The 71,251-nt window shown below is 49.9% G+C and overlaps 1 long non-coding RNA gene across 3 annotated transcripts; it reads left to right on the forward strand.

Annotated features, from left to right (window-relative positions):
• Positions 1 to 11,208: 11,208 nt before the first annotated feature.
• Positions 11,209 to 56,334, forward strand: LOC124980364 (uncharacterized). Of its 3 annotated transcripts, XR_007107789.1 has the most exons (4): positions 11,209 to 11,294; positions 31,557 to 31,701; positions 32,361 to 33,476; positions 55,790 to 56,334. It is a non-coding gene; the product is annotated as an uncharacterized LOC124980364 (long non-coding RNA). The 3 variants fall into 3 exon arrangements; XR_007107788.1 differs by lacking the exon at positions 55,790 to 56,334 and having other exon boundaries at positions 32,361 to 33,701; XR_007107790.1 differs by lacking the exons at positions 32,361 to 33,476; positions 55,790 to 56,334 and adding an exon at positions 31,825 to 32,354.
• The last annotated feature ends 14,917 nt before the right edge of the window (positions 56,335 to 71,251 follow it).

Genomic DNA, 71,251 nt, shown 5'->3' on the forward strand with positions numbered 1-71,251 from the left:
GGAGGCCTGTGCCTCCGGACCATGAGTCTCTGAGGAGTTGACTGCTGATCTTGGATTCGGCGGGGAAGCGTGTCCTTGGGCGCGGAGGACTCAAAGGAGCAGCCTCTGTGGTCCTTGAGCTGCGGAATCAGGTTCCTGAGGTCTAGTGGTTCCTGGCTTCCAGAAGTCTGGCCTCCAGTGTGAGCAAGACGTTGGTTGATTTGCTGTGTTTAAAATTGACACAGAGGAGCTGTCTTTTCCTTTCCTGGATTTGGGCATGGGAAGCTCAGGCTCAGCCTCCTCTGCCTTCGTGTGGCATTCTGGGTCCCAAAGGGAGAGAGGCTTGGCGAGAGGTCCCAGGGCGAGGTGAAGAGGAACCTGCGGCTTTGGCCTTGGACTCGGCGATCTCTGCACCAAAGCCATCCGCCTTCCTTCTCCCAGCCCTTCTCTTGAGGGGAAAAGCCTCCAGTCACGCTGGTTTCTCCACGGGGCAAAGGGACATTCATGCTGACGGCTGGGTCTTCTCTCAAGGCAGCCCTGCTAGTGCCCCAGAGTTGGAGGCGTCCTCGGGAGCGTGCCCTCTTTGTCTGGTAGGCTGCTGTCTGCAGCGTCTCTGCAGGGCAAGGGAAGAGCTGGAGGGGACACGCACTGTCCCGTTCAACCCGCACAATGTCCCGCTGCACGGGTCCTGCCTGGTGCTGGTTCACCTTCCACACACAGGGCTGGAGATGGTCACCTCTAGCTTCTCACCAATGACCCAGGCAGCACGGACCATCTGATTGATTTGAGAATACACAACTCACTTCGGACTGAAAACTTCTCCTTGGAAGCATCGGATGCTGTATTTGAAAGCACGGAATGTAAACTCAGCTCTGGTCCATTTACATAGACACAACCATCCTATAAAAGATCACATACAGCCAGTGTTTACCTTCAGGACAGCAAAAACAGCAACACAGCAATTAGTTATTTAGGCAACGGCATCTCTCTGAGTTGCTTAAGTGATGTTTATGGTATTTTGCCGTGGTAACAGCTCTTGTTTTGAATATCTTAAAAATCTATCGAAGGATAGTGGTAGACTTCTGGTTTCCAATGGCCTTGGGCTGGCACCCTGACACAGCCTCTCCAGCATCCTCCCCAAGCCCCTGTTGGGATGAAGAACTCTGAGCACAGCCATGTGGACATTTGGAGATGGGGTCTTGGGCAGAATGACTGCACCCCAGGAGGGACAGCTGTCAGAACAGACAAGATGGCATTTCTTACGCAGTTCGTCACACTCCTATTGCATCTGGAGCAAATTATCACACAAGAGTGTCTTGAAACAACACTGGTTCACTCTCTTCTGGAGGGAAGAATCCTGAAATAGGACTGCAGGGCTGAGGCCCTTCTAGAGACCGGAGAGGCGAATCCACGTTGCCTTTCTGGCTTCCCGAGGTCACTTGCGTTCCTTCCTCCATCTTCAAGGCCAACAGGGCATCTTCTAGTCTCTCTCTGTCCCCCATCCTCTCTCTCATCTGCCTGTTTTCCATTTCTCCTTCTCTGGTTCTGATCCTCTTGCCTCCTTTCAAGGCCTCTGGTGATTATATAGAACTCACTCCAATAATCCAGGCCCATCTCTCCACCTTGAGATCCTTAACTTAAGGGCATATATAAAGTCCCTCTTTTGGTCATGTAGGTAACATATTTACAGGTTTGGGGATTAGGCTGTAGACGTGAAGTGGGGGGTCCGTCAACCTGGTACATGTAGGTTCATGCCTTATTTTCTGGGACACATCAGGATTCTGGGAATGACAATCTGTGAAAGTCAACTCTGACCCCATGTGATAAGCAGGGTACAGGGTAGGTATCATGTGACCCCACCCCCAGCCTGCATGACCCTGGTGGGGACAGTTTTCACTGCAGGGAAGAGGGACACTTAGAGACTTGACTTCAAAGCACCCAGAAACCACTTCGGATGTGGAACTCACACAAGAGATTTTATTAAACAGACGAACAGTGTTTGCCCTTAAGGGTAAGAGAGAGAGAGAAAAAAAGAGAGAGAGAGAGAGGGGGGGGGAGAGAGAGAGAGAGAATGGCAGGGAGCTATTCTTAAGTAGTGGAATTTTGCTGGCTAATAGCAATGGGCCGATGGCTGACTAGGAAGTTGGCGGGCTAACAATCTGGGTTGTCAAGTGGTGTGGAGGAGGCAGAAAAATGGTAGCAGTGAAAGAGCAGATCTGATGCCAGTATGGCTGACCTATCCCTGAAAGTTACCTTCCCCACCCATCCTGACCTGGGGTGACTTCGAGGGGCGGCTGGGGAAGCTGGTCTCAGATGGGAGACATTGTACCTAGAGAGCTAGTATGGACTGAATTGGATCCCTCCAAGTCTAGTGTTCAAGCCCCAACCCCAGTGTGACTGTATTCCCAGAGATGAAGTAATGTAAGTTAGGTGAGGTCATCAGGATGGGCCCTGCATGGCAGGTCTAGTGTCCTTAGAGAAGAGGGTGCTCCCTCTCCTTCCTCCAAGTGTACACATGACCAGGAGTGGCCCATCTCCAACCCTGCTCACACCTTGACCTTGGGCTTCTGCACTCCAGAGCTGAGAGAAAATGAAGTTCTGCTGTTTAAGCCACCCTGTCTGTGGCATTTTGTTTCGGCCGCTGGAGAAGGCAAACAGGGGCCGTGGAGCCTGTCCGGGAAAGCTGGAGGGCTTTGCGGTTCCCGTCAGCCGTGTTCTCAGAGGCACAGGTGTTCCAGCAGCTGCCTTGCTCAGTCTCCTAACCTTGCACCGGGGCCAGCCTCCAGGAAGAGAGCCAAAACGTGCCCTGTGCTACCTGCACACTTGTGTGGTACTAGGCCAGGTCTGGACCCCCGGTCACAGGCAGCAAGGGTCGCAGCTGCTTCTCCTGCTGCAGGTCTTTACCCTGCCCTTGCCCACCACCTGGTTTAGCAGGTTCATTTCCTCAAGATCCAGGAGGGGCCTGCCTGGTCTGCGGCATCCACATTCCCCCAAGAGCTAATGAAACTCGGTGTAGGTAAGTCCTCAGACTCAGCAGCCACCTCCTGGCAGCCAGAGCCTTCCTCCACTCCTTCACCAGCTGCGGCAGGTCCCAGTTCGCTCCCTGTCTGTTCCCGTTCTTCTCTTTGGTCTGCTTTCCACCCCACCCCAGGAGACTCTTTCTCTAATGTAGGCCATCATGTTTCCTTAGGATCCTCTACTGGCTCCACTTTGCCCACGGGATGAGTCTCAGGCCGAGCTCCTTTTCTCGGTGCAGGAGACGCCGTCCATGCTGGCTCCCTCCTGCCTGTGGCTCTCGTATCCCATCTTGCTTCTGTCTCAGCCCTGGCCCCCCTGCTTGGCTTGAGCTCTCGAGCCTGTGACGCTTGTCAATGCCTTACCCATGCTGGGCGGGGTCCTGCCTCTTGGTCCTGATGGACCCTTATCCCTCCCCAGAATTTGCTTGCCTTGGATCCAGCCCTGCCTGAGCCCTGCTGAAGGGGTGTCCTTCCCATAGTACAGGAAAAGCTCAAGTGGCTGCTAGACCCAATTAGCAAGTCCTCTGTCTCATCAGAGATGCACATAAAATCTACCCAGTGGTTTCCTGCTAAAGAAAGCACTCTCTGTGACCTCTTGCTAATCATTTCTACCTCTGATAACCACTTCTGATTTCAAATGCATAAATGAGTTGAATAAAGGGGCCTGAAGTTGGTCCCTGCTGGGCACAAGCACCTAGAGGTGACATTGTCCTGAGTCCAGATAGCCCTCTGGGCCTGCGGTGCTGGTTGTTAGACCTGTGTTTATTAAGCCTTTCTGAATCCACCACCCCCTCCGAGGTGCTCTGACGCTGGGTTGAAAGTGGCTGAGCACATTACTTCCGTGGTCTAGTTTTAGGCCACCATACAATGTGTGCTGGTGTCCGAAGAGACCTAAGAGGGACGGAGGGAGGGAAACTGGTTTCTTTGTTAACCTGTTTGGTGCTGTCCATGAGCCTATGGTCCCGGGAGCTGACTCCCCATCAGACCCAGGGGCTCTCTGCTCAAGGCCCACCGTACTTTTAGGAATCCACCAAAGTTATCCATTTCTTTTAAAATCAGAAGAAAAAGATGAGCTTTTAGAGTCAAAGATATTTTAATTTTTTCACATCAGAAATAAATGAAACACTTCAGGGGTTGTATCAGTTTGCTAGGGCTGCTGTAACAAAATACCTCGGGCTGGAGTGGCTTAAACAACAAAAGGGCCCTTTCTCATAGCTCTGGAGGCTGGAATTCGGGGTCCAGGTGCTGGCAGGGTGGGTCTCAGTGGAGACCTCTTGGCTTGGAGTGGCACCTCATGCTGTCTCTTCTGTGACTCTTCTAGTCACCTATTTGGCTGCTGTGACTAAATGACCCAACCAGCACAATGGTAAAGGAGGAAAGGTTTATTTGGGGGCTCACGGTTTCAGAGGTCTCAGTCCATAGAAGGCCGGCTCCATTCCTCGGGGCTTGAGGTGAGGCAGAACATCATGGTGGAAGAGTGTGGCAGAGGGAAGCAGCTCACATCATCAGGAAGCAGAGAGACTCCCCTCTCCAGATACAAAATATATGTATACCTGAAGTCATGCCCAATTCCCACCTCCTCCAGTCACACCCCACTGCCTCCAGTTGCCGCTCAGTTAATCCAGGGATTGTTTCACTGATGAGGTTAAGACTCTCGGAAGCCAGTCATTTCTCCTCTGAACCTTCCCATATTGTCTCACATGGGAGCTTCTGGGAGACACCTCCCATCCAGACCCACAGTGACCGTCCCTCTGGGCACACACCTTCCCAGGGGCTCTTCTGCGTCTAAATTGTCTCTTCTCTGCATCTCGAATGAGGGTCCACCCTGACAACCTCATTGTGCCTTAATCATTGCTCTAAAGTCCCCAACTCCAAACACAGCCACCTCCTGAGGTCCTGGGCATGGTGATATCATCGTATTGAATTTGGGGCACACGATTCAGGTCTGCACAAATCCGTTAAGGGTTGAAGGATCCAGGAAGATGGAATGGCCCTCAAAAGCCATAGTGGGGCACTGGGACCAGTAGAGTCACCAGGTTCCTGTGTGAGGAGAGCGGAGGGAGAGGCCTCACGGGAGCTCGGAGGCCTCGGCCGACTGGCAGCCAGGGCTCCGGGGCCCTTGGGAGCAGCGCCTCCTCCTCTCTGGTTAGCTGCTCTGTCAGCGGAGGCCGGAAAACACAGGGCACCAGGACAGCAGGTCCCAGCGGCTCCGTTTAACTTTCTCCTTAAGCAGTCTCTCTGTTGGCCAGGCCACCCATAAAAGGGGCTTTTCTACCCTGGATTCGCTCAATAAACACTGAATTCTTCCTCCCGAAGTGCCAGGGCTGTGCCAGCGCCCGTGCTGAACTCGCAGGAGGAAGCCGTAGCTGCTCCGCGACCCTGCGGCTGACGGGAAGGCAGCAGGAAGCGCTGGTGACTCAGGCAGGGCGGGCCCAGGCCGCAGTGACTCGGGGCTGGGAGATGCCGAAGGGCTCGCGTTTCTGCTCCCTTAGCAGGAGAGCTCGCAGCAGTCGTCACATCCTCCAAGCCCCAGGGCCATCGGAGGGACCAGAAGGTCAACAAAGCAAGGCAGGCTCCTGTGCCCGCGGAGGAAGGCAGCCCAGGAGAGGGCCCGCCTGTGAGCCTGGCACAAGTGGGTCGCGTGTGTCCACTGCAGCAGGTGGGTGTCAGTAGGTCCTCTCCGGGCTGTGCTGGTTCTCTGGTGGAGCCAGAGCAGGGGCACCCTGGTGAGATGCCAGGGGCCACGCTCGTTGTCTTTAAAGCTGCCTTTCTGTCTCCAGCTTGCTTTCTTGGATTTCCCGTTAGGGACTCACATGAAGTCTTGCTGGCTGCTACATAGAGTGGGCTGAGGGTGGGTGGACCTCACAGTGTCCCTCCATGAGCTACCGCCATGCAGAAACGGGTCAAGTTTCACCTGTGGCTGGGGCAGGCGCCAGCCGTTCCCACCAAACAAACCAGAGGAGGCAGAGCCTTGGAGAAAGGCTGGCGAAGCCTTCCTGACCGTTTCCTCCAGGTTCAGCTCCGTGGGAACTAGTGGTGTAACGGGGACTCAGGGGCTGAGCCGGCCATGACCCCGGGAGGGAGCAGTTAAGCAGGCACTTATTAACTCCAGTGAATAATTAACCGCAACCCCAGAGCCCGTGGTGGAGCACTTCCAAAACACCCACCCCGCTGGGAATGTGTGCGGCACCTTCAGATGATAGACTCAGAGAGATCAAAGCATAGGAAGTCCTTCTCCTGGGGCGTGTCCTCAGGCCTGTGCGGTTAGAACAGTCTTGCTCTTTAACCATGCTGTCTACACTGCTCCTGCACTGGGAGGCGCAGGGAGCCTAATTACAGTGGCCAGTCTGGGGCAGAGTCTGCCCTCATAGCCAAGTCTGGACAATTAGGTGTGACGAATATTTGCTTAGAACAGGCCGAGCTCGTCTCCCCACAGAGCTGAAGTACAGCTCAAATCCCAGGTTAATTATTAAAACAAGCAACTTTCCATTAACTTAATACTCTAATCCAAGTTTGGGTCCAAACATAGAGAGCTGGAAATAACAAGGGGAAGCCCCTCGGTTCCCCCGACACTAAACTCAGATCCTTCCTCCTTGAATTCCTTGAAAATGGTGTTTCTCACTCCTGTGGTCTGCTTCCTTTCCTCTTCCCTCCCTCTAGGCTTCAGAGTTGCCCCTTCAGGAGGGTCCTGCTCGTAAGAACTCCACCCCAAGGAAGCCTGTTCCCCCCGCCCCCCAGCTTCTCTGTAGGGTGAGTGAACAGAAGAGAGCGGAGAAGGTGCTTCCTCCTGCCCCTTTTCTGGGGCTCCTGCCCCGATGGGTGGGCTTGGGAGGACAAGATGTGAGAGGAGAGGTGACTGGAACTCCAAGGCCCTGGCCCTGGCTTTCTTCCACCTCCTGGATAGCCCTGTCCTTCACACAGGCCTAGAGTAACTTTCAACCTTCCCCAAGCTTCCCGTGCAATCCGTCCATCCATGTCTCCCCACAGTGTGGGAGCTGTCCACGTTCTGCTCCCCCAAGCCCTGTGATTTTTCTGCAGTCCCACATGGCTTCCTGGGAGGTGAAGACAACGTAAAATAAAGGGACAGAAAGAAGAGTCTGCTCCTGCGGAGCTGGAATCCCAGGGTGCTGCAGAGCCAGGGTGGATATCCCCGCAGTCCTCCTGCTTGCTTGGGCTACCACGCCGTGTTGCAGGAGGAGAGCAGGAATTTCAAATGAACTGGATGACCAAGGGCTGGCAGAGCTCACTCGCACCTTGAGGCCGAATTCCGAAGCCCACAGGTGGCAGCCCTCGGCCAGCCTTGGTGTGGCAGGAAGCTCTGGTCACAAGCCTTGCTGATGCTGGACAAAGTGCCTTGTCTCGTGTTTCAGGGAGCAGAGTCATCTCCGCACAGGGGCCTTGTGCAGGCTACTTCACCACCGTATCCCTTTCCACTGCCTCAGCTTCCCCAAAGCACTGAGGGCTCTCCATGGTCAGACAAAGTCCTGCTTCTTTAAGAGTGCAGGTGGCGGCCAGGGCTTTGGGAAGGGCTTCCAGGCCGAGCCTTTGCAGGTGGCATGATAGTTCTGGAAGAGGAAGGAATTCTGACAGGGTGAGGCAGACAAGCTCCACCCGGCCATCATGGGGTGCAGAAGCAGATGAACGGAGCTGGCAGGACGAACTTCATGAAGGAAGAAGATTCCAGCCAAGAAAAAGGTCAAGCATTCCCCTTCACACTCAGGTCCACCAGAAGGGGGATGGGCCAGTCACACCCCCCTCCCCCCCGCAGAGCCGCCTGACCAGGAGGCTGGGATTGGACACAGGTGCTCACCTGCATGCAAGCAAGACCCCCTCCTGGGGGATGGGGCAGTGACCCATCACTGGGGGTCCTGGAGGTCCCAAAGGAGACATGGACCCAGACCACTGAGGAAATGCGAAGCAGGGGGATGGGACCCTTTGCTGCGGTTTTTCAAAGAGGCCAGCTGTGGGTTAGGCTGTTTCAAATCCAGGCCGCACCGGTGGACCATCACTCACTCGTCTGCCCCGTTTCCGAGCTCACCTGTGCGGAAGCATCCTGAGGCCTTGTGTCAGGTGTGTGGACTTCCCCTTCTTCACAGCAGCCGACGCGGCTCAGAGCAGGTGCTCCTGATCTCCTGCCCCTTCCACCCTGAGGCTTTGATGGCTTTTCATGGGCAAAAGGGTTTAAGAGCCATGCATTCGCCCAGTAAAGTCTCCTTTTTTTCTTTTCTATGGTCAAGCTCAGGTTTTCATACTTCAGACGGCATAAAAATCAGTGCATGGGGTTGTGCACAAATAAATAAAATGGAAAAACAACAACAAAGAGCCCAGGAAATGAGTTACCCTGTCCTCAGGTGCCATAAGGGACATGGAGGGTGAAGTGGACTCTTATCAGTTCCCGCCTAGGGGTTCAGCCTGCCAGGAGCCACTGCCTGGGCTTGGGGTGATGGTGCCTTGCATTGCCCGGGGTTGCCATGGACACAAGGAGAGCTTCGCTTCCTCCCTGGGTGGGGAGGGGCGGGCCTCCCCTGAGCTGAGGTCCACAGCCCCCTTCTGACCTTCCTCCGGGAGAGCTTCAGCAGAACAAGGCGATGCTGCCTGCTGTTTGCACCCCAGCAGGGACTTTGAAGTCTTGGGACTTATCTTTAGCTTGGGAGATTAAGACATCTGCTCTGAGATGGATGAGGCCTTGGGAGATGGATTTCTATTCACCATACTTACAAGAGATTGACAACCTGGGTTAAAATTTGGTTAATTTGTGTTGGGGTTTCAATCAGTCAGAATGAGCTTGGCTGTGCTGCCACCATAACCCCACGACTCAGGGTTGAAAGCAACGAAGTTGTGTCGTTATTGATGCAAAGGTCCTTGCTGTCCTCCACCAGGAGTCTGGTGTTGCCCCCCAGCAGTGGACTGTGATAACTGATGGCCAGGGAGTGAGTCCACGCTGGGGGAAGAGGGGTCCTGCTGCTGTTTAAGCCTCTCCCAGTCCCCGAGGTGACATGCACCATCTTTGTTCACAACTCATTGACCAAAGCAGCCCATGAGCTTCATCTAACCTCCAGGAAGCATGAAGGACAATTCCCTGCAGTGCCCAGAGGAAAAGAACTGGAAAATCGGAAGGGAACATTGATGTCCACAGAGATCAAACTTTTAATAACTAGAGCCCTGGATGTGCTCCCTCTAGGTGGACAGCCTCTGAAGAGATGGAGTGGCCAGGTAGAGGTCAGAGGCCACACACTGCGAGACAGGCCCTTTGAAAAAAATATAGTAATAGTCACCCTTACTAAATTTAATAGCTGAGGTTTGTTGAGTAGCTACTTTGCAGGTTGTGTTATAGCATGCGGTTTTTATTGTTTTTTGTTTATTTGGTTCTGGGATTAAAATCAGGGAGGGCCTCCTGCATGCTAAGCATGAGCCGTACCACCCAGCTGCCCTGTCCCAGATGTTCAGTGCTCATGAGGAATGAGTCTGATGGGGCATCTTGCTCCTCTGTGAAGACGAGCCTGTGAGTGGTCATCAGAAACAGGGCTTCCAGTGACCTCAGTTTTGAGCCCTTCATCCAAAACATGTTATTTTGTGTCATTTTGAAATAAATTGATTTATCACTTTATCTTTGCATCATATGCACAGCTATGAGCATTGGGTAGGTGGATAGTATATGTGTGTGTGTGCATGTAAGTGGGTAAACGTATATATATCTACATCCATATTTATTTTTACATCTATGCATAATCTGCAAGGATCAATTCCTCTATGGTCAATTTCAGCAAGGCCTTGTTTTTTTTTTTTTTTTTTTCTGATGAGATTTGGAAGCCCACACATTTCCTTGATGACGCTTGACAGAGTACCAGTATTGCCAGCAAAGCACCCTCTTACCTGACCCCCAAACTATGAAAGGGACCAATGGCAGCTGTCCATGAGCTGCAGATGGTTTCCAGTCTTTCAAGAGTTTGTTTCCCAGGTAGATAAGTAATGGCTGTATTATCTCAGGTTTTCTGTGACTCACTTTTGGACTCTCCTCCCTCTAACTGCAAGATAAAATAGTTCTGATTTATCTTTCTGGCCTAATATTACGTATTTCAACAGATGCTCCAGAGACTTCCTTTGCTGAAAATTTCAAGGTGGAATAGAAAGAACTCCTCTTCCCTTTCAGTTAGTTAAATTGCCATACATTTTTCTGAATTGTGCTTAATGAATATTGTTCTGTGCCTAATGGGGCCACAATAGCTTAGTCATCTCTGCTTTGATATGTAAACGTTTTACAGCTTTCCGATGCTTGCTGACTCTTCCTTTTGTCAACCACACACACACCGCCTGAGATCATGGGAGCCATTGCAAAGCCCGTCTTCTCTTGAGCAGCCCTCGCCGGGGCACTGTGCGTACCCTGGGCTTTACTGAGGATCCCGAGGCTGGCTGAAGTGGGCGCCCTGAGAGCTGAGCTGAGCCTTTGCCTGCAACTTGGGAAGTTACCTGGATTAGAATGAAAGGCACTTCCTTGTCTCCCCTGAAGGACACGGGCAAGGTGCTGCCCATGGGGAAGCCCACTCCCTGCCGCCTTCTCCCTACTCCCCAGGGGCAGCTAACCAGGTGGACTTCCTGGTGTCACCTCGTGGTTTGGGTCTCAGAATACACTGGCTGTCAGTTGATGGCAAATCCTTCTGTGACTTTGCTGCATAGACTGGCAGTGTCCCCAAGGACTCCAACACAATCCCGACTGCTGTCTGACACTCACCATAGCTGTCCCCAGGACCTTTTGTGGGACTCTCAAGTTTCCACGACGCACTTGGAAATCTAAAGCAGCTCAAAGACTCACTTAGAAATCCTTTATCAGATTTCCAGTTTACAATAACACAGTGCCTCTTTGAACGTTATCACTAACACCGTCGTGAAAACAGCAGGAAGCTGAAGCTTGCGATGTGAAATGCTAGTGACCAACAGCCATGGCGATGCCAGGGTCCGGGGAATGGGCCTCGATCGCGACAGAACACAGCTGGGTCAAGTCCAGCAAGCCAAAGAATACTATCCAAGGGTGCTGCTAACCGCATTTTGCCTGAACACAATCGGGATGGCCTTTCTTCTCCTCCTTCCCCTACGCTCTTTGGGAATCACTGTCCCTGATGTAGGGGTCTGGCTGAGCCAGCCACAGGTGCATGGCTCGCTACTCCTCGTGGGAGGCCGCATTCCCCTGTCCACTGCTTTCTTCTCAACCCACAGGCAGCCCAGGAGAAGGACAGTGACCTGGGCAGGTGGCAGGAGGAAGAGATGCAGCGTGTTTGGGAACTGTCGTCCTCGGAAGGCCCGGTAAGAACGGCAATTGCCGGTGTCCGGGTGCCAGTGACATGCCAGGCTTCGTACCGAGTGCTCAGCACGAGCTGCTAAGGGGGTTCCACTGACTGCTTTCCAGCAGTGGAGCCTCTTCATTAATTATTTTGGCTTACACTTGGGAGTTCTCTGGATTTTCCCCTCAATTCCACACCGTTCCCGTGCATCCTTCTGGATGAATCTAGCATCCTTGAAAATTAGAGTTCAATGACAGCCCCATCTCAGCAAGCCCTGCTGCTCTCTGAAAGGGCTCCTGTCATTAGCGGTGGTTCAGGAACGCAGCACTCAGGAGCAAACATGCCTGAGGACACTGGACACTGCTCCAAGGGAGAATGGCATTAATCATTGTCAAGTGTGTAGATTTAATTAGATGTTGACAATTAATTATATATTAAGATACCATGGTCAGTTGTGTATTAAGGTTTTTTTTAAAGCCAGGTGAGGTGGTGCACACGTGTAGTCCCAGCAACTCAGGAGGCTAAAGCAGGAGGATCACGAGTTCAAGACCAGGCTGGGAAACTTGTGACACCTGTCTCAAAATAAAAAGAAAAGGGCTGGGGATGTGGCTCAGTGGAAGAGTGTCCCTGGGTTCAATCCCCAGAACTGGAATAAATGACTGTTTTGTTTTAAAAACTGCTCTTTTATCATCTCGCATATTTAATTTTTAACCCAGTTCTTTAAGGTCCGTGAGGTCATCAAACCTGTAATCACCTGCATAATTAAGGTGAAATTTGTTACTAAAATATCAATTTTAGAAAACTAAGATCCTTTCCGGTTTTTATGAACAACTCGTCTGTTGATCATAAAGAATTCAACTGGGGCAGAAAGAGTTCAAAGATGAGAAAAATCATCTAAATTTCTGCCCCTAAGAAATACCCATTTTATAGATTGAAGAACACAAGGCCCAATAAGAGATTCTTAATAACGGGAGACATATTGAAGAGAAAAAGGGTCTCCAAAGCACACTCCTGGATTGTATTTAGCGTTTGCATTCTGAGTAGAACAACCCAGAGTGTGATTCCAGGCCCTCTGCTGGAACTAACTCCTCCTGACGGTCATGGCTGTATGAAAACCACCACCCCCACCCGGAGGATTTCTCTTCATCTTCCGAGCTTCTGCTGAGCGTGGGCAAGTCACCACCCTGTCTGGTTCTCAGGCTCCACAGCCTCCAGATGAAGGCTGAACCCAGGCGTGGCTAATGCCGGCTCCTGCCTCACATCCTGTGTCTGCTTCCCTGTTACAGCGGAGAGCCTCCCACGGCGCCTGGAGAAGTGGGGAGCTCGAAAATATGGGGTAGAGGAACCTCTGGGAAACTCTGGCCTTGGGCTTGGGATGTGGGAAACTCAGATATCTGGGACAAAGATGAAGGGAGAGAGGGAAAGGACCGGATTTAGGAAACTTCATTTCTCTATTTAATCCAGGGTTGGCCTACATTTTACTGTCTGTGTCTTTGATGGCCTGGATATTTAGAAATGATGATTATGCAGAGAATTAAAATCTGAAATTAAAAAAGAAAGACCCACATTAGCGATAGGTCTTCAAATGATACCCAGGCCTCCTGCATTGCCAGTCCTGTTTTCAGATCAGCCATCAAGGGAGGGACAGGAGCGAAGGCCTGATACCATGTTGGCAAAAAACAAAGACCCATCCTACAGGGGAGTGGGAGGCCCCACCGACTGGTTGGCTAAGCCCAGGCGCGCCTGTGCCACAGTGCCTAAGAGCTGCACCGTCTCACCGAGTTTCTGGGCAGTTTTGTTAAGGTCTGCATGTCAAGGGGCCCCGGGCGTGCGCGGTCACCATGTCCAGGAGTAAGTGGGTCATATCAACAAAACCATCTCTGAACGAGGAAGTCTGGGCCACAGCCAGGTTCACTCGCTCTCATGGGTCTGCTCCACCGCGGGGAGCGGGAGGGACCCCTCCACTCTGCTCCCTGCCGGGTTCCCTGGTCTGGGAGCTACCTGGCATCCTCGTAGATGACGAGCCCCCAGTCCACCTGCAAAGATGGCTTCCTGCTGGGAGAGGCGACTCACAAAGTCATCCCACAGAAGATCCTTCCCGGCCCCTGTCTCGCACCCCAGGGATGAGGCCAGGACTCCCGCAGTGCAGCGGAGGACCCGCACAGCTTTCGAGGGTCAGTCCGCAGCAGGCCTGTCTAACAGCCGTGCGCTCCAGCCACCTGTGGCTGCGGGGACAGACCACCCGAACTCAGAGGAGTAGAACAACACCTTCCATCGTGCACAGAGGCTGAGTCAGGACTCTGGAGGAGGGGGGCTGCCCTCCGCTCCTGCTGCCTGGGGCCTCAGAGCGAAGGCGTGAAGGTCAGAGGGTCGCACTTCTCTGGCTCCTGAGCTGGGACAACAGGAAGGCTGGGCTGTTGGGTCCCTTGGCCAGAGCATCCGCATGTGACCTCTCCCCGTGTTCCTCTTTCTTGTTCTTTTTAGTTTTATCTGACAGCAGAGAGTATTCTGACCTATCGCGCGCACACACATGGAGCATAACTTCCATTCTTGTGGTTGCACATGATGTGGACTCACCCTGGTCGTGTGTTCACATGGGAACTAGGAAAGTTCTGTCCAATTCATTCTACCGTCTTTCCCACTCCCCCCCCTTCCCCCACTCCCCCGTCCCAATGCCATGAACCTCCCCTCCGCCGCTCCCCGCCTACTGTGAGTCAGCATCCACAGATCAGAGAGAACACTCTTGGCCTTTGGTTTGCGGGGATTTCTCCACGTGCCTCTTAGGGACAAATGTCCCTGAGACCTAGGTGGAGGCTGCCTCAGCCTCTGGCCTAGATTGAGCTGCATAGCTTCTCTTCCAGCACACAATGGAGCACAGCTCACCCAGGTCCAGGGCTGTACCTGCACCTCCAGATGGAGAGAAGGGGGAGGACATGGGCCACTTCTGGAGCGGCCCTGGGCTGAGGCCTGTCCATCAGGCGTCTGCATGGGGATGAAGGCCACTTGATGGTGCCAGAAGCTAGCTGGTTATGGAGGTAAGGTGATCCTCCTTCTTCTCAACCACTGCTTAGTGGTGTCCGCCATGTGCCAGGCGCTGCCTCAGCTACTGGACGAACAGCAAGGGACAGAATGCACAGAAATAGAGGCCTGCAAGGGTGGGGCCATAGCCCAGTGGGAGAGCACCTGCCTAGCGTGCGAAAGGCCCTGGGTTCCACCCCAGCACCACCAAAAATCTATAAATCATCTGCTTTTCAAAGAGGACAGCTGGACATGTCTTACCTAAGGTAAGACATGCTATACCAGGAGGTTCGATTTTGTGGAGAGAAGTAAACCATGGAAGTGTCAGGGAGTACCGTAGGATACGAAGGGAGGGGCACTGGCCACTTAAGAAAGGGTAGGCAGGCTTCGCTGAAGAAGGTCTTTAGCCAAAGACCTGAAGAATACGAGGGAGCGTGATGGGTTAGAGCACAGATTCCTTTGGCCTGTAGGGCCCATGCCCCTTCATATAAATCCAGGTGTGTTCCATGTTGCTTTGACCAATGAAAATGGAGAAGGTGGTTTGCACCAGCTTTCCAGTTAAGGCCTTGAGGAACTGGTGGCTTCCATTGCCTGCCTCAAAGACTACTGGACTTGGAGTCCAAGGCACCATGTAAAAAGCCCCAGCTATCCTGCTGCAGAGAACACGTGGAGACACTGAAGCTGCCTGAGAGGACGGTCCAGGTTGGGCTAGCTTCCCAGTTACACTACCATGCCATGTGGGCACAGACCATTTGGACCCTCCATTCAGTCCAGCCACCAGATGAATGCCACCCAGTGACTCTAGTCAAAGAAATCCATGTGGATTTCATCCAGCCAAGACCTGTCTGAATTCCTAACCCACAGACAAAATGCTAGTTGTTTTAAGCCCCTGAGTTCGGGACGGTTGTGTTGAGAGCAGCAGATGAATAGGGGGCGAGCATCTGGGTCAAGAGCCCTCCCAGCAAGAGTAAGTGCAAGGGCCCTGAGGCTGGGTCAGCTCCAAGCCCGGAGGATGGTGGGAGGGAAGTGCAGCTTGAGCGAGTGATGGAAGCAGCGGGCAGAGGATGAGAATGGAGCAGAGAGGACCCGCGGCTCCAGGATCGTGTGGGTCCTACCTGTCTTTCAAGAGCTCCACCATTTTCTCTAATGGGATGGGAAGCCACTCGCGGGGTTTTGAGCAGATTTTTTGTGACATGATTTAGAGGGTCCCACGTAGGAAAGGAAGGGTGGAACAGGAAGAAGAGTTGAGGGGCTTTCACTGCATCTCCCAGGACGCAGAGGGCCGGGTAGCATGGGGTGGCCCGGGCGGAGGAGCGGAGACAGGAGCGCTGGTGAGAACCGGGCGCATTGTGAGGGTGCAGCCCACAGGACTTGCTGGAGATGGAATGGGGGATGTCGGAGAAAACAGTGATCGGAGGTGACTCGGGTCTTCGGCCTGAGCCACCGGAAGGATGAAGCTGCCATCTACGGAGACTGGAGCAGATGGAGGCGAGGGGTGGTGAGAGTCTGGTTTTGGAGAGGTGAACCCAGGATGTTAAAGGACAGCTGAACAGGACTGCTGGGTGGACAGCTGGACAGGAGAGCCGAGTGCAGGGCTGAGGAAGAGGCTGCCACCACTGGGTGGCCTGTCTGGATGATGCCTGAGCCCCAGGGCAGGGGCGTGCCCGGCGGGTCCCGCGTGCTGGCTGGTCAGGAAGCTCTGAGAGTCCACTTGGGTTGTAGTGACATGAAAGGCCCTCGTGACCTCAACAGCAATGGCAGCTAGCTTCATGGAGTGTAGACCGACTGGCAGGTGCTGCTGCCTGTGAGCACTGTGCACGGCGACTCACCACCTGTGGAGGCCCCGTGTGGCAGGCGCAGCTAGACCAGGGCGCTGAGGTGGTGGCTGCCGCGAAAGGCACAGAGTCTTAGGATTCTCACCAGGACCAGGACCTTCACGAGTTGAGCTGTGTGTCCTCCAGTTCTAAAATGTGGCAGGAAGTTCCCGCGGTAAAGAACACAACTGCGATTCTCACCGAAGACGTCTCTTAACATAATCGTGGAGGTCGCTCTCACCCCGAACTGCGTGGACAACCACTCTGCACAGACGTGGTGGAGGAGGTGGCCTCCACATTGGCACCCCCCGCCCTGCAGCCTTCTGCTGGGATCCTCACCCTCAAAGCCACTGTCCCCGAGCATCGGCCTTTGGCTTCTCATTAGCAGTGTTGTCAATACCGTCGCCTCCTCCATTTTCTAAGAGGGTCAATTTGAGGAGTGTTTTTCATGAAAGTGACTCAGAAAACTTAGTGACCGAAGTAAGAATGTCGTTCAAAGGCCTCTAAGGATAAAAAAAAAGTCCCCTTGACTGTGCCGTGGCCGATGATGGGTTCCTGCCAGCTCTGCTCAGAGCAGGTGACCCTGAGCAGGGCTCTGCTCTCCTCCCTGTCTCACAGACAAGAGGACTGAGTCTGTCAGGAGGTGATGTTTCTTACTCCAGGTCACATGTCACTTAAGTGGCTGAGAGCATTCGAACCCAGTTCTTTCTGACTCCCGTGCTCTGTCCTCTCCTGTCCTGTGATGGGGTGGAGCCCCACTGGTCCCCCTCCACCCTGAGACACTCCTGAGACTCACCATGTGCTCTTGGACCCAGAAATGGTCTTGCAAATGCCCAGAGGCACCTGCTGAGAACCGGCTCCTGCGCGCCTTTCCTCGCAGTTGCTCCTGGAGAACTGAATTCAGCTCCCCAAGCTCTCGACTTCTGGGCTCACTGTAGCCAGCCAGGTGCCTGCACTCCCCCTTCTCAGTGAGGGAGAGCCTGTCCTCTCTCCCACAAGTGTGCTGCCCGCACCCATCGGGCTAACGTGTGGGTGCCGTCTACACCAGGGTCGCCAGGCACAGCCTGAGCACACCGGGGCCACCCCTGCTCAGGATCTTTAGGATCCCCTGCGAGCGTTTTCTTGAGCACACACACACTTGCTCTTTGAAACCTAACTGCGCCAGTCACTCCTGCTACAATTCCACACTGCGGCAAGCCCAGGGTGGCCCGTCTTTGGGTTGGGGTCTTCCTTCAGGGGGTGCAAGTCCCTCCAGATGCACATGTCCACTATTTATGATGAACCCAAATAGGCTTCTCCACATCCCCAGTTGAAGAGGACACCGCTTTTCAGGCGCAGGATGAGCCAGTCCCGGGTACCGAGGACTGCGGGTGCCTACACGCCGGGTGACTGATGAGTCCTGTGGCACAACCAGCAGGGGAGAAACCTGGCCTGTGCGTCCCAGAGTGCGGGGGGGGGTGAGCGTGTGGGCCATGTGTGTGTGTTGTGCTCTGCATGCGTGGTGTGTGTACACATGTGCATTGTATATTTTGCATGCGTGTTGTGTGTATGTGTGCTGTGTGAGGTATAAATGTGGGTATTACATGTATTGTGTGCTGTATGTGTATATTGTGAGTTGTGTGGCATGGGTGTATGTGCTATGTATATTTTGCATGTATTATGTTGTGTTTCATGTGCTGTACATGGGTTGTGTGTTGTGTGTTGGACTGTGTTGACTGCATTTTGTGTTCAGTGTGTATACGTATTAGGCGTTGTAAATGTGTTGTGTATTCTGAGTATTGTGAGCGTTCTCTGTGTATGCATTATATTTTGTGTGTTCTGTAGATGTGCTGTGAATGTTCATAAATGTGTGTAGTGTGTAGTGTGTTTGTTCTTTGTTCTGCGGGGACATGTGTTCTGTGTTTCTTGTGTGTTCGTGTGCATGTGGTGTGTGTATGCGTGTTGTGAATGTTCTCAGGGTGCATGCTGCGGGTGCATGTGTGGCCGTCGTGTGTACGTGTGGTCCGGAGACGGGAGCATGCATACGTCCATGTCAGCTTGCATGGGGAAAGAGTAGAAGTAGACTCCACAAATCAGGCTCAGGCTGGGCGGTCAGGTGATCCGGACAGGTGGGGTGTGACATGCAGCTGGCCAGGTGTACTGGAGATCCCAGGAAGCAGAGCGGTGACAGCAGTGCCCAGCCACACCTGCCCAGGTAGGGGCCATTACGACCAGGCCCATGGGATGCCTGAGAAGCAGATCAACAGAGAGATAGCCAAACTGATTTTGGCAAGAGAAAACCTGAAGCTCAGTGAAGGGGGACGTCAAGTTGAGCGCTCGCCTCCTTCCCCAGGAGGGCCAGCGTGAAGCACAGCTGCTGCGGTGCTGTCTGTCTTTCCTGGTCCTCCCTGGATCTGAGCTGGGCTCCCCTGAAGCCTCCTGCTTTGCGGATCTGGGGATCTGGCGTTCCGGCTGCCCTCAGGTAAAAACCACTACCTTTGCATCAACTAGTGTCTCTGGCCAGTTGTCCCCTTTCCTCCACAACTCAGGCTCTGGGTCTTAGGTGGCAACCACGCCCAGGAGGAGAGCCGACCTTGTGCTCACCCCTGGCTTTGTTATGCACTCTGCTCCGTGGCCGGGTTCCCACAGCCTGTGACTCTGGCCAGCGCTTTCTTAGGACTAGAGACAGAACCATCGAGTCTTCTGCCTAAATAACGCAGCCGTGGCTCTTGGCTGCCACCGAGCCCCTCTTTTTTCCCATCTCACTTAAAACAAAGGGTCCCCGTGGTCAACTACTCCAGTCCACTTGGAAACCTGGAACCTCAGGAGAAAAGGGGAGAGGACCAGAGAGGACCAGAGAGAGTGGCAGAGTCCAGGATGATAGCCTGCCGCGTGGGCACCACCCCCATTGGGAATGGGAATGGCTTTGGACTGATCGATGACTGATCAATGACGAATGCATGTGGTCACCTTCTCATGACCTTGGCTGCGTCCTGGAGAGGACTCACGAGCTTCTCTGTAGAGGTGACTGACTGTAAATGGAAGAAGAGTCAAGGCCCCAGGGCCTCCTGGCTCTGATGACCCGAGGGAGATCATGGAGGCTGGTCAACCCGTGACCATCCGGTCCCATCCCAGCCTGGTGGTGACCTAGTTCTGGGACACGCGTTGCACTACACTGGCCCGATTTTGAGCACTGTGGCCTCAGGCTAGTCACATGCCTGGCTGAGCCTTTGTCAGCTCATCTGTCCACGGGGCTGTGAGCACTCGGCTCAGAGGCCGTCCAGGCAGTGGGAGCCGTTTCACACGTACGAGCTCAATTAACCAATACGGCTGAAGACATAGAGACGGCCACTGTTTCTGATTTTATGAATGAGAACATGGAGGCACAGAAAGGCTAAGAGATTTGCCGGCCATCACACAGGGAGTCAGGGCCTGAGAAGGAGGCCACCACCCGCTTGGGCTCACCATTTCACATGCATCCAGTGCCACACCGTCACAATTGCGAGGTCAGGAAGGAACCATTACAGGCTATGACCAGTTGCACAGCCACATCCACATGTAGCCACAGCTTCCCACAACTAGAGCCACAAGACGGTCCCGCGTGACCAGAGCCAGTGCCCGTCCCTCAGCACGCAGGGATGGAGATGTGTGTGCTCAGGGCACGAGCAACATCGGAGGCGGGTAGACGTGCAGTCACACAGGAACCGCTGTCCAGCTCCCAGGAGCCCAAGGGCCTGGGAAGGCTCACAGAAGTCCCCCCACTGAAGTAAGAAAGCTGAAGAAAGCCCCGAAAAAGGGTCCACACACTCAGGCGCAAACCTGGAGATGAGCGTGAGCCTCGAATCAGAGACTGCGAACAGTAGACAGCTGAGGAGGAGGGCCCAGGGAAGTCCTGGGGTGCTGTGGATTAATCATGGCCCCCAAGGATCGTGTGGGGCGCATAACTCCAGTGCACCGTGGAGAGGCTCTGAAGGTGAGCCGGCCACAAGGGCTCTGCTCTTGTGAACGATTGGCAACCTTTTCACGGTAGTTAGTTATTGCAGGGGTGGGTTCCTGATGAATGGGCATGCGGGCCTCTTTCCCTCCCCCACCTTCTGTGGTTCTGTGGCCTTCCAGGCCTCTGCCTCCCACGTGGGGGAAGCAGCAGCAAGGCCCTCAGGGGATGTGGGCCCCGCACCCTTGGGTCTTCCAGCTTGCAAAACTCTAAGAGGTGAATCTCCGTTCTTTATAAACCACCCAGCCTCAGGTATTCTGTACTCAGCACGAGATCAGTTGTGATATTGGACAACTGGATTGAAGCAGAGGGAAGCAACAGGAGAAACAAGACATAAACCCTAGAGGACCATGGCTCAGACTGGGCTTGCCCTAGGGCCATGGTGGGGAGCTGGTGAAATATTTAGAAGACAGTAGCTAAGGTGCTCCTTCCCTGAGGGAGAGGGCTGGAGGCAGGCTGTCCAGAGAGACAAATAAAAATCAGGACACTCAGTGAAATATGAATTTCATGTAAATAGCGTACCAGTTTTAGTATGTCCCATATGATCTCTTATATGATATTGTATGTCTGCAAATCCCATGCAATTAAACAATGAATGATTTTTTAGTATAAGTATTATGTCCCAAATGCCATATAGGACATATTTATACTAAAACAAGATTCATTATTTGCATAAAATTCAAGTTTAATTGGATGTTCGTTATTCTGTGGCAACACTAAGTGAGGGTTTGGGAAAGAAGGTCTTGAGTCTGAATTAGGGGACATGCTGAGCTGCGAGGTGGACCATCCAAATAAGGACTAGGTGTGGCCAATCACATGTGAAAGGCTGGGTGCGCCTGCGATGGAGGCGGAACAGCACAGGGTACATCAGATGTAAGGACTGGAAGAAGCCACTGGCGTGGAATGTGCTCCACGGCGGAAATCTGTACCTCGAGACCTCCGGGTGCTCCCTACTCCCCAAGGCAGGCAGAGCAACGCTGTGGGGATCGCGGGTCTTCATTAAGGCTGTTTCTAACAGTGAGAAAGTGAAGGAAAGGTGAAGTCACTGGAACCCGAACAGGTCTGAGCCTGGGTTCCGGTGCATTGAAGGGTGCCTTATGTGTATGTGGCACTTTACTGCGTCTTATAAAAGTTTAAGGGAGCTTAGAAGTTCTTCTGCCTATTCTGTGAAGTATTTACTTCAGTTTTCAAATAATGAAATTAATCACAGAGCGACCTAGTAACTCAGTTCATTGTAAGAAAACCAGGGAGCAACAAGAGATGAGGAGAGCTGACCACGCCCAGCCCTTTGGACCCTCCCTCTTCCTCTCCACCAGGCTCTCCAGAGAACCATCATCAAGGAATACTTTTTGGAAAAAAACTACCTGGGGCCATGGTATGTACTCCCTGTGCCCCCAGGTGCCATCCCGGCTCAGCCTGCTCTTCGCAGTGGCTGAGGATGGAGAAGCCCTCCCCACCGGGCTGCCTCCGTCTGACCCTGGGCCACCTGCAGAGCCCCACCTGTGTGTTAGGGGGCTGCCTCCATCACCAGTCATGGGTTGGACGATAATTGAGTTCTAGTGCCCCAGTCTGTTTTAGCAGGAACTCAGCAGACCAAGCCCTACTAGACAAGTTCTTGCCTGGGTAAGGACCGTCGGCTCCTGAGGCATCTTGGAGACGAAACCTTTGGACAGCAACATCAGTGATTTGGGGATGATACATAGCCATGAGCGGCTAACAACCTCACACGTCTTCTCTCAGTTGCACATACTGCAAATACATAGATATTCTGTGTGTTTTTCTAATCAGTAAATTTCTGAGAAAAATATTTCTATGCACCCATGGATTAAATGGTAAAGAAATATAGGTGCTCCTGTGCCGTAGCTGCGGGAGACACACTGAACATGGCATCTATTCTCTCCCAGGCACGTGAGGCCCGCAGCTGCCTCTGATCTGATTACTCAACTTATGATTCTACCAGTGTAATTCCACTTCCCAGGTTCTCAGAAATACTTTAGGGCAAAGGCAAAAATAACCTACATATGTGTACAAACACATGCCACCCCCAGGACAGTGGACGTGTGGAGAAGATGGCTTGACTTGGCGCAGGCATCCTATCAGACTGCGTAGCCGGATCACACTGAGCCTTGGCTCTGCACGTGCTTCTGGGAGGCATCTGGTCTACCAGTGAGAGTTTGGGCTGCTCAGGAAAGAATCAGGACTTATGGGAACTGGAGATACTGACCTCTAGAAAGAGAAGACTTGAGTGTGTGCACCTGGGTGTGGGTGCGAGAGGAGGACTTCGGGTCTGCAGAGTGGAGAGGAACACTGAAGATTCTGGAAGAGCCACCACGTGGCAGGGACAGACTACATAGAGACAGGGAGTGAGTGACAGGAAGGCGATGTTGTGTGGGTTGAATACGGTTTAAGCGTGTCCCCCAGGGCCTGTGTGTTGGGAGCAGGGTCCCAGCGTGGCAGGGTTAGCAAGTGGTAGAACCTTTAAGTGGAGGAGCCGAGTAGAAGGTGATTGGGTTGATGGGGTCATTGCAGAGCTCATAGGATCTCTGTTCCCACGAGACAGAGTGTCACTGAAGAGCAAGACCTACCCCTCCATTCCCTGGCTTCCTGTATTGCATGTGTTACTCTTCGGGTCTGGAATGGCCCCAAAGGCTCATGGGGTGAAGACTTGGTCCCCAGATGGTGGCACTATTAGGAGGTGGTGGAAATGGTAGGAGGTGGAGCCTCGTTGGAGGAATTGGGTCAGTGAGGACATGATCTTCTCCCCAGCCCCTTCTCTCTCTCTCTCTCTCCTTCCTGCCCACCATGAAGTCAGCAGCTTTCCTCTACCACGTCCTTCCACCATGATGTTCTGCCTCACCTTGGGCCCAAAGTGAGGAGTCCAAGGGACCATGGACTGAAACCTCTGAAGCCATGAACCAAATAAGTCTTTTCTCCTCTAAGTTGATTTTTCCAGGTTTTTTGTCACAGTGATGAAAAGCTGGCTAACATGCCATCTGATCTCTCCCTCTCACACCCTGTCCCACTGTGATGCAATCTGCCATGAATGATGTGACCAGGGAAGCCCACCAGAGCCAGCATCAAAGTGCTTCAACTTTCAGCCACCAAAATTGTGAACTAAATAAACCTTTTGTATTTATTAAAAAAAAAATTTGTTCAATATTAGAAAGAAATTTAATTGAAACCTCCTTTATTTAATATATTACCCAACCTGAGGTATTTTCTTATAGCAACTAAAAATGGACTAATACAAAGGTTCTAGCAATTATTGCTACTAAGAAATAGAATGGATTGCATTATGAGGCAAGGAGTCTCCTGAGACTAGATTTCTGTTTTGGTAATCTATTGTCATGTAACAAACAAACTCAAACTTAAATAGTCCCCATTTCATTTATTTGACCACAATTCTGAAACCTGGGCAGGGTTTGTCAGGGCAAATCACGTGACATCACCTGGGCAGTTTGGAATGAAAGGATCCATTTTCAAGACGGCCTCATTTGTGACTAGCAAGCCAGTGTTGATGGTCAATGAAAATTCTGCCAGAGCCACGGGCTTGAGGCCTCCAGTCTCCTCTGTGTGGTCCCTACTGGTGACTAGGCTGGCTTCTCACAGTGTGGTGGTCATTGTATGGTCAGAATTCTTGCACAGGGCCTGGCTTTATCTGGACAAAGGAGAAATTATAAGGCCAGTTAAGGTCAGGCTCCAAACTGGCAAGGCTGCACTTCCTACTGGTTGAAGCAGGTCCTGGGCAGAGCAGACTCCAGGGAGGGACCACATAGATGTGAACACCTCAACGCATGGCCGGTGGGCCTCCCCCGGCCATGTTCGATTACAACATCCAACCTTGCTTTCTTATAGAAAAGATCCTTTCTCTGGGTAGGATATTGAGTTAGGTGAGCACTGATCCTTCTTCAAAATCTAAAATTCTCTGGCTAAATTTCTTTTCCACCTTTGGTGCCTAGTACAATAAGAGGCACGCCATGATGATTAAACTTGTACTTACTGATTGATTTCACACACTTTCAAGCTGAGGCACAGCCCCTGTCAATAATTTCCCAGTAACATAACACTCTGCAAGACATAACAATGTCTCCAGCCAATAAATGATTATTCTTAGTGCTGCTGATCCTAACCTGGCCCTAGGTAATTCATTCCGTAAATGGCTGTCTCCAGACGCAAATACCAGTTACTCTGGTTTGTAAATCTATGCTACCATATAAAGAATGATGAAGTTTATATGCTGTTAAATTTACATATCTATTTATTTTGCAACTTCAATTCTTTTTTAAAGGTGAAAATTCTTTTTATTGTAAATATAATACACCATCACTAGGGCAGATGTGTATAGGAAAGATGCTCACGGAAAATAATAGGGCTCAGTGGTAGAGACCTGCCCAAGTTCAGGGCTCTGGGCTCGATCCCCAGCACAGGAGGAAAAGAGAGAGAAGGAAAGAGAGGGAGGGAGGGAGGAGAGTAATTACTTAAAATGATGTACTGCTAACTACTCCAGCCTTTTTATGCATATTTAATATAGCTTAACCTCATGGTAGTTTTATTTCATTGAACTATACCATAACCCATTTTCTGTGATACTAAAAATTCTATGTCAAAATGAAATGTTTTATATTAAATAATGTTCAACAATATTATTAATCTGGGTGTGGTGTTACACACCTGTAATCCCAGCAACTTGGGAGGCTGAAGCAGAAGAATTTCAAGTTCAAAGCCAGCTTCAACAACTTAGTGAGAACCTGTCTCAAAATAAAAAAATAAAAAGAGCAAGGATGTGACTCAAAGGTTAAGTGCCCCTGGTTCAGTCCCATAATAATAATAATAATAATGATAATAATAATAATAGTAGTAGTAGTAGTAGTAAAAATCTCTATAAATGTTTTAAAATTGCTTTACTTCTATTTTATGGATATATACAGTTTGCTTACTATGCTAATCTTTGGCTTTAAATTTTAAAAAAAATTTTAACCTAACATATCTTATTATCATAAGTGTTTTTCTGCAAAAAATCTTTATTTAGAAATATATTTTAGCACACATTTCAAAGACATGAATTTCTTTTGTCCAGGGTGGGAGTTCTGGGGATTGAAATCAGAGTCTCTTAACCACTCCACTGAGCAACATTCCCAGTCCCTTAAAAAAAATTTTTTTTTTGAGACAGGATCTCACTAAGTTCTTCCAGCCTTGATAAGTTGCTAGGGCTGGCCTCGGACTTTGAATTCTTCTGCCTCAGCCTCCTGAGCCACTGAAATTACAGCTGTGCACCACTGTGCCCAGCTCAAAGACAGGTTTTAATATTTCTCACTTCATTCACAGACATTTATTGAGCACCTACTATGTTCAGCTAATAGAAATCACTGAAATATTGATTATTTCCACAAATGTGGAAGGGGTAGCTAAAACAACAGAAACCGGTTCCCTCACAGCCCGGGGGCCGGAAGTCCAGATGGAGGTCTTGGTAGCCTGTTTCCCTTCCTGGAGCCCCAGGGAAGACTCCTTGCTCCTGTTGTCCTCCTTGCTTCTGTTGCTGAAAGTCCCTGACCTTCCTGACCTGGTGCTGAGGGATGATGACTGAGAAGCGCAGGCTCTGGTCTCCTTCAGCATACACAGCCTCTTCCCTTCTGCGTCTCCTGTCAAATCCCCCTCTTCCTGTGCGCTCACCAGACCTGGGCTGAGGCCCTCCCTCACCCAGCAGGGCCACGGTGTAACATCTTCATGTCTGCGAAGGTCCTATTTCCAAATAAGACGCATTGCAGGTGGACGTGGAGGTTTGGAGAACACTACCTTGGTCCCGGTTCCGTGAATACCTCTTCTGACTCTCTGTTGCCCTGCTGGGTGCAGGTGCGGGTCCGCCTGAGGCTTAGAGAAGTCAGTTCTCTTTCCTGGCCGGGCAGTGAGGAGGCCATGGAGCAGGTGTGGAAAGCCGGGCACGCTGCTCGGCACTGCCTGCAAACACCAGCTGAGCTGCCAGAGGGCTCTCTGTTCAGAGGCTGCAGGTCGAGGCTTTCAAAAGTTACCGGCTTGTCCAGTCGAGAGGAGAATGAACCAGCCAGTGGGTCCCACCGACCCCACTCCCTTTTATTTATTTATTTATTTTTCTTTGAGAAAGGAGGAAGAAACCTTGGGAAAACTCGGGAGGTGGATCAAAGAGGGAACAGGGCTCTCTTGAGCTCCAGGTGGGGAGCCAGGGACAGCAGCCCACCTGGTGCCCCGGGGGCTGCAGCCCGTTAGAATCCCAGCATTCCAGGGCGGGACCGGTTAGCCTATGGCTCTGAGCGGTGCCCGTGCTATGGCAATAGATGAGGAGGTTCCAGCTAACCAGACGCCCCTTTCCTGATGCATCTGACATCTGCTCCTGCCAGGAGGACATGGACTGGCTTAAAAATAGCCTCTCAGCCCCTTCGTTTCCACCTTCACATCCTGAATGTGCACAGAGGCTCTAAATTCGGAACTGACAAAGGCGCCTGAAGATCGCTTTTCAGGATGGAAAGGGCTTAATGGGTCTTTAGAAAAAGGGTTGAGTCTTTCCTTCTCTACTGCCCCTTAGTTTGAACTATTTTCAATTTTTTTAGGGAGGCGACACAGATATCTTTTTTTTTTTTTTTTTTTTCCAGAAATGGATCTGAGCTGAAAGGGAAGCCTCTGTGAAGTGAGTTTCCTGGGGAAATCAGACCTCCGCCTTCCAAAGTGAAATTGTCATTGGCAGCCACCAGTGTAGCCACCGCATTGTGGCGCTGAGTTGGTCCTGGGCTCCACCTACTATCCCCACTGCTGCTTCTGTGGGTGGAGGTGGGCTCCCTAGGAGGCCGGGGTCCTAGACACGGGGTCCTGCCTCGGCTTGCTTGGCTCCTCTTTAGCAAGAGGACAACTCCCTTCTACTAGAACACCGTGAGCGTCTCAATCCGAATGGAGAAGCGCGTATTCCACGAGTCTCCTCTGCCCCCATTCAAATCAAGGAGTAATCCGAAGGAAGAAAGCGTGAGGGCAGTGGCCCCCAGGGACAGTGCATTTCAACAGCACACCAGAAGCTGAGGTTCCTGCAAAATGTCATCGGCAATGGAAATCCGAGGAGGGGACTTGATGTGCTGAGTCACGTGCATGGCGCCTCCTTCCTGGGTAGGTGATAGCAGGCCGCCATCTAACCTCTGCAGAGATGAGAGGCAAGCAGGGGCATGGCCAAGGAGGGGAGTCACAGTCACTCCCGCAGGTGTCCCGGAGCTGGCAGTCAGGCCAGATGGTCACGGGGGCCTTTGCCACTACCTCTGCAGGGGAGCCCTCCAGCTGCTGAGCAGGGGTGCCACAATGCTGGGGAAGGAACAGGTGGCCTACTGTCCTTCTGCAGAGAAACTGCCCAGTGCAGCCCTGAAGCCCTTCAGCAGGGAGACCTCTGACCTGTCAAAGAAGAGGTGTGATCACGGTGGCTTTCTCTCCCCGCTTCCCTGGGCCTGGACACTGCCAGCAGGATCCTGAGCACTCTCGCCCGGCACCTCATGGAAGCCAGCACCACCACCTCTGCTACTGGGGTACAGATCAGGCCCATCTGCGTGATCAGCAAGCCGCAGGAACCACGGAACAGCTGGAAAGAGACGGTAGCTCCAAAAGGAACTCGGAGCAAGCACACCCTCAGGGAGACCCCTAAGTCCTGGTGTGGATTAGGCTTATTACTGAGCAGGACAGAGATCAAGTCCCCCACTTCACGTTCTTGATGGACACTGGTTCTGTGACCAGAGAATGGCGTGGAAGTAGGAGAGATGATTTTCCGAGGAAAGTACTACTGAATTAAAATGAAAACGGTCGGTGTAAGAAGGGAAAGAAGGGAAGCTCTGGAATTCTCAGCAGGAAAGCACAGAGAGGAACGAGGTGAGCAAGATGACGTTGGTGAGTAAGCCAGAGACATGCGGGATGCAGAGGACACATCCAGGAGCTTCAGCTGCAGGGGACCGGGCAGGCAGGAGGCTTTCCAGGCTGGGGGATGCTTTGTTTGTTCTCACTTTAGAAACCTTTTCCATGAATGTGGTTCTAAGTCCTTTGACTGTAATATTTGGGCATCTTCTTTTTCTTGATGGTCTACTTTCAGGGTCTCCTGAGGAATCTGTTTCTAGAACCACCTGGAAATTGGTAAGAATAAAGATTTCAGGGCAAATTAAAACTACACTGAGATTTCATCTCACTCCCATCAGAATGGCAATTATCAAGACTACAAGCAACGATAAATGTTGGCAAGGATGTGGGGAAACTGGTGCACTCATACACTGCCAGTGGGACTGCAGATTGGTGCAGCCACTCTGAAAGCAGTATGGAAATTCCTCAGAAAACCTGGAATGGAGCCAGGGTTTGACCCAGTTATCCACCCCTCAGCATATGTCCAGAGGACTTAAAATCAGCATACTATCATGATGGAACCACATCAATGTTCGTAGTGCTCAATTCACAATAGCTAGATTGTGGAACCAACCTAGATGCCCTTCAAGAGGTGAATAGATTAAAAAAAAATGTGGTACATATACACAAAGAAATATTGCTCAGTCATAAAGAGAAATGAAATTTTGGCATTTGCCAGTAAATGGTTGGAACTGGAGGCTATCATGCTAAGTGAAATAAGCCAGTCCCTCCAAAAACAAAGGCCCAATATTCTCTCTGATCTGCAGATGCTGATTCACAATAGGGGGGCAGCAGGAGAGGAGTGGAGGTTCACTGGCTTGGACAGGGGGGAGTGGGGGAAAGGAGGGGGGATGGAAATGGGAAAGACAGTAGAATCAATTGGACATAATTTTTCCTATGTTCATATATGAATATACGACCAGTGTAACTCCACATCAAGTACAACCACAAAAATGGGAATTTTACTCCATGTATGTATAATATGTCAAAATACACTCTACTGTCAAGTATAACTAAAAAGAACAAATTAAAATAAATAAATAAATAAATAAATAAATAAATAAATAAATAAAGGATACAGATTTCAGGACCTCGCCCCCATCTTCTGGATTTGAAGTTGGAGGAGGAGGTGGACATTTTACTTTAATTTTATCAAGCACTTGAAGTCTGCTCATGATCATTTCAGTTTGGAAAATGGACATGTTTTCAAGGCCTTTTCAAATAACTAATGTGAATTTATTAAACAATTTTGTTGTATTTTTGTAACTCATGAATTTCTGGTTCATTTTATTTTTTGTTGTTATTTTTTTTCCTCCTCTAGATTTTTTAAGATAAATCCTCAGCTTACTGACATTTTTCTCTTTTTTGCCAAGTGACAAAAGCTTTTAAAACAGAACTTTCACTGGAGGATATCTTTGTTTAAAACTCTAGGGCTTGGGATGAGCAGCGTCTGTATGAGTGCTATTTCTAAATGAGTTGAAACTGCAACTTGATTCCCTTTCATTAACCAAAGCATCATTTAAAATTGTTTTCCTCCTGGTTTTTGTTTAACTTTTAAAGTTGTCTTTTTAAAATTTCACTGCTAGTAAAGACTTTAAGTGCTGTATCCAATAAGATGCTTGAGCAGAATATATGGCCAACCCTGAACATCTAGACAAAATTGTAATTAGTAAGGGTGTATAAATTTGGGGATAAAAGACACGGTTAAATTAAGAGAATGGAATTAAATTTTGGAATGTTTCATTATAGAGCAGCGTGTCTGAATGGTGACACATTAGTAATGTGGCCTGGCTAGTTCTCTGTGGTGGGGACTGTCCGGTGTTTATGGGAGGTTTACAGGAGCCCTGGCCCCACCGTCTAGACTCCAGTCACTCCCTCCCACGCCCCATGTTGTGACAACTAACCCCAACTAACACTGTCTCCCGTACTTGAGAAACACTGATTAAATCAGACTCAGAAAGTCAAGGGTCATGTTTTCTCTCAAATGTGGAAGCTAAAGAGAAAAAGGGAAAAAGAGGGATCTGGTGGACATAGAAGGTGTAGAGGAAGGAGCCTGGGAAGATTGATCAAGGCATTCTGTGTGCAGGTAGGGTGCGCCATGACCCAGCCCACCGTTCTGTGTAATTAGTATGTGCCGAGAAGAGGACAGAGAGAGAGAGAGAGAGAGAGGGAGAGAGAGAGAGAGAGAGAGAGGTCCTTACTTGGTTATGACTCTAGGAACCTGCAGGTCCTAAGCATCATCTGCCTTCCCCATTCCTCTCAAAACCTTCCTCCAGTGCAGGTGAGCAGCCCGGGCTCCAGAGTGGACAGGGAGAAAGAGAGAGGTTGTTCTGAGAAGAAGACAATCAAGGCATCGATTCTCTTCTCTGGTCCAGCAGAACTCACAGCTCTTTCCTTCTCCACTCACGGCAACCGTTTTGCAAGCCCATGTTGTTAAATTACCAACCAAAGCATCTAGAACAACTCCTGCCAGACAGTTAGGCAGCAGGTCCTTAATAGACCTCTCCAAAAATTTATTTTACATCCCTGAACAGTGGGCATTTAATCTCTCTCTTGCAGTCAATAAATCGAGGCCCGGGGAGGGTAAGTAAATGGCCCCGTGCAGAGTCAGTGCTGCAGAAGAGAGCTGGAAGCAAAGCCAGGAGCTTGGGAAGGAAGCCAGCTGTTGGACTTGCCCCTACCCACAACCCAATGCTCATGAGGTTACCCATCAAGTTCATAAAGTGACACTGTCCTGCAAGGTGTGAACATTAATCTCAAGAGGCAGGGGGACCCCGGAGGCCTGTGTCCAGGTACCAGGGGTCGCCTGGCCTCCTTTGCAATGCCTTCATTTTATTTCATGAAGTTTATGTGCCCTTGTATGAAAGATAAAATAAACGTTCCTGCCATTTGATCCACTGATTCTGCTGATGGCAATCTATCCTAGAAAAGCAAGAAAAACTCTTCACTGTAATGAAGCATTTGTTGTAGTGTTATTTATAACAGTAAAACTCCTGGAAAAGGACAAATGCCCAAATAGGGTAATGGATTATTAAATCATGATTTGGCCACACAATGAATTATTACAGAAATATTTTATCTTCACAAAGCTATTCTACTCTGTTTTGTTTTGAGATACACAGTTGTCCCTTGATATCCAGGAGGGACTGGTTCTAGGACCCCTCGAGGATACCTAAAACCACAGATCCTTCCAGTCCCTCACCTAAAGTGGGTAGTAATTGCACAGAACCTATGCCAACCTCTCTTCTACTTTAAATCCTCTCTAGATTGCTTATAATATCAAATACGGTGCAGATGCTATGCGAATTGGTGTTGCACTGTGCTAAGAAATAATGACAAGAGAAAAACACCTGAGTGTAATGCAGTTTCCACACCCCCAAATCTTTTCAGTTGGTTGAATTCACAGATACGGGAGCTGAAGATGTGGAGGGTTGGATTAGTAAATTAATGGCACCGACAGGCACAAAGGTGAGAGTCAGTGTCCATCACTTTAAGTAGCAGGCACTCAGAAGGTAGCCATGGTGCTGCTGCTGGCTCTGCTGGATCCTCTCTCTCTCTCTCTCTCTCTCTTTCTCTCTCTCTCCTGCAGCATTGAAGACTGCCTGCGTCTTGCTGGATGTGGCCACGTGACCTGCTTTGGCCCATGACCATAAGCAGCAATGTCGGAACCTTTGTCCAGGAAACCTCCTAACACTGGAGTCTATCGTTTCGTCAACCTTGGACAATGCTCGCGGGTAAGCCCAGAGTCCCTGTTTCTTCAGCCTCTTTCTTCCTTGCCAGCCCTTGGGTGCTGGGGATTGAGGCCAGGGATGCTCTACCACTGAGCCACATCCCAGCCTTTTTATTTTTATTTTCAGACTGGGTCTCACTAAGTTACTGAGGCTGACTTTGAACTTAGGATCCTTCTGCCCCAGCCTCCGGAGTCACTGGGATCTCAGGTGTGACCACTGTGCCTGGTTCTTTCTTCCATTGTTAATTCCATTGTTAATGAGGTCAAGTCATGTCATATTAAACATTTACAGTTATCTTTTTAAGAGTTGACTCCTTACAATATTTAACTAATTTTTTGGTAAATATTCTTGGCAAGTTGGCCCATTGCCTGCCATGAAGGTTGCAAATACCGCCTCTCTCTTTGGTCACTTTTCCTTAGGTGTGGCTCTTGGTTTCCCTTCACAAAGAAGTTGATGTTTACATCGCCAAATTAATTTTTTTAAAGGGTTTCAGTCTTATGACATGCTTAGAAACCACTTCCCCACTCCCAAATCACATACATTGATTTAAAGCTGGATTCTAGTACTTGTGTGGTTTCATTTTTTAATTCTTAAATGTTTATACTCCAGGATTTATTTTGGCCCAGGGAGTAGATAGGGGAGAATTTTATTTTCTGTTTCAGCTGGCTAGTAGACTGTCCCAACTCCATTTATGAAGCCATCACTGCCAGGCCTGTTATTGGAAATCCCGGGGACGGTTAATGCAGGCAGCATCTGTATCACATGCATCGTGAGGAAGCTGAACGAAGCAAAACCCAACCAAAAGGAGGAGCCCTCTGAGGAGGCACGGAAGAGTGGCCATGAAGTGCACGCTTGGTCTCAGAGAAGGAGGGCTTACGGGGTCCACTAGGACACAAAAATCCAAGGAAGATCCCAGTGCACTGGAGGACAGAAGCCCCAACACTCTGCCTGTGTGTTTGTCCACTGCAACACACAGCTGGGCCTCCTGGTCACTTCCTGGTTGATACCACCTTTATCAGTGTTTCCACTGCAGCCAGACTGGAGGTGGGGTAGTCAGTGCTGGACTGTCTCTGTGCCAAGTGTATACTCTCAACAACTGATTGCATGACGGCGGAAACAGAGAAATTGGGGCAGAAGTACAGAGTGGCTTTAAGGGTCTCTGAGGAGCCATGGTCTGAACCATTACCATGTACACACAGAGGAGCCCCTGCAGATGACTGCTGAGTACCAAGAGCAGTTGGCACAAGTGCCACATTGTAGCCACCACTGACCATAATCTTAGCAGAAGAAACCTGAAAATCCCCAGAATTCCCATCATGTACATTTTTGTTTAATTTTTACAATTTGTTCTAATTATACATGACAGTAGAATGCATTTACGCATTTTGATAAATCATACATAAGTGGAGGATGATTTCTCCTTTTTTGATTGTACATACTGTAGGATCACACTGGCCATGCAGCCATGTATGTACATGAGGTAAGAAAGTGAAAATAAAAGTGAAAACCAGCAAAGGGAGGAGCTACACTAAAGGAATAGTCAACCAATGGAGAAGCTACACCAATTAAGAACCAGAAATAAACCAAAATGATGGGGAATACAAATCATATCTCAATAATAACCTTGAATGCTAATGGTCTGAACTCATGAGTGGAGTTACATGTCTAACCATGGCTACAACTCGGAGCGGCTGCCTGATGATTGTGGAGACCTTAGTTCTGATTCTTAGAAGACAAAGTTGTTCTGCCTTCCTTCCACCAACTCTCTCTGTTGCCAGGTCAGTAAACAAGGTACACCATGAATTATTCTATTCCTCTATTTGCTCTTTGTGGTTAAATAGACTCACTTCTTGCTGCTTTTCAAAAATGGTATTTTGCCTCGTTTAAAATTTTGTTGCTTTTTAAAAAAATAAATCCTATGCTAAAAAGAAAAAAAAAAATAAGCACCCTATCCCAAGGAAGTGTGTTCACGGAAGGATTCTGTTCTGGAAGGAATTATAAAATGCTGTTTGGTGGGGAGGCATTTTCCCTTTAATACTTTTATATATTTTTTGATGTTTTAGCATATATGATATTATTTTATAATTGGGAAAACCGTCTGTCTCATGTATCATTCAAAACTCTTGTGCTATTGAGTGACTACGGAGTGGGGCCTGTAGATTCAGCTTATTTTCCTCACGGAATGGTTGACCTCGCCTTAGCTAGATTGCAGAAATTCCCTAGATTCTGACAACAGTCCTCGCTGATCTTCTGCTTTATCATGTGTCATATCTCAAATTCATCACCCCATAAACTGTCCAAGCAGTGGGCAGAAGCACAGGTTTCATCAAGTGAAGAATTACGGCACATTTTTCGTAAAGGGAAAGTAAGCCCCTGGGTGCCGCCGAGCTGCGGGAGGGGTGCTGGCCATCTGCCTGCTCTCCCTCGCCTCCTCTGCTGGATGCTTCCCTCTTTCTTCTGCTTCTAGTTAGACTTTGGAAATGCTTCGGCCTTTTTTGTCTCTCTCTCTGTCTAACGCGTGACAAGTCAAGGCACTTTTCTCCAGACTCACAGAGGGTCCTGTAGCCAGGACAAGGGACAAACTACCTCTGACCCTTAGGAGCCTGTTCACGTATGTCCACGTGCTGCTGTTGGAGTTCATAAATATAACTTGTGTCATCGCACAAGCCAACAAACGTATGCAGACTTCAGCAAGGTATGGAATATCGTGTCCACTGAGAGACCCTTGCTGCCATTCACGATTTCTATAAGGTTGCAGGTGCGAGCAGTGCTCTGTGTTGTTCAGGGACCATCTGGGAATGCTCCAAAGCAATGCAGGAGGATTGTCCCTGTCCGTCAGGCCTGGGGTCAGCCCTGGCAGGGAGGGCAGCAGTGTGCCTGGGGAGAGGTGCAGGAGGTGAGTCTCATCCTGAGCACCTGGTGACTACGTGAGCAGAGCATGCATGGTGGGGAGGGAGGGGTCCAGGTGACTCCAGCTGCTGCGTCGTGTGGCCAGGTGATGGCAGAAACTTCTCTAAGAGCCAGAATGTTGAAGGAGGCTGCATGTCCTCTCTTCTTTCCCCTTCCATTCTGTGCCATGTGGGTTGATCTGTGTGGACTGGCACGCCTGGGTTCCCTCATCCTGTGGCTTTCGGTTGGCTTTGGCCAGTGGGCAGCATCAGGAGGGCTGGGAGGGTGAGAGGAGGGGATGGTGGTGTGTATCCCGGGCTCCTGCCACACTGGGCTGCAGGCTGCCCGGGCCACAGGCTCTCTCCTGCTGCTCCAAGTGCCGGGAGTGCTTCCTTTGCTCCGATGCTGCCAGCACAGGGGCATGTGGCCGTGCCTGGTTGGTGTTCTTCAACTGTGCCCACACCTTGAGAATGGCTTCCTCACCAACCGTCCTCACAGCTTTGCTGAGAATGGGAAATGTGTTCGTTTTCTATTGTTTCTGTATCAAAATTACCACGAACTCAATGACTTAAAGTGGGATTTTTTTCTTGCACTCTGGAGGTCAGAGGTCTGAGAAGGTGGAGGTCCTTCCCGGCAGGCCTCTGGAGGATCCACTCTTGCTGCTCCAGGGGCCTCGGGCTGCCCTGTCCTTGGCTGGTGGACTTGCTCACTCTCGTCTCTGCCTCTATAGTCCCATCAGCTCCCATGCTGGCCCTCCTGCTTCCCTCTCAACAGAACCTGGTGGTGACACTGCACCAACCTCAGCCATCCAGGGGAACCCCACACCTCCCGTCCTTGACTTCATCACATCTGCAGAGTCCCTTGAACATGGAAGGGAACAGACCCGCAGGGTTCAATTTCAGGATTGGGACGTGAACAACTGGGAGGGGATCGTCATAACTCAGGAAAGATGGTGCCTCTGACTTTGGCTTCAGCCACCTGTGGGAGCTGGAGGAGAGGTGGAGGGGGCTGCTGGACATCGGGGTCTGGGTCAGCTGAGCAGTCAAGGGTGTCCCTGTCCTCACATCCTGCACCGCATGCTGGATCCAGAGGAATGTGCAGTCGCGCCTGTCTTCTCACAGCTGGTTCGCCGGGCCCTGCGGAGGAACCCGCCTGTTGCAGCCTCTCAGGGGTCTTCTGAATTCAGTCCTGTCCTCCCAGGCCGGCCCTCTCCCTCTGCTGACAGAGACCCTTGCTCTCAATGTTTCTTCTCCTAAGTTCTCCAATGGTTAAAGAAACCTAAATTGAATTATACTGCAAGTCAGATCCAATTACTTCCTGTGCGGCTGGCTAGTTCCTGAGACTTGCAGATGAGGTATTGATCCAACCTGGAACACTGAGTCACCCACAGAAGAGATCCATTGTCATAAGCCAGGGTTCACTGGATTTGGAGAACTGGGTGTTTTATATCATAATAAATGATTTTGTGGCTTAGGTTCTGGATTAGTCTTAGTGTTGCTTCAGCCTTTTATTATCTTGGTGTCCTTGAGTTTACAATTCCTTTGCCTCGAATTTTTTAATTTTTAATACATTGGTAAAATAAATACTGGGTTGCTGTCAGATTACAGATGTTATGGATTCAAAGCCTATGATCAGATAGCACAGAGCCCGTGTTTCCTGGTGCTTGCCCCTGGTCCATGGTCTACTATGGTAACGCAAAGCTAGCAAAATATTTATACTTAGCAAGATTTTATTCATAAGCACTTATTGAATATAGGTGCTAAGTAGCATCTGCACTGAGGTGGATACAAAGACCAATGAGCCACATCTCCTTTCCTTATGGGGCTTACAGTCTAATGAGAAAGGCAGAGAGGACAGAAGCAACCCCAATAGAGAACGTATATGTGAATGCATCTCTTTACCTGGAGTAACAATGACAGCTGGAGGGAGACCCTCCGGATTCCATCTAATATTTGTTCTATACAACTGATGTTTTGATAAGCAGCTGGCTAGAGTTGGGGTTCAGTCTGAGGCTGTGGAGCAGAGAGCTAGTATTAATTGGGTGCATGGTCTTACAGACACGGAGGTCTAACCAGCCAAGCTTGTCAGCCAGAGACATACAAATCTGCCCTGGAAAGTGGTATTGATTATAAGCAGGGAAGAGAAAGTGTTTATTAAGAAGGAGAGAATGAGTCACGATTACTGAATTCCATAAAAGACTTTTTCAAAGTCCCATCCAATTCAGAAGGAAGAAATAGCTGTTATACACAGAAAATGTGCCCAGGCCCCCAGGGACACCGTGCAGTGAATAAGACAGCGAAGGCAGAGTCCTGCCCACCAAGGACTGACAGTCTGGTGGGGACAGACGGACTCGAGAGCCACTGAGGAAGAATTTGACAAGAGCTGCAGAGGAAGTGCCGGCTCTGAGGTGTGAGGCGGGGAGCGAGCAGGTTTGGCTGAATGGGGCAAAAAAGATGTCATGGAAGCAGGACATTTTGTTTGTTTTTTCAGTATTTTTCACGGGTGCACTACAGTTGGACCTAATGGTGGGACTCGCGGTTGCACATGTACTCAGCGTAACTACAGTGTGACCAGAATGGCTCCCAGGACCTCCCTTCCCCTTCCCCCGGCCTCCTGTCCCTTCCCTCCACTGTACTGATCGCCTTGGATTTCCAGGAGACTCCCTCCACCTTGCTTTTCCATTTCCTCTGTGGTTTCCACACGTGAGAGAACCCTACCACTGTGGTCCTCTGAGGTTGGCTTATTTGGCTCGACCCGACGCTCTCACGTTTGAGCTGAGATATTCGAACTAGAGCTGGAGGTATGAGTGAGTGAATCTGCAAGGCCCTGATAGTGATCGACTCGGCTGTTTTATATCTTTCTTGCTTTCCTGGAATTACTTTCAAGCTTTATTACCTTGTCATAAAACACAAACTTGGTCAAATATGAAAGCTCTTTTCCCTTTGCCTCCCTTGGGACTCCTCTTGCCAGTGAGTAACAGTTGTGTACCGTTTCTATGCCTTTTTTGTGTGTTTGCTGATATACATTTGTGCTCACACAAATATTTGAAAACTAAAAGACAGAGTGTGCGTGCAATGGTTTGGTCCTTTGCTTTTACATTTTAATTTAATCATGTTTTTATCTCCTTATCAGTTCTCATAGGTCCATTTCCTTTATAGTGATTGAATTGTGGTCTAGACCATGCTGTCTAATGTAGTGTCCTCTAGGCACATGGATCTGCTTCAATTTAAAATGCTTAAAATGAAACAAAATTTCCAATTCAGTCCCTCCTTTACACGTACCACATCTCAAGTGCTCTGCAGCCAGACAAGGCTGGAGATCACTGCTGGACAGAGGTAGAGGACATTTCCATCACAGATGAGAACCCCGTCGCTTCACGCTGCTGCATCCCAGGCAGGAACCGAGGCTTGCGTGGCCATCTTCTGTGGGGCATGAGGTCTCCTCCCTACTTAATGCAGAGACAAAGATGCTGCAGTGAACACCCTGGAACAGCCTTCTGTTATGTGTAGGAGTGGGGACTCTGCAGATCAGAGTTCTAGAACAGACTTTAGGGTCACAGTGTAAGCATATCTGAATTTGGAAAGACAGGGTCAAGTCTCCTCCTGAAACCTTACGCTGGTTACATCTGAGGATATTAAAATGCCTGTTCTCCAAGTGCTTACCATCCCTGGAGATTACAAATCTTGGCAATTTTTAGTTCTCTGATAGACAGAATAGCATCCCGCTCTACTCTCAATTTGCATTTTATTATTTTTAGTGAGATTAGGTATTTAAAAATATATTTCAGAAAAAAAAAAACACACTGACTAGGACTTAGAGAAAAAGGAGCTCCTATACATTGTTGGTGAGAATATACATTGGCAAGGCCACTGTGGAGCACAGGATGGAGATTTCTCTACTGACTACACCAAACTACCTTGTGATACTTCTGAGTATACATCTGAAGGAAATGAAATAAATGCACCAATAGACACCTGCACACCCATGTTCACTGCAGCTCTGGGCACAAGATCTAAGCCATGGAATCAACCTCGGTGCCCAGTGTGTTTGTCAGCTTATCGTCACTGTGATCAAAGTGCCTGGCAAGCACAACTTAAAAGAGAGGAAGTTCATTTTGGTTCCTGATTCTTGAGGTTCAATCCATGGTGGTTCAACTCTATTGTTCTGGGACCAAGGTGAGGCAGAGCACCATGGTGGAAAGGTGTCCTGGAAGACCGCTGCTCCATTTATGGCAGCCAGGAAGTGAGCAGAGAAAGAAGGAAGGGCAGGGAAGATGATCCCTCCCAGGCTCGCCTCCTGCGGCTGCCTCCTCCAGCCACACCCACCTGCCTTCAGACCACCCAGTCCCTTCGAAGGAGGATGGACCAGTTAGGTCGGTGCTCTCCTGACCTGGCCATTGCACCTCTGAACATTCCCACGTCAACACAGGATCTTTGGGGAACAGCTCACATATAAACCATAACAAGTGCATATACAATGGGGTCTATTCAGCCAGAAGGAATAATGAAATCCTGTTATTTTCAGCAAAATGGATAGAGTTGGAGGACATTATTTTAAGTGAAATAAGCTAGACACTTACCACATGTTCTCTCCTATGTGGATCACTTAGTGACCACTGAGTACTGGGAGGCTGCGGGGTGGGTGGGAAAGGTGTGTTGGTGTTGATGTGCACTGAACCCCATTGATATGTCCAATTAATACATATTAATAAGAATAAAGTTTAATTGTCTGAGGAAGTACATGAGTCTATATCTTATTGTAAAATATTACAATCGCGTATATTAAAATAGAACAGTAGTAAAATGTAGGCTCATGTTCCCAACCTATCACACCCTTAGATCCCAGGAATAAGAGCCACTATCCCTCTGTGTGTCCTGCCTCATCTGCAAGCACTTACAAACTGCCAGCACACTCGTACACATAGAATGTATTGTGATTCTTTTCTTATAAAAAAAAAGAAATGCATTTATTGTTCAACAAATTGCAGTTTTATTTAACAATATACCTCAGAGAGACTTTTCGTGCAATAGTAATAATAGTATTTATTTAGTATGTACTACGTGCAATGAGTAGGTTATAACTCTCCTCTAGATATGCCTGATTTTTGTTCAAATCTTGGGAACTTCCAAAGGTTGTGCCCAGGTCTCTGCCTGGAAGTACTTCCTACTAAAGGAAGCCATGTCCACCTCATCTCTTGGCCAATTCTCTGCTCAGTGTGGCCAATTCGAATGTGAACAAGTTTTCATGCCTCTACTGCCATGGTCGCTCGAGCTCTCTGTTCACAGAAGCTAAAGGGGACCCAGGACGGGCTCCTAGTGACCTGGCCCTAGCCTCCTTCCAGCCTTTACTTCTCCATAATGGAGGTTGTTGGTAGACACTGTTGGTGGCTCCCTTCCCCTGTTTCTTGGATTATTTTGGTCTTTCTTTGAAGGGATTTACCCAAGAGAATGTTTTCTATTGTAAATAAAAGAAAATTCACTCAGCCTGACTTACATGATCACAGGGACAAGCTTGGGCTCCTATAACTGCCAAGTCCAGCAGCAGAGTGGGGACTCGGCCGGGTTTGGTCTGGGCTCCAGCTCCCTTCCTCTGAGTCTCTTGACTGTGCCCGCTCTACGTCTTGTTTCTTGTTGGGCTGATCCCCTGGTGTTGGTCATATGATTGGCAGTTCTGTGCTCTGCATCTTTAGACATTATTGTGCATGCAGGAAAGACCTGGTCTTTCCTCACCCCAAATTCCAGTCTGGCCAACTTAGGCCATTCACCAGCCTTCAACTAATCAGTGCTACTAATCACCAGTTAGGGGTCAGTGACCTGCTGGCCCTGAACCAATCACTGTGGCAAGGAGGATGGGACCCTGTCAAGTCTCTGCACAAGCAGCAAGCTGGGTGAGGGGAGGAAGCACCCACCTGGCTGCACCCCAGGGCGGGGTGGATGTTGGCCGGGCCACTGTGACCCTTGCCTCCCATGTTCTCCTCCACTGTGCTGGTGCTGGCTGCCCAGTGTCACTCCAAAATTCATGTCTTATGTCTGTGAATATGGCCTTACTGGAAATAGGATCTTTGCAGATGCGATCAAGTTAAGATGAGGCCACGCTGGGATAGGATGGGCACTAATCCAATGACTGACGATAAGGGGACATGCCCAGAATGCCATGGGACAGCGGAGGCAGAGGGTGCAGGGACAGACCCATCTACAAGCCAAGGAACATCAAGGAACTGCCAGCCACCCCCAGAGGCTGGGAGAGGCGTGTTGCTAACCCTCCCTCAGGGCCCAGCGCTGAGAGAGGGCGTTTGGTCGTGAGTCCCCGTTGGAGGTACTTCCTTGTGGCCGCTCTTGGCGAGGAACTCACGCTCCATTCCCATGAGCAGGGCTGAGTCCGCAGAAGTCCTCTGGTTTTCCAGCATTTAGAGGCACTTATTCCTGATTTCCAACGAGTATGCAGATTTGTCCTATTTCCGTATTCTGGTGGTAGTTTTTAGACAGGGGAAGGGGCGGTGCTGGAAGCAGATTTGGAGCCTGTCATCCTTTACTCTGTGAGTCTTTTGCTTCAGAAAAATGCACTAAATTAGAAGAAAATGAGGATGGAAAATTTTTGCTGAAGTGCTTGTGAGATGAATCCCTCCCCACTTGGGCTGGCGAAGGGTGTCTGTGACTTGGCGTATGTGGTCATGTGAACACGTGAGACAGCGAGGGGTTGGCAGCAGAAGAGCGAGTGGCATTGTCAGAGAGAGAAAGGAAGGCAGAACAGAAAGGCTCGGATCAAGGGAACTCGTTTGTTGTAATAAAATGCTGTGGATGCCGTTCTGATCTGTGCGACCGCTTCAGGAACCTTCGTCAGAGGACTTAGAATATAAAGTTGGGCACCTTTCCCTCAAGGAAATCCAATTTAAGTCAAGAGCAGTGAAATAAGGAAACATTGTGGCCAGGGGCCGTGGTGAGCACCGGTAATCCCAGAGACTCAGGAGGCCAAGGCAGGAGGATCGCAAATGCAAGGCCAGCTTCAGCAACATTGTGACGCTAGGGCCTGCCGTGTCCAACCGGGGGGAGGACATCGACTGTTCTGCACAGAGAATCCACAATAAACTCAGGAGTTCTAACCAGATCTTCAGATAGCTAGGGAGGTGTGGGCAGATCACTAACTCACTCCTGGGACACTGCCGAGAAGAGTCTCCTACATGGGAAAGGCCCTTGCTCCACCAGGGAGGGGCAGCGCCGGGCGGCTGCACTGTGTCCACGTCCAGCACCACCGCATGCAGCAGGTGCTCGCCACGTTGTGTGATGAGTCAATGAACCGCCCTCTTTAAATACCTGCCATGTTCGCTCTATGCAGTGGTCTGTCTGGCCAGGAATTCCTGAATGTGACTTCAGTACTCCGCAATAGCCAGTCACAGGATCCACGCAGAGTTCCTCTTAGGAGGCAGGCCCTGTGATGGGTACTGGGAGGACAAGAGCTGTCCTCACAGGGTTCATGGGCAGCAGGAGGACCGCGTGACCCACCACTGCACCAGCAAACGTGATGTTGGCTGCTAAGGAGAGCGGGTGCCACAGAAGTGCAGGCCTGGAGCGGGACCCGGAAGGAGAGGCCGGGAGGCTTCCGGTGGGCCCCAGCCGTGGCAAGAACCACCGGCTTATGGAGGGGGCACCCGAGAGAAAGGGGTGATCCCGAGCCAGCAGGTGGCCTGGCTAACTCACTTCAGCCACACCTGCTGTGATCTGGATGGCACAAGAACCTCCTGATGGTGGTCCCACAAACACCTTCTGTCCCAGCAACACTCCTGGTCCATGCAGAAGGTCCCCGTGGCTCTTCGGTAGCTCATCTAAGTGCGTCTGGCCTGTTCACACTCCCTATTTTCAGTAGAAGAGTCTCCTACCTAAAGACAAGTCCACTCTTGCTGGTTTTCAGATTATAGGGGCAGCAGGTGCTGGTGGGCCTCACTCTGGACGTGTTGCTGTCTCTTCAGCTCCTACCTCTTTGTCTCCACACTGCCATTCTGAGCCAACCGCCTCCCCATCTCTCTCGCTCTTTTATTTTTAGCAGAGCACTTTCATGTTGCCATTTGTTTTTCTGTGTATTCATTGGTGTGTATGTTGGTGGCTCGTTCCCATGAGACACCAGCTGTAGGAAGACGGAGACATTGTCTGCCTGGTCCACTGCAGCATCCCAGGCACAGGGAATAGGGTTTGGTACCTGGTACCTGTTGGTACCTGGTAGGTGACAAAAGTGTTTAAAATTTAGTTGATAAAACATGAGAGAGAGAGAGAGAGAGAGAGAGAGAGAGAGAGAGAGAGAGAGAGAAAGAAGAAGAAGAAGAAGAAGAAGAAGAAGAAGAAGAAGAAGAAGAAGAAGAAGAAGAATGATGATGATGATGATGATGATGATAAGAAGAAGAAGGAGGAGGAGGAGGAGGAGGAGAAGGTGAAGAAAGTGAAGAAGAAGAAAGGAAGCAACAAAATAATTGGGCAACGTTTTCTCTACACGTGAGCTTTTCCTTCCTACAGTCTTTGTTTCAGAGCATCAAAGACAGCACTACCCACACAAAAAATCAACAACTGGATCATTGAAGTTGGAAAGATTGTAGCATTTGTCAATTTCTGTGGTGTAAATACTACCAACTTGCAGCTGCCAGTTGGCTGGTGTGGAGCCGGGAAGATCTGCACACAGCCTGTGGCACACACCTGGACAGGCTGCTCCAGCATCCTGACCAGACGCAGGACTCCCGGTCTCACAGGCTCAGGACTCTAGGGGGTGATGGGCTTGCAGGGCTATGACCCTCCTTCCAGAGAGAAGTGTCAGTCATTGCTCTCCTTTCTCAAGGACGTCACACAGAGCCAAGATGCAGCGAGGGGAGGATGCCCTTGTCCTTGGTCCAAGGAAATGTGCTCGGGCCCTGCATCTTCTGTTTGTCCTCTCAGCTCAGCTGGAATCTCTCACCAGTCTTGCCGTCTACTTGAAATCATGACCATTCTGTTCTGGACTTGCTAATGAGGGCCAAGTTATATGTGGCTGTGATGTGAGAAGAGATAAGCACAAAGATATTTTTCTTCTCTTTCCACAAGAAGCATGGATGTAGAGAACAACATAATGACCATTTTCACTGCCCAAAACTAGGGGGGTGGTTTTCTGTGTCTTCAGAACTCCTAATGATGGGCCTGAATCTTTGGATATTTTCTAGATGAGAACAGTCAATACATCACCCAGAGGCGGCCTCTCTGTGATGAGCATGCAATTCCTTTATAAGCAGGAAAAAATAGGCTTAAATGCCATTATGCACAATTTTGAATGTACCACATGATTATAATAACTTTAAGACAAAAATGAATAGAAAAGGATTTGAAGGAAATGCAGCCAACCGATCACTCAGATGATGCCTATTTTGATGACGAAAATATTTTGATTTTTTTTCCCCACTTTTTTTTAGTTTCCAAACTTTGGGGAAAAAAAAATCTGAGCATTATTTTGATAATGGAAAAAGTGCAATTTAACTGATAAAGCAAGAGAGCAAGCAAAGAAATAAACCATGTGTTCACCATCAAACAATGAAACCAAGAGAGGTCAGGGGAGGGGCTGCAGCCTGGAACTCTCCTGGGGACTAGGCGGGCCCCTCAGTTGGGGCGGGACGTGGAAAGAGACAGCAGAAGAGGGCACTCAGAGAATCCTGCCCAGCTCTCGCCACTGTGGCGACCTGCCGCTGTCCTAAAGAAACCGGAAGCCACTGCCAGGACCACTGGTTCCAGTGTGGACCAGGGCAGGATTCAAGGGTGTGTGCTGATGGAGGAGAGGGACCCACCCCATGGGAGGGGAGTGCAGCCCGGCTGGCAATGCTTTGCCAAGTTGGCCTGTGAGGAAACCTCCCCTGGCAGGACTTTGGGGGGTTGCTGCTCAGATAGGCAGGAGGACAAGGGGACCCTGGGCTCCGGTGCCTAAGCCATGTTGCCGGGTCATGCAGCAGAGTCCTTGGGTCAAGGAGCTCTGCGAGGCTGCACGGCTCAGGGCCTTCTGTTACCATTAGGTAACAGCCGCCCGCGGGGCTCTCTGGGATATGAAAAGGAGGCAGCTCCCAAATGGCTAAAAATGTTTGGGGGATATTTTCAAATATTCGGATGTGTGAAACGTGAGCTCAGCACCATCAGGTGTTTGAGCAAACCTGTCCCAGCCCAGCGGTCAGTGCACCCAGAGCATGGTGGGCTCATCCTACGGAACAACAGGTACCGCCCAGGGGCAAGGGGAAAGCCTGGGGGCCTGATGGGAAGGCACCCGCCCAGCCCCTCCTGAGCATCGGCTCCACATCCTCCTCCTGGCCCAGACCCAAAGCCTGCAGCCCCGGGACTGCCTCTTCCACTGCTGTGTCTCCAGGGCCGCAGTGACAGTAGGAGGGCTCTCAGGGCCTGCAGGCGGGGCCTCCACCAGGAAGCTGATCTGGCCCCAGGCGTGGCCTCTGGCATTTACAACAGCAGGCTTTCTACAAGAGGCCAGTGACAGGAGGGGACACTTAAGCTTGGAGTGAGCGGGTGGGAAGACGTTCACTGTCGAGTGGGAGTCCGAGGAGAGCCAAGGTAGAGACTCCATTACCCAGTGAAAGAGAATCAAGGTCAAAGATATCACGTGGAGCAAGGAAGGGCGTTTAGACTTATGTATCTGCATTTTGCACAGCAGAATAAGAGAAATGCATATCTCTCACAAACCTAGGGGCATCTGTCAAGACCAGCTCAAGCTCTAAGATGCAGCAGTGGATGGAGGACAGGGACACGGGCTAACTGACAGTTCTGGAGGATTAACACACTTTTCCCTGAAACTGATAATCAGGTCATATTTTTAAAATAATGAGTTACAAGGACCTTCACAGCAGCTTTAATCAGCTTGAGCTGATAAGTAGACATAGAACTCGATACCACACAAACAAAGAATGCATGTTCTTTTCACCCAAATCTAAAACTCCTAGGAAAGGCGTGCACCCGTTCAACGGCGAGGGGCTTCTAGGGGGTTAATGGTCACACATTCTGTCCTCTGGTCACAGCGCAGCACAGCTGGACATTAGAAAGGCTACCTTTAACCCCATGCTCTCTGGAAACTAAGTAGCACGTTTTCTGAGAGCCTGTGGTTAAGAAGGAGATCAGAGTAAATCCAGGCATTTTAAACTGAGTGAGGAGAGTGGTTAGGGTCTGATTTTCAAGACACATCGAGAGCAGCATCAGGAAAGGCAGATTCATCACTTAAGTAGGTTTATCAGGAAGCAAGAAAGTCAAAAGTAGACTGACGGCATCTTCAGCTCAGGAAGTTAAAAAAAGATCAACAGAATAAATCCACAGAAGCAAGACAGAGGCTGGGCACGGTGGCACACGGCTGTAATCCCAACCACTCCAGAGGCTGAGGCAGGAGGATTATAAATTTGAAGCCAGTCTCAGCAGCTCAGTGAGATCCTGTCTTAATTAAAAAAAAAAAAAAAAAAAAACAAGCCCGGAAGGTTTCATGGGCGAGTTCAACCAGACTTTCAAGAAATAGTTTCTATGTCGTGGGATGGTTCCAGGAAGTGGAAGGAACAGGCTCCATCCTTTTTAAGGCCTCTGTAAGCTTGATGCTGAAGGAGGCAGCCGCAGGCATCCACTTGTGAGTGAAGAGCAAGCCCCACAGAAAGGACAGCTTCCCACAGCTGGGAGGCTGGGGCCTGGGTGCAAGGGCGTTGCAAATCAGAAGATGCGTCCGCCTCAGTCTCCATGTTCACACGTTCACAGAGGAAAGTCACCAATTACCTCAAAAGTGCCAAAAAGTCATTGGCTAAGCTGTACCCCTGCCCCCGGACGGGAGCAAGTGGCACCAGTCCTTACTGGCCACACAGACACGGGCTCGAGTGTGCAACTGAGTGGGGCCTTTGATCTTGTGATCCTTCCAGAACACGAGCGGCTGCGAGGCCCCGGAGGAGCTGCCAGGCGAGCGCTGTCCAGTGTCCCTGCTCCCGGGGAGGCTGTCCAGAGACAACTGCTCATCGCCTCCTGGGTCCCTCCGAGGGGGGGGGCTTCCTGCCACAGCCCCGGCTGCAGCCTGGGCCTTCCTCCTGGGCACCGGGTGTCTGGCCTCTCGTTCAGCGTCGTCCTTCAGGTGTACAGGACTCTGGCACCTCAACTCTTTTTGCTCATAGTATTAAAATCCCAACTCTCTAAATCTAAAAATGCCCCATTGTGCCTTTAGCAGTGGAATCAGTAAAACTTCAGAAGTGAAGTCACAAGGTGAAGTGTGACTACTTGGTGATGATTTCAGTTCATTGGAGAACAAAATCATGCACAGATGACAGAGTATGGGACAATTCTCGCCATACCTACAGTAGACGTGCAATTGCTATCTGTAGTCCTTCAAACTCCTGCAAATTATGAAGAAGCAACAGCATCCTGAAAAGGGCAGAGGGTCATTCTGAACTGGCAAGTTAGAGATCCAAGAAGCATAGAAGAATCCCGGGCAAGGCTCAAAACCAAGGCATTAGGTAGCTGAAAATTAGCACTGCAGTGAGACTCGGTGGAGCCCATCATGTCCTGTGGAAGGGCCGCCATTCACATAAAAGCACGCTAAAATTCCCTCCTTCAAGTCGGGCTTGAGATGTTCTATCATCTACTCCTACAGTGCAGCCTCCCCGACCCTGTAAGCCCGAGTGGCTGAGACTTCACTACAGAGCAAAGGTGCTCTAGGGGCTGAAGTAGCATACGGGGTCCTGATACTGAAACAAGTACTGTCATTCGAAAGAAAACCTTCTGCCCTGGAGTAGTTGGAACTTCCAAGATGTATGAATGAGGATATTACTCAGGGCAGGTGTGGGGACAAAGGGACAGGCAGTAAACCAACATGGAGTGGCTCGATATTTGATATAGATTTTGGCAACACTTATTTTGTGCTGTGTGCCAGGGTCAGGATGTTACATCTGCACTGAGCCCTCATAACAGCCCTGGGACATAGGTTTAAAGATGAGGAAACTGAGCAAGGGGAAATGAGTCCTGTAGGTGCTCAATTATAGAGCCAGGGCTGAAATCCAGGGAGCCGCCTGCGTGGCCCTCAGTCTGCATGTCTGAGGCCTGCGTTTTGCAGGCAAGGAAATGGTTCCCAGGGCTTTCTAGGTGGATATGGAGGAGAAGAGCCGGGGTCACTGAAGCGACCCTGGAAACCGTGAGGAGTGTAGCGTGGCTGGGGCAGAGACGGGCAGAGAGGAGAGGTGGGGTGAGTCTGGAGAGGCACGTCAGGGTGCGAGTCGGACGCTTCCAAGAGCGGAAACAGCCACGAAGGGTCTGCTTCAGAGGCAGAAAACTCTGAAAGCGGTGAAGAGAAAGGACTGGAAAGAGGAGACATGAAAGGAGGGAGGCCACTGAAGGGAGGCCAGCCGGAAGTGCAATAGGAGGATTTAGAGTCCAAGAAAGAAATGCCTGAATTGGTTTTCTCCCCAAAGCAGCACTGTGGCTGGGCCATGGGCCACCCAGCGGGGGCAGGGAGTCATGGTGAAGCAGGAGGGCTCAGTGCCCTCTGCTGACTGTCCCCATGCCCTCTGACCTGCTTCCTCCCCCATCCTCTCCTTTGGCCTTCTCTTCCTCTGACCCATCCCTTTTCTGAGAATGACTGAATTCCTCTAGAATCTCATGGATGTTTAAAGGACCAGTTGCTCGAGGGATCGATGGAAAGAGAGAGACCGAGGCGTGACTGACCCTGGCTCAGGGCCCTTGGTGCTCTTCCTTCACCAGTGGCTTTCCCACCGGGTGCCCTCTTGGTCAGCATCGCTGCGTGGAGTGCATTTGTGGCTGGAAGGCTTAAGACAGCTGCCATGTCACATTTCACACTGATGACCCCCTTTCCCATGTGCAGAAAGGAGCCATTGTTCCCTAGCACTCCGCTACTCTCTCCTCCACTGGAGTCACCTGGACCTGTCCTATGGCGGGGTGTCCGTGTCCTGGGGCTGCAAAGATGAGGTGCCACAAGCTGAGCCGCTTAAACACGTGGCGCTCTGCTCTTTCGCAGGTCTGTAGGCCGAGAGCCCGGTGCCAGGATCTCAGCTGGCTGGGCTCTCTCCAAGGCCCCCGGCGGCAATCCGCTCCACGCTGTCTCTTGCTTTCGGTGTTACCAGCAGCCCTTAGCATGGATTGGTTTCCAGACACATCCCAGCAACCTCTGCCCTGTTGACACATGGTGTTCGCCCTGTGCGTCCACCCGTGTGTCTTCTCTTCCGATAACACCACCAGTCCTGCTGGGTTAAAGCCTCTCCCGGCTTCTGTGAGACCTCATCTCCAACGCTCACGCCTGTAGCAACCCGAGTTCCAAATAAGGTCACATTCTGAGGTTTCAAGAGGACAGGAATCTGGGGGCAGGGGACACTTCTAAACCCAGCAGTTGCACTTGGTTGGCTTGAGGTTGCATTAGGTTGGCTTTGGGCATTATCTCAATCATCAGGAATGTGGCCCATTCTTACCTCCCTCGGTCACTGTCCACAGGAAACCATGGCCCGGAGCCCCATCAGCCACGTTCATGCAGACTCCCGTCCCACAGCCTTTCCTGGGCAGATGCCTCAGCCAGGGGTGGTGCTAACGAGGAGACCAAGGCATTCGCACGTCAGCACACAAACGGAAAGTCACTCAATTGAAGTCCATGCTAACACAAGGGACGGAGTGTGTGGGGGGCGCTGAACAGAAGCGAAGCACCGAGGTGGGGCTCCGTGGGGGCGAGGCGGGACTTGCAGGTGGAGGCGGGGCACTGTTTGGGCAGCAGGGCCACCTTAGGACAAGACATGGGGCAGGAGGGAAGCTGGTAGAGAGGAGCCACTCATGTGTCAGGTTGAGTGGGAACAGCGAGGAGACAGGCAGACAGGAGGACACATGGGGACCAGGACTCAGGCCTGTGGGTGGGGAGCATGTGGGGCAAGGTTCTAAAACAAAACCAGAATTCAAGAAAGGTTTCCTGGAAAACAGTGAGGGGATGGCTCCGAGGGGGAAGGACTTGGGGTTGGAGGACCTCAAATGTCCCTGAGTCCGTCCAGGCAAGGGAGGTGTGGAAGGGACGTATTAAAGGGATTTGGAGATGGTGCTAATGAGGTTTCAGGAGGTGAGGGAGAGAGAGGATTCCGCAGGATTCTCAGGTTTCCAGGGCACACTGGCTGGGGATGGGCCCTTGATTAAGGCAGGAGACTAAGGTGGACGAGGTTTGAGGAGGCCGAACATCCGGCTTCCCATTTGCAGTCCGGCAGAGAGTCCTTCGTAGGTGAGGTGGTCTGGGGAGGGGCAGGTGGGCACCTGGCTGCACTGGTAGGGGGCAAGTAGAAAAATACAAAGTTAAAACATAAGAGCTTATAGAAAGCGAGAGGTTAAAATGCAGACCTGAGAGTCATTTGTGGTTCTGACAGTCGTAGATGTGCCCAGAGTGTGCAGGACACAGGGAACGCGGTGGAAGCTCAGGAAGCAGCGTGCAGCGAGGAGGAGCAGGCGTGGTGGGGCCCGGGCAGGACGCAGCGACAGGGCAGAGGCCGGTGCTCAGGCCTAAACCCAGGTGGGGAGAAGGACGCGGCACATTTGAGACTCTGAAACATGAACCAGGCAGGTTTGTGTGTGCGAAAACACACACACACACACACACACACACACACACACACACACACACGAGTCTCTGCAACAGTGATGTCTCATCAGAGAGTTTAGCCTTCCAAGTGCATGAAGTAGAAGGTTGGTGAGGATTGTTAAGGGTGCATCCACTCGAACAGTTTTCTAGAAAACCTGTACGGTGGCAGTGCATCCTGCAGTCAAGTCAGGGACTCTGGAGTCTTCGGTAGGCCTCTAGGTCTGCTCTGCCCTGAGCTGTTTCCAAGGATGAGTTCGACCAGTGGTCAGGAAAGGAGCCGGGAGATGCCCTGTTGATATTTATGAAAACGACCCCCAGGCGCCCACACCTGGCTTCTGGAAGTCAGCCCTCGGAGCCGCTCCTCTCTCCTTCCCTCCCCCCGCCGCTCCCTGGCTTCCTTCCTCTGTGACAACAGACTCACAGGCACCGGCAGGCTACTTGCTGGATTTGCACGCTGGCATTGGGCAGTGGAGGTAAGAGCAGGAAATGGGTCTAGCCAATCCGGCCAGCCATGGACAACAGCATGTGAGAATTAAAAAGCGGCCCTCTGGACATCCTGATCAAGTAAGAAGACATTTCAGAGAACGATGCAGCCCATGTTGGTGTGGGCAAGGACGCTCCCAACCCTCGGCGTGACGGGGCGGGTGTGCCCCAGGGCGTGGCCAAGACTCGGTGTTGAGCTGCCTTCCTCGGTCCCGGCTCCGGAACCCCCTCCTGCAGGGGACCCCACTCCACTCTGGTCTCCTGTCCGTCCGTTCACGGATGCACTTCTCGTTCCTTCTTCCTAAGAGGGCTGAGTTTCTCAGCTAACCCTCGTTTCTTCTTGTGCACTGTCCAAAGCTCAGCTTTGGGGATCTGAATCTTTATTGGTTCAAACATGAGAAGAGTCTCAAGCCCCTGGCCATCTTGTGATGTAAACCACAGGGCACTCGCCTTTCTGCCCCTGACCCAAGGCCCTGCCCGGAGCTGAGCCTCTTGGTCAGCTCATGACTTCCTATGGGACAGGAAGGTCTTTTCCTGGAAGGGTAGCATCACCTCCTGCAAAGTGTCTAATGAGAAGGACACTAGCCACACTCTCCATCTCGTCTGTGCAGCCTGGCCTGTCCTCCAGGGTTGACGACGATTACTGCTTAATTGTGTCAACATCGAGGCTGCCGCACCTGGTAGCCTGCAGCGTCTCTCCTCAGCCTGGCTGGATGAGGGCGGGCAGCTTTGTCTTTCCTATGAATTTGCACTGATTTCATTCTACAGGTTTCCATAGGCAGGGTTAGGAGCTTGCTTCCTCATATAACTTTTGCTGGGAATCTCCACTTCCTCTACCTGGGTTTGGTAAAAACAAGGCCTATGGTGCCCACTGCACAGAACACCAGTAATCAAAACTACCAGCTTTGCAAAAGAGGGTGTTAATTCATGAGGTGCCAGTCATAAGGAGGCAGGAGTCCCAGATTTCAAGTCCAAATCCCTGAGGATAAGGGATAGAGGAATCTATGGGATCAAAAAGCAGGGTGGTCTAAGGCACGGGAGAGGTGATTGGAGGTAAGGAAAAGTGAAGTAATGCGTGGTCTTTGAGTGTGTGATCCAACCTCATGGCTCTTCATAGGACCTGTGTTCAGAAGGTGGTATTAGTGTTCTCTGAGGGTGGAGTTTCAGCCCTCTGACATCAGAAGTTCAATTACGGGACACTTGAACAGGCCCAGATGAAGGGTCAGTGGTCTCAACAGATTGAGATAGATAAAAATGGCCTCCAAGTTCCTGAACAACAACTTAAATGATTGTTACCATAGTGACGGTGCATCAGAGGTGATTTCTATAGCAAAACTAATAGGATACTCGACTCAGTCACATGATTTCTAAGGTTGGTGATAAAAGCAGGTAACTCGAAGCCTGCAAAAATAAAGGTTTATTCAGGGTTTCCCTGGATTTCACCTTCCTGCTCACTGCTCCCAGCTGGTGTTTTTGCCTGGGGCAGGCCCTCATGTGGGTCTCCTTGCAAATACTGCTGCAGGCTTTCGGGGGTGTAAGTTGCCTTCAAGGATGGGGTTTCTTAGCAACATGGATTGTCTGCCTGGTCGTCTGTCAATCGACCGTCTGTGCTGCTCTCAGCTCCATTCTTTCCATCCCTGGCAAGAAACCTTGCCGATGAGCTGAAACTCACCCTCCCAAGACAGAAAGTAGTCAGATGAACACGTTGTTGGGCTACGCTGGTTGCACTACTGATGCACGGTAGTCATTGGTATTATTTCACATTTTATGTTAGATTCCAGATGTGCTGGATGTTTACCAAGTGTCTGTAACAGTCAGCCAATAATATTACACACACACACATTTTACTTTCATTTCTTTGGTTACTTGTACAATATTATTTTCCTTGTGCTCAGGACATCTGTCCATTTGTCTACTGAAGCCCCAGTCCATGAAGTCTCCTTCCTGATCATGTGACAGGCCAGGTCGCATGAGGAGCGACCAGATTATGCATCACTAAAACAAGAAACTTGAACCAGAGGCTCCTCAGGCCCTTGGAGGCTCTTGGTATTTATGATTACAAGATTTAACTTCCTTTTACCCTAGAAATAAGCTTTAAGAGGACACATTTCAGGGAACAATGAGCGAAGAAGTGGGGAGCCCCACTTACTTTGGGGGTGAAAGAAGTCTCCTCTGAGAAAGGGAGACGTGAGCAAAAGTAGAAAGGACCCATAGGGCCTGGGACAACAAGGGGACTGTGAAGGGTGGCGGGACATTTGAACCCGCTTCTGAGAAAGATAAGACTGAATCGGACAGCAGCGTGGTTCCCAGTGTCTGTGTCCTGGACACTGTGACTTCTCTGTGCCCCTGTCCGTGGGCAGGGAAACCCCCGCATGCTGTGCTGTGCTGGGCGGGAGCATGTGACTTGCTTTGGCCCAAGGCGATGCTGGCAGACGCGTGGATGCAGGAGACAGAGCTGCCTGTGTGCTTCTGCTGTGGCTCTGTGCTTTGCCATTGCCCAGGGCAAGGCATGAGCGAGCTGGCCCTGGGAGGAGGAGGAGAGACACATGGAGTGGAGCCACCTGGCACGCTGACCCAGCCAACCTGCAGACCCGGGGCTACATCCACGTCTGTGGTTGCGTGCTGTGATGGGGTTGTGCAGATTAGGGCCAGAGTCTTCTGACATGCAGCAAACCTGGGCTTGAAAGGGCTAACACTGGCCTCAACTGCCAGAGTTCTGACACGGGCAGAAGCTCAGACACGACTTGGGGTGAAAGAAAGACAGTTCAGGGGACCCAAGGAAGCGGGAACTGTAAGCTCCAGGCCGGCCACGTCAGGGTGCAGCCAAGTGGAGGGGAACGGGCAAAGCCATCCTGAGAAACTGAGGTGCCGACCAGCAGCCGGGCGGGCAGTGAGGAAGGCCGGGACTCCGGGGCTGCACCGCCCCCGGGGAGAGCCTGACGCCGGGAGGGACTCCTGGTCATGGGACAACACCAAGCCAGGCCATGCCACCTGTGGGACCCTCGTGGGTCTCAGCTGCCAGGTGAGAAGGTCCTACATGTGAACAGTGTCCGACGCAGCTCTTCCCCCACCCTCCCCGTCCTCCTGGGGGCAGGTGCACATCTACGTTTGACAGGCCAGGAAGCTGAGGTCGTGTGGACACCAGTGAGAGACAATGGGAGGCAACCGGAGACCCCAGAACAGAGATCCAAACCTTCTTCTGAGTTTTAGGGGAGCGTGACCCACGCTGCCCACATCCAAACCCTGCTCTGCTGGCTGTGAGGGTTTTCAGTTTGGCCGCGGAGCACACTGCCTTGGTCGCTTTCTGTTGTAACTGCGTGCCAGAGACCGCGTCAATCACAGGGTGGCAGGAGCTCACTCAGCTCATGGTTCTGGGGCTGAGAAGATCCAGGGCCAGGGGCTGCGTCTGGAGAGGGCTCCTGCTGCTGCACACAGCAGGGCGCTGGGCATAAGGTAAGACTGAGCAAGGGCACGAGCTCTCTCTCTTTCATATAAAGCCACCAATGCCATCGTGGGGCCCTCGCCTCTGACCTCACATGACCCAATGGCCTCCCAAAAGCCATTACGTTTTGAATCCTGGGTCCAAGTTCCCACCCATGAACGTTTGAGGATAGACTTATTGATCAGATGGCCACAAACATACTCAGCTCATGAGATTCAGCCCAGGCTCCTGTGAATTCGTAGGCTGACATCCTTGAACAGACTCCAGGTTTTGCTGAACTTACTTAGGAGAAGTCTGGGCAGCTCTGGGCACCAGTCAAGGTTCTGGACATTGAGTGGACTTCAAATTACAGGGGCCCGATCAAGTGTTGCTGCTGGGCAAGCCTTTGGGTGACCTTCCTGGATGACACTTCTGAGCCTTCGTGTCCTCCGACTGCAGAAGGCCAAGGCAAGACCGGGCAGGAGGCCTGGTCTCGGCGGGGATGCTCCTAAATTCCACTGTGATTTCTTTTAGATTAACAGCACCGTGCCTGTGTGACATATTAATAACCACTTTCCACGGTCACTAGCTACCCATGCTGAGGGTAAACAGCAAGCTAGAGGACCCTAACGCAGCTGTAAAGAGAATCCGTGACATTGCGGTTCGGATTTCAGGGCCGCAGTCTCCCGATGCAGGAGGGTGGCAGCTGGGCTGTTCGTTCAGCCCCACTGGCGCAGAGCCCTGGAGCCTGTCGGTGCCCCCGCTCCACGCAGCCGATGACACACCCGTTTTGCCTGGAACGCACATCCGAAGCACAAATTCCCTTTCAAAACATGTTTTAATAGGGCTTGTTTAATTTTGTTGGCGACTGATTCAAACACTTACATGCTTTAATAGTCAGTGACTAATTCCGGGTTCCGATTCATGTGGGGACGGCTCAAAGCCCTCTTGAAGCTCTGCCGCTGCATCAGGTGACTCATCTTTTCCCAGTCCAGAGCTGATCACAGGGATGATCCACTTGGTGTCAGAGGAAATGGGTGAGAGTGAACAGGCCGGCAGCTGCCTCTCCCTCTTCTTTTGAGTTTGAAAGTTCTCTCTGAAGAGTTCAGGACTTTTTTTTTTTTCCTTTGTATTCTTCTCCTGTTTATTTATTTTTTAACTTTTCTTGGAGTCCAACACATAGAAGCAAAAGTAAATAAAGTGCATGGCTGGATGCGCAGTGTGACCCCCGGGGTGAGCAACAGGCAGTGAATCAGAGCAGCAGCGGGTACCCAGCAGCCCCTGGGCACCGGGTGCCCAGGGTGAGTTCTGCCCGCCCTGGAAGTCTTAGGTTATTGGAGTGAGAGACTCCTTTGTCTGGTGTTTTGCTTTTCTCTTGATTGTCAGGTTTGCAAGTTCCACCCTATTGTTAAATATAACAATTACCTGTTATTTTCGTTGCTGGTTTCATTCCATAACAAAGCTCAATTCATTTACTTTTTTAAAAAAATTATTATTTTTTAAAAATTTTTTACAGACTGCATTTTGGTTCATTTACCTTTTTGCACTGTTAGTTCTGTCCCCAGTGACCAATGGCATCGATTCTCACTTTCAAATCTTTGTTGGTCATTTATCCTAACATTTTTGTCCATTTTTCTAATGATGTCTTTCTCTGGGTTTCTATTTAGTTGATTAGTTCATTTTTAAATAATTTTTTAACCTCAAAAATATTTTAATTGACAGAAATGGCTGGAAGAACTGCCCGGTGAACACTCATCTATGTCTTCATCTGGATCCATCAATTGTCACACTGCACCACATTTTTATCTATCAACATTTTTTTGTGAATCATTATGGAGCCTAAATTGCAGACACCATTATCCCTTCCTCTCTAAATACTTAAGCAGGGATAACTCCAACACAAGAGTATTTTATTTCTTAACTGCAATATCAAATTCAAGCAGTCTAATGCTCTCATGTTAATATCACATATGATATAAAATGGACCCGTTGTGTCACTGCCCTCAGATGTCTCCATAATGACATTTTCCCCTAATATGGGATCTCACCTTGCCCTTTAGTTGTACATCTCTAGAGTCTTCTTAAATCCGAAATAGGTTTTTGGCCTTTCCCCCTTTTTTTACATGATATCAACATTTTTTAAAAAAATATGGACTGTTCATGTTGTAGAAGGTATGAAAACACCTCTACTTGGGTTATTTGTTGAAACAGTCATAGTCCCTTCCCTGTTGCTATAACAGAACGCCAGAGGCTGGGTAATTTATGAAGAACAGACATTTACTTCTCACAGCTGTGAGGCTGGGAAGCCCAGGGTCTGGTGCTGGTGTCTGGTGAGGGCCTTTTGGCTGGGTCCTCATATGGGAGAGAGCCTCCCCAAGGTGGGCGAAGCCTCCTTGACAAGAGCCTTCACCTCATGAATGTGGGAGGAGCACGTGGCCTCATCACCTCTTGAGGGTCCCCCTCAATTCACGTGGGCAACGCTGATCTGGAGGGGACATGTTCACGTGGTAGCACTGCTGGAGCCTGGCTAGTCGGGGTTCCCTGTGGGAAGGATCCACCGGATACACAGATGCAGGATGGTCAGAGGAGGCTATCAGACTGGTTTGTGGGGCCAGAAGCCGGATAGTCCCACCATGGCCATCTGCAGGCTGGAGAGCGGGGGAACCAGGTACTGCTCAGTCCAAGAAGCTGGAGGTACAGAACAAGAGGGACCGATGACCCAGCCTGACCTGGGAAACTCCCAGAGGACCGAGGAGCCTGGTCAGAGTCAGCTTTGGAGCTGGTCCCGTGTCTCCAGGTGATCGGAAGCACCTGTCAAGAAGGGCGGAGCTTGTGTCAGCGCCCACACACCTGCTCCCTCCACTCTTCCGTCCAGGACCCAGCCCATTGGACTGTGCTGCCCACGTTCAGGCCGGGCCACCCCTTCAGTTTGCTGTCCCACATGCCATTATTTCTGGAAACACCTTCATCAACACCCCCAGGAGTCTCCTAATCTTCCGGATCTGTCAATCCAATCAAGTTAATGACACAGATTACCCATCCCAAAACTTAAAAATTAACTTGGAAAAATCGACAGTTTTTAGAATACTCTCATAGCCACTCAGAAATAGGGACTATCTGTGGACATCCCTTCCCTTGATGGTCTTTTACAGCTCCAAACATAGCCTTTAAAAGTGCCAAGCTTATTTGCTTTCGAGGTATTTTATGGAATCTTTTGTGCTGTAGGGTCCTTTGCCATGGGACCTTTTAGCTGAGGACCTGGGCCTGTAGGGAGGGTCTTGGCGGCATCGTCTTCTGCAGGTTTTTTGGAGGCCTCTCTCTGACGTGTGAATGATTGCAGCACGCTCAACCCTCGGGCATGTACTAACCAGGAAAGTGACGAGCTCATCATCGCGGCTTAGCATATGAGGCAGCAGCAGGACCTGGCCTGGCATGCCTCGAAACGCCGGCAGCCTGGACACCTGCATCAGCTGGACCTAGTCTGCCTGCCGCGGGGACTGGCTACTCGAATGAGCACGCCTGCAGCCATGTCGCCTCTGATCCCTCCTGACTTCAGGGGCTGCCCTCAAGTGCCTGACCCTGGCGACGACCTCTGTCTTAAGATAATATTTCTCAGTCTGTTAGACAAAAATACTTTCAGCCTTATTTTTCAAAGAGTTTTCTGGAAAGGGCACTGGAAAGAATTGTTCAACGCATTTTCAGCATCTTTCGGAATGTTGGTCTATCTTTTTGTTTTTCACAGGTCAGAATAATGCAGTATTAAATTTTAGGCTGTCTTTCCAGTCCTGGGGCAGCTCCTGAATCTGTGAGGGTTCTGACTCGGTGCAGGAGTGTGGACGCTGCTGATGGGATCTGCACCTGGGAGGCCGCCCCGCCCCACTGGCTGTGCTGCAGTCCCTGGGGACACTGGGTCCTTGTTTGGCCTTTTGAAAGCACATTTTCTGTTAAATTATCAATGCAATTTGCTTCTGAAGATACCTGAAATCAGAGTCTTTAAGGAATAATTATTTTGAAATGTGTATGGTATTTTTTGGTTATTGATCCTATTATTTAAATTTTTCTCAGACATTATTACCTCACGTACATGTACGACTGCATGACAGATGTGACCCTACAATGTGCACAATCAGAAAAATGAGAGACGACACTCCATTTATGTATGACCTATCAAAATATATAAATGCATTCTACTGTCACGTACAACTAATTAGAACAAATTATAAAAATTTTTAAAAATTCCACAGACATTTGTTTCTTCATATTTTAAAATTTATTACTGCACGATTTTGCTAAGAAAACTATTTCTAAGAAAGCGTCATACTTTTTCTTATAGCAGCTCACAAATTTCTAATTTTATTTCTTTGTATTTTAGATTTTTAAAAAATTGACAAGGATTTATCTATTTTACTAATTTTGTTTTTAAAAGCATTTCTTAAACCTGCTTAAAGTTTCCTTTTCTCCAATCAATTAATTTCTGGCATATTCTTCTATTCCTCTTCTCCGAGTACGAATTTTGTTTTTTCAAACAAACAAAGGAACCCCTGACGTGAATACCGAGTTGTTCACAGCCTGCTGTTCCCTTCTTAGAATCTCTCCTTTCTGGCAACCACACTGGCTGTGGCAGGCGGATTTTTAAAAGGGACCTTCTTATTTTCACCCTCACCTAATAACCCTTTATCAAATATTTTTATTTACTACTTAACTCCACTGGTTTTTAGACAAAGGATTTTCACTTTTATTCAAAATTTCCAAGTGATTTTAATACTCTCTTTTAATCCCATAACTTAAATTTTTTGATTTACTATATACTTTATTTGAAACTGTGTTTTACCGTAATTTTCACTTTGGGGAATACATGAGATCTGTAGATCTGCAATTGTCTAAATTTTCGTAGACACAAAATAAGAAAGAGAACACTTTTACTTTATAAAAGTTGCAGCATCACTGTGGATTTCTCCTTCTTAATTATGCTCATCAAATTTCCTATGTGTTTAGTTGGTGAGCTTTATCCTCTAAGGCAACAACTTTGTGTGAAAATCTTACCGTTGCTTTAAAGTGTCCTTTGTAATCGTACTCGTTTTTGCTTGACCTGCATTGACTTAGCATGCGAAGTTGTAGCCCCAACATGTCTCGCCCTGGGTTGGGTCTTGTGTCCATTAGAAGAGGTGCTATTTGCCCCTTAAATGGCATCGGCCTGGAAGTCAGTTTCTCAGATCCTACTTCGTGTCTTTCTGGAGCGTGCTGTCAGTGCCTGGGATAGTTGTCAGCTGTCCGTCTTTCCGTCTCCCCCTTTGGTGACAGGTTTGTAAGTAACGTAAGCAGAATTTAGGGACTCCAACAGCGGGCGAGTCCGCCTGTGGTCCCGCAGCGCTGTGGCCGCCTGTGCGCTCATCTGTATCGCTGCGGGCTGCGCCCTCTCCAGCCTGCCCTTTGCCTGCTCTTATTTCCTCCAATGGCGCGAACATTGACGTTCTAACTTCAACCCCACTAGAGCTGTGCTATTCAGAGTGTTTGACTGAGCGCTTATCCTGTGAGATGTTCCACAGGAAAAAAAAGAGAGCTCTGTGGTCAAATATCACATTCTTGTATCCCCTAGAGACTCTTAAAGCCCAGCAATGAGACAAAGGCTCTGAGAAGTCCTGCACTGGGGGGCGTCTCTCTGAGCTTCCCCACCTTATTTTTTTTTAATTAAAATCTTTTTTATTTTTATAGATTGCATTTTGATTCATTGTACCCAATGGGGCACAACTTTTCATTTCTATGGTTGTACACAATGTAGAGTCACACCATTCATGTAATCATACATGTACATAGGGTAATACTGTCTGTTTCATTCTACTATCTTTCTGTCCCCCGCCCCTCCCACCTCATTTTCCTCTACACCATCCAAAGTTCCTTCATTCTTCTCTTCCGCCCACCCCCCCCCACACCACCTCGTGATATATTGTCATGCACTTATCAGAGAAAACATTCGACCTTTGGTTTTTTGGGCTTGACTATTTCACTTAGCATGATATTTTCCAACTTCATCCATTTACCAACAAATGCCATAATTTTACCATTCTTTATGGCCGAGTAATATTCCATTGTGTTTATATACTACATTTTCTTTATCCATTCGTCAATTGAAGGGCACCTAGGTTGTTTCCACAATCTAGTTATTGTGAATTGGGAGGCTATGAACATTGATGTGGCTGCAACACTGTAGTATGCTGATTTTAAGTCCTTTGGGTCTAAACCGAGGACTGGGATAGCTGGATCAAATGGTGGGTCCATTCCAAGCTTTCTGAGGATTCTCCATACTGCTTTCCAGAGTGGCTGCACCAATTTGCAACTCCACCAGAATGTATGCATGTGCCTTTTTCCCCACATCCATGCCAACACTTTTTATTGCTTGTTCTTGGTAATAGCCATTCTAATTGGAGTTAGATGAAATCTTAGGGTGGTTTTAATTTGCATTTCTCTAATTACTAGAGATGATGAGCACTTTTTCATATATTTGTTGATCACCTGTATATTTATTGATTGGGTTCTTTGTATTTTGGGTGTAAAGTTTTTTAAGTTCTTTATAAACTTTGGAGATGAGTGCTCTGTCTGAAGTGTGTGTTGGAAAGATTTTCTCCCACTCTATAGCCTCTCTTTTCACATTATTGATTTTTTTCCTGTGCTGAGAAAAATCTTTTTAGTTTGAATCTATCCCATTTATTGATCCTTGCTTTTATTTCTTGCGCTATAGGGGTCTTGTTAAGGAAGTCTGGTCCTAGGCCAACATGATGGAGATTCGGGTCTACTTTTTCTTCTTTTTGGTGAAGGGTCTCAGGTCTAATTCCTAGATCCTTGATCCATTTTGAGTGGAGTTATGTACAGGGTGAGAGATAGGGGTTTAGTTTCATTTTACTGCATATGGATTTCCAGTTTTGCCAGCACCATTTGTTGAAGAGGCTTTCTTTTCTCCATTTTAAGTTTTTGGCATTTTTGTCTAGTATGAGATAACTGTACTTATGTGGGTATGCCTCTGTGTCTTCTATCCTGTACCATTGGTCTACCTGTCTATTTTGGTGCCAATACCATGCCGTTTTTGTTAATATTGCTCTATAGTAGAGTTTAAGTTCTGGTATTGTGATACCTCCTGCATCACTCTTCCTGCCCAGGATTGCTTTGGCTATTCTGGGTCTTTTGTTCTTCCAGATGAATTTCATGATTGCTTTCTCTATTTCTATGAGAAATGTCATTGGAATTTTAATTGGAATTGCATTGAATCTGTATAGCACTTTTGGTAGTATGGCCATTTTGATAATATTAATTCTGCCTATCCAAGAACATGGGAGATCTTTCCATCTTCTAAGGTCTTCTTCAATTTCTTTCTTTAATGTTTTGTAGTTTTCATTGTAGAACTCTTTCACCTCTTTGGTTAGATTGATTCCCAAGTATTTTATTTTTTTCGAGGCTATTGCAAATGGAATTGTTGTCCTCATTTCCCTTTTAGATGTTTCATTGTTTTTGTATAAAAATGCTTTAGATTTATGTATGCTGATTTTATATCCTGCTATTTTGCTGAATTCATTTATGAGGTCTAGAAGTTTTCCAGTGGAGTTTTTTGGATCCTCTAAATATAGAATCATGTCATCAGCAAATAGTGACAGCTTAAGTTCCTCTTTTCCTATTCATATCCCTTTAATTTCTTTAGTCTGTCTAATTGCTCTGGCTAGTATTTCAAGGATGATGTTGAATAGAAGTTGTGAAAGAGGGCATCTCTGTCTTGTTCTAGTTTTTAAAGGGAATGCTTTCAGTTTTTCTCCATTAAGAATGATGTTGGCCATGGGCTTAGCATAAATAGCCTTTACAATATTGAGGTATATTCCTACTATCCCTATTTTTTCTAGTGTTTTGAGCATGAAGGGATGTTGTATTTTGTCGAACACTTTTTCTGCGTCAATTGAAATAACCAAATGATTCTTACCCTTCAGTCTATTGACATGATGGATTACATTTATTGATTTACAGATGTTGAACCAAACTTGCATTCCAGGGATGAACCCCACTTGATCATGGTACACTATCTTCTTAATATGTTTTTAGATATGGTTTGCCAGGATTTTGTTAAGGATCTTTGTGTCTATATTCATCAAACCTATTGTTCTAAAATTTTCTTTCCTCGATGTGTCTTTTCCTGGTTTGGGTATGAGGGTGATATTAGCTTCATAGAATGAATTTGGTAGGGTTCCCTCCTTTTCTATTTCCTGGAATACGTTGAGAAGTATTGGAATGAGTTCTTCTTTGAAGGTCTTGAAGAACTCAACTGAGAATCTGTCTGGTGCTGGGCTTTTCTTGGTTGGTAGGCTTTTGATGGTTTCTTTTATTTCATTGCTTGATATTGATCTGTTTAAATTATGTGTCCCCCTGGTTCAGTTTGGGAGGATCATATGTCTCTAGAAATTTGTCAGTAAAAAAATTCTTAGAGGTCAATGAGAACGATGATACAACATATCAAAATCTCTGGGACACTGTGAAAGCGGTACTAAGAGGAAAATTCATTGCATGGAGCGCATTCAAGAAGAGAATAAAAAGTCAACAACTAAATGACCTAACATTACAGCTCAAAACCCTAAAAAAAGAAGAACAGAACAACACCAAAAGTAGTAGAAGACAGGAAATAATTAAAATCAGAGCTGAAATCAACAAAATTGAAACAAAAGAAACAATTCAAAAAATTGACAAAACAAAAAGTTGGTTCTTTGTAAAAGTAAACAAAATAGACAAACCCTTACCACACTAACAAAGAGGAGAAAGAAAACTCAAATTACTAAAATTCATGATGAAAGAGGAAATATCACGACAGACACCACTGAGATACAGAACATAACGAGAAGCTACTTTGAAAATCTGCACTCCAACAAAATAGAAAATACCCAGCTGATTTTTAAGAGGGGCTGATTTCAGGCATGACTGGCTGGATTGAGGGACGCCTATGTGGCGGATGAAGCCGTGTTTCTGGGTGGACCGAGGGGAAGTCACCCTCAACCTGGGCGAGCAACACCCAGTGTGCTGGAGCCTGGGTGGAAAACCAGGTGTCGGAAGCGAGGGGTTCCTTCTGTCTCTGGTTTCCGGAGCAAGACGGGCTTCTCCTCCTGCTCTTGGGCTTCGCACTCCAGGTTCTCTGGCTCTGGATTCCGGAACTTGCACCAGTAGGCCCCTGGGGACTCTCAGGCCTTCAGCCTCACCTGGGGGAAGGACCACCCACCTCCTAGGTTCTGAGGCTATGGACTTGGGCCAACCATACTGTCCACTTACCTGGCTCCCCATCTTGCACACGGCCCACCTCAGGACCCTTACCTTCTGCAATGATGTGGGCCAGTACCCCTGATCGATGCCCCCTTGGGATGCTTTTGGTCCTGCCTCACTGGAGAGCTCTGATGGTAGCCTCTTCCTCGGGACTGCACTTCCCAACGCCAGCTCAGCCTAGGCCAGGGTGTACCCAGCCTGGAGGCTTCTCTCCTGCCCCTCAGCTGTCCTAAGACTGAGCCATGGGACTTTGTGCCCTAAAGAAGGTGGTGAGTTCCCTAGAGCAAAGGGTTGATAGGGTAGGGAAGGGGACAACTTTGACTTAGAGGCAGTCCCCAGGGGGCACAAAGGAGAGGAGAAACCTTGCCTGCCTGGAGAGGGGAGGGAAGAGAGGAGGGAGAAGGGTAGAAAGCCAGAGTCCTGACTTCCTCTTGGGGTGAGCTTTCTTGGAGACAGGAAAGGAATCGAGATCTTGAAGGGGAAACACAGGAAGGCAAGGCAGAAGCTGGTTGTTTCCCATGTGGGGCAGAGAGCAGCTGCCAGTGTCAGTGAGCACCTGCAGGGGGCGCCCTGCCGTGTCTGGCCGTGACTGCGCTCCCAGGGTCTGGAGGGATCCAGAGGAGGCTGGAGTTCCAGACGCTCAGGCCCGCCCAGGTCTGTGGCCGACCCCATGCCCGAGGCTACTGGGTGGGCAACTGGCTGTGGCTGAGATCCCAGGACCCGCAACTCCAGTGGGAACCAACGTGGTACTCACAGGGCACCTGGACGTGCCAAGGGAGCCGCCTGCCATTTCCATAGCCTTGGGTGATCGCAGCAGGGCCAGACAGGCACACGTGGAACCAGAGTATCATCCGAAGGCCTGAGGGGCCCGGAGCCTCAGCTGGAATTCTGTCTGGAAGGACAGGGACGTTCAAGTTGGTACCCTGGCATGGAGTACACTGGACCATTTCCAAAGGTGTGCCTGGGTCAGGGGGGCCACGGGGGGCCGTGTAGTATCCTGCAGAGCAGCAGGTGGTTACTGAAGCCAGACATGGGGAGGGCTGCTTGCTGAGGGGAGCTCTCAGGAGCCAAGACCTTTGATGGAGGCCCAGGTAGCCACCGTGGCTCTGCAGGGAAGAAGCTAGGAAAACCAAAGCCCTGGACTCACTCTCCCCTCCCCTCAGTCACCTGCCCAGACCCCCAAGTGACGGACCCACTCATAGCCACAGGGAAGGGAGACCAGTGGACATGGAGACTCAGTGCCCTGGAGGGCAAGAGACCTCAGCCTGATTAAGGACAACAGGGGCCACCAAACGGGTCTAAGACCCTCTCCACCAAGGTGCCCTGAGGTCAAGCTCACTGCCTCCTCTACCACAGGCCATCTTGCTAAAAGAAGGGTCCAGAACCACTGAAAACGGGCCATGGACACCCTTCCTGAGGCAGCTCACAGGATTGGTCCCCACCCTCTGTCCTGGCAGCTCACAGGATTGGTCCCCACCCTCTGTCCTGGCAGCTCACAGGATTGGTCCCCACCCTCTGTCCTGCCCACGTCAGGCTCCCTGAAGGGACTCTGATGTGCGGCTGGGCAGGGACAGAACATAGCACGGTGGACGTTTGCATCTAAGCAAAGTGCAAGGCTGTGATCCCGGGTGCACAACTGCAGGAACGCCAGCGTGGACCAGGGTCTAAACGCCTGTCAGGGTCGTGGCTGCTGCGGTGAGCAGCCGTCTTTGCCAGGGTGGTTCCTGCAAGTCTTGGCCACCTCCCTGGCAGGGAGCGCTCTGGTTCCACCGCCCACATGTCCCCCCTTCATTCTGGTTAGTTTATGAACAGTGGGTGGAGTCTGCTGACGGAGGGCCCGGTGGAGGAGGAGCCCCTTTCTCCCCCCAGCCTGCCCCGTGAGTGGGGAGCCGCCAACAAAGCCCCCGCTAGGCTGGGAGAGGTGGAGCAACGCAGGTGAGGCGCCACATCTTGTGCCCCGCGTGCCTCGTCATCCGGGCTTGCCGGGAACCCGGAGGCTGGAGCAGCAGTTAGGCCCTGGGTCGAGGTCCTGGGCTTGTCTCAGAGAAGGCTGGTGGCCCCGGCTGGCTCCTCCGCTAAGTGTGGAAACTGACAACGCGGCCCTACACCCTCCCTAGGACCACCCGGCAGCCCCTCTTTGCGGGTCCTCCTGGGCACTGCGCCCCATCTCCCCTCCTGCAGTCCCCACACTGAGGCTTCTGCCTGTGGACCTGGGCTTGAGTAGGTGGTGGCTGCACATCACTCACCTGGGGAGCTTCGCAAGCCGGCCACGGCTCGCCGCCCGTCCAGGCGGAATCTCCAGGGTAGTGCTGGGCATTTCTGCTGACGGAGGAGCCCCAGGAAGTTGTGCCGGGAGGGGGGTAAGCCTTTCTCCTCAGCCATCCCTCCGTCCTCCCCCAGGAAGAAAAGGAGCCCGGGCTCCTGGGGACAGTGGAGCATGGTCTGGCCTTTCCGCCAGCTCTTCACCGTCCCTCCCTGAGCCCATGCCCCTGCTGAGGGGTGTGGTCTGCCAGGCCCCCCCCAGGACCAAGTCCCGTGGGTGGCTGTCCTACAGCTGGCCAGCTGAGTGCCTGTTAATTCAGAGCGAAGGGTTGCAAACCCAGTGGCTGGACCTCAAGCCACAGCCACAGTGAGCCCTGGCTGGGGACAATGCCGGGGCTCTCGGCCCTGGCTGCCTGGTTCAGTAAAGGGGGCAGCGGAGGCTATTGGCACCCTGCCCCTGGGACTGAACCTGTCTGATTGGTGTGCACTCTTGCTCTGAGGGAAGGTATACGGAAGCCTTCAGATGGGTTTCAAGACAGTTGTTACAAAGAATTGTGAGTAGATAGGAGCAATTCAGTCATTCCCGTGATGGCAAATGCTGGCTCACTCTGATTTTAGTCCTCTGGGAGGAGAAACAAGTATGTATTTGCTAGGAAAACAAAGGATGAAGGCTCTAGAAAGTCAAGTCAGGACAGAGCGCCGAGTCTGAGATGAGACCCTTCCCGAGGATGAGCCCTGACGTGGTCTGTGGAGATTTCTCAGACTGGTCAGGTTACCCCTCCACCAAGGGCTTTTTAGGAGTCCACTGCCCTGTGTCAGGATCGGGGTCTTCCCCCAGCAGACACCCCTGCACCTGAGAACCTGCTCTGGGTTCATGTGGAAGAAACGTCTTCTAGGGAATGTTATACCTCATCATGTTCCAGAAAAAATAACTGCGAGTTCTCTCATCCTGCTAACACTGGATATTGTGCTTTTTCTTCCTTCAACTTAAAGATGAAAAGTAATATCACCTGGTTATTTATCCTTCATCGTGTTGGCTAATGTGAGGATTAAAGCTGCTCACTTGTTTCTTGTTTTGAATTAAATCTCTTCTTCATTTTTCCTCCTAGAATATTTTTCTTGTTGATTTTTAAGAGTTCTTTATATAGTAAAGTTCATATAACTTGAATGTATTTCCCCCAGATTGTCATTTATCTTATTTTTTGATGGTGAGTTTTCTGTTTTTCATAGAAACTTTGTACTTTCTAAATGATACCTAACATTACTTTATTTCTGCCTTTGATGTCATACTGTTTTACCTGAATATTATATGGAGATTCACTTACATATCTTCTCTTATATTTTATTATTTTATTTTTTATTCTAAAATATTAAATTTCTGACTTTCTTTGAAGTAAGGTAAAATAAAATATATATGTAAGATCTGGTGAGACTGCTAACCCAAGAGCACTTGTAATATACAAAGAGTACTTACAAATCAATCTTAAGAAAACCAGTTCCATGCTTTAAATATAGAATAGGACTTGCACATCCCATTGAAGAATAATTATCATGGTTCATAAACTTATGAACTAAGTTTCATGCATTATTTGTAAATTTAATTGGTAGACTGCAATTCCCTCTCATCAACTGAAAGTTTTAGATAATAACTTCTTTCTTTCTCTTTCTTTCTTTCTTTCTTTATTTCTTTCCTTCCTTCCTTCCTTCCTTCTTTCTTTCTTCCTTTCTTTCTTTCTTTCTTTCTTTCTTTCTTTCTTTCTTTCTTTCTTTCTTTCTTTCTTTCTTTCTTTCTTTCTTCTTTTTAATCAGGGATTTAACCCAGGGGCACTGAACTACTGAGAGACACATCCCCAGCCACTTTTCATGTTTAATTTTGAGCCAGGCTTTTGCTAAATTGCTTAGGGACAGGCTAAGTAGCTGAGACCAGCTTTGAACTCGAGATCCTCCTGCCTTGGCCTCCTGAGTCGCTGGGATCACAAGCGTGTGCCACCACACCTGGCTTGAATTTCTTGCTCAAGACAATTTCACCCTGTGCCTTCTTACTTACCTCTGTGAACTAAGAATTCTCAAAGGAAAGCTCTGTGGGCGCTAGAAGCAAGGAGAGCTGACATTCATGGAGAGGGCCCCGGGGGAGAGGCTTTAGTCAGGTACAACATGAGGAGGCCAGGTTGTTGGGGAGCTGACCATTCAGCAGCGACCAGAAGCGAAGGCTACCTGTGCCTGCAGAATGAGAGGGGCTTGCCTCAAGGCTCCCCGGGACCCTGAGCAGAGGAGGCAGCAGGCTCCGTGGCGAGGCCAGAAGATGGTACGACTTCACCAGCAACATGCAGAACCTAAGACAGGTCCCGAGAGGCAGGCCTCGGTGTGCCCTTCCCGGCAGAAGAAGCTGGGACGCTGGAAAAAGTCACCTGGAGGTGGTGGTCTTTCCCCCTTTTTGATACTGAAATATTTGTCTGTGTTCTCACAAAATAAAACAAAAGTCATTTCGACTTCCAATCCTGAAGGAAAATACATTACATTCTGAAAGAATGGCCAACCCAGAAAACTCTCTGGTGTGTACGCAAAGACCCAGGAGGTCAAGAGGAGAGGAAGGGCCTGAGGGAGCAGAGCAAGTCCTCTCCACCGAAATAGAGACTGCAGGCATCGCTGACCAAAGAAGAGACCAGAAGAGACAGGTTTGGGGTGAAAAGAGGCTGCAGTGCTTTTTATTCCAAGGGAAACAGAGAACCATGGTTTGATTGACCACTGCAGAAAACTGAGTTGGTGAAGTCGAAGACCAGTCCAAGGCTAGAGCTGGGAGGAAAGGATGTGAGCTCACGGGTCCAGCCGGCGAGCAGCCGAGCCTCTCCTGTGAGCCAGGCAATATTGGAGGCTGTGATGAAGCAGCGGAGAAACCAAGTCCCGCTGCCCAGGCGCCTGCTTGTGCTGCCGGGAGGCGCGTGAAGAGGAGCTCGCGATGTTACAGCAGCGGGTGCTACGGGGGAACGTGCCGCGCAAGGCCTTGACCAGGACGCGCCCTAGTCTGGAGCTTTCCCCACAGCGTTGTATGTGGGAACCCGAAGCCCTGAGGGGAGCAGGAACAGGTGGGTCTGGGGAGGAGGCTGGATCAGGAGGACAGAGCCCTCTGCAGCGGAGACCTGTCCAGCCCTCTCTCCTGGGGAGGCTGCAGCTGGAGAGGCCTCACGGCCCCACCCAGCTGGGGCCTTCACTATGGGCCTCCAGCTTCCCCACCTGGAGGAAGACATGTCTATGGTTGATAAGTCACCCAGTCCGTGGTATGTTTTTAACAGCAAACCAAACAGATTTTTGAAAGTGGAGATGACTTTTTAAAACAGGTGGTCAGAGAAGAAGAATCCAGAATAAAAGTGAGAGGGTAAGAGAGTAGCTCTAGGAAGAACTTCCCAGGAGGAGAGAGCAGCAGATGCCTAGGTGCTGGGGTGGGGATGCACAGGGTATGTCAAAGGACAACTCTCTCTTCTCTCTCTTCTTTCCCTCTTACTTTTTCCATGGAACCACTCACTCCTCTTACATCCAGAAGAGCAATTTTAACCAACTTGGCAAAATGCATCAGGCAGGCAGAGGTGCCTCCGGGCTCAGTTAGAGCTCCTGACACCGTCCAGTTGAGGCGGGCTGTGGGTGAGTTGGGCGGAGTCTGTCAGAGCCTGGTGGTGCCAGATAGGGATCCTTAGACTCTTTTCTAGTGTTTGGAAATTTCCATGATACAAAGTGAGAGTGAAGGGCAGGCAGCTTGGGAGGGTAGGGGATGCCGACTGTAGAGAGGGGAGGCCCCCAGTGGGCATCTCCTGGCACCAGCCCTTCCTGGGGCAGGGATCCAAACCCACCCGTCAGCTGCAGCCCAAGCTCCAGTCGCCTCCCCAGCTGCTGGCCTGGCTGGATGGACCAGAGGAGAAGCGGGTCTGGGATCAGACCCTGTTTGTCTCTTCCTCCTCCTCCAATACCTAACCGCCAGCCTCCAGCCCCAGCCTCTCCCCTCTTCTCCTAGAGCGATTGGCGCATCAGGGTCACAGGGTGGGCCCTCCTGAGGACTTGACAGTCGGACAAACCAGACTTGCCTCCAAAGTTGAGTTAAACGCGCGATCTCAGTGGAGGTTTGCAGAACCTCACCGTCAGGACAGAGCGGGTGTGAGCCGTTATGGAGGAAGCAGGCATTGCCTTGTCTAATGAACAGCTTTGAAGGTCACCTCTCTTTCTTCCGCATGACTGCATATCCCTTTTAAAAAAGTCATTAACATAATATCTTGTGCAAACCCCCAGCATCTTCTGCATCTGTGATCTTCAACCAGTAATGGCTGTTAAAGTAGAGCCGATAGCAGTTTGGCACTGAGGTTTGAGTCTTTTGTTCTTATGTGTGAGGATGAGAGTGAACTTGAGGTTCCCCGCGCAACGCTGTCACGGCCGCCCTTTGGCATTCTGACACACTTGGCTAAGTATGAGAGAAAGGTGGCATCCAGGCTCTTCCCGGGTCGGGCAGGGGGCTCTGTCCACGTGAGCACCCTCCGTTATTAGTCTCGCAGTGGAGAAGAGAAGGGTTAAGGCCCCGTTGCTGAGGCCCTATCGGTGATCAGCGGGTGGAAGCGCACAGTGTGTGTGCAGAACGGAAGCACAGAGATAGCAAAATGGATTGGCCCTGACTACTTTGAACACAAACCTTCATCCTGAGGACATGGTGCTGTGAACTGAGGGATAAATAACCCTCTTTGCTTATGAGCTTTTTCAGAAAAGTATCCACTAAGAATTCTCTTAGCAGCACATCAAATGCTTGTTTTGTTAAAAGGTACTGATGATGATAAATTGGCCTTGGATAAAAGGTTTACGGTGAGGGGTAATTTTATTGATTTGGTCCCGGCTGATCTCTTGGATGTACAACATTATTTTCAGTAAATCAATTGTGTCTGGTTTGGGGAGATTTTGCACTACGTTTGTCTTAAATTATATTTAAATAATTGATCACAATTTGTGTTTGTTAATGACCTTTAATTGAACTGTCACTGACCTGTGTTGGGCCTTGCAGATCAATTTTGTGTGTGACTCATTAGTCTTTGAGACTTTTTGAAAATGCCTGCTGTTTTTCTACATTAAAAATATTCTATCTGGTGATTAATTCAGAAATCAAGACTTCTATTTTATTTTTGCAAAAAAGAAATAAACCTTTGAGAAGATTTGTGCTTCTCTCCTCTTCAGTTTTGGAAAAAAGTCATGTATGTGCTTGGTCCTCCGACTGCCTGTCTGTGTCGGAACCCCAAATCCTCCTTTCTGGAAGGACACCAGGGTGCTGAACTGGCTTGCACGAGACTGGCCTCGCCCTCACCTGACTACTTCTGTGGAGGCCGCCTCTGAATAAGCCTCGTTCGGAGGCACCGCAGATCAGAACTCCAACGGGGCTTTTTTTTTTTTTTTTTCAGTGGTTGGGGGGCACAATCCACAGTCCAGTCTCTGACAAGGGGTGACTGGAGAACATGCAGAGGTGGGGGTGCAGAGGTGGGGGCGCAGAGTTCAGGGTCTCAGGAGAGCAAGGCCTGCGGTGGAGAATGACCAGAGGGCTTCTGGGAATGGTGAAGTCAGCCATTAAATTTGAAGGAATTCCTAATTCCCACCTACGGCCGCCCTCCGTTCCCCGCC

This window comes from Sciurus carolinensis, chromosome 3, assembly GCF_902686445.1.
Source record: "Sciurus carolinensis chromosome 3, mSciCar1.2, whole genome shotgun sequence".
NCBI classification, from domain to species: Eukaryota; Metazoa; Chordata; class Mammalia; order Rodentia; family Sciuridae; genus Sciurus; species Sciurus carolinensis.